Below are 72089 nucleotides of genomic sequence, written 5' to 3'. Positions count from 1 at the left end.
TCCACATCCTCTTCTCCTTCCACATCCTCTTCTCCTTCCACATCCTCTTCTCCTTCCACATCCTCTTCTCCTTCCACATCCTCTTCTCCTTCCACATCCTCTTCTCCTTCCACATCCTCCTCTCTTCCTTCCCCAGCCTCCTCCTGCTCAACATGTGGAGGTGTTTGATTTTCCGGGTGTCTGGCCCTCTCTGCCTCCTCCAATTGCTGGCGTCTTCTTTCCCCTATAAGAAATAATAAAAAACAAAAGGTATACTCATCAGCACACTGATATTGGATATCATAAATCGCACACATTGCATAGACGATACATTTATGATGATTTTTGGTTGTTTATTCTTTCAGCAATCCTCCATTTTTGGCGTAGTTCTAGGCCAAGCTCTGATCCTGCCCCTTTTTTGCAAAGAAGTGACACAAATGGATGTCCCCCCAAAACATTAATTCTCGTCGACCCTCCAAATAAATATACTTTGATTTTTGAGACACAGGTGCTTTGCATTTCAAGATGTTAAAACATCAGCTTTATTTGCATTTTGGAGAATGAATCTTGTTTGCCTGTCACATTCACTCAATTTAATTTCTGTGATTTTGCTATTCAACAATGTTGGAAAACCAAGTTTGGGGCCAGTCAGCCATGTCCAGGTGTGTTGTTCCTGGAGTAACGTCACATTTTTGCTAAACAATGTCATATTACGCGTGTTTACTATTTCACAAAATTTGTTTAAGGTTGTTATTTGACATAAACACAATACAGTATCTACACGTGTTCAAAAGTAAAAGCAGGCCAAGGAGGCAGATGTGAAAAAATACATGTCAACACATTATTGCAGACATTCCCCCCCCCCTTAAATAATATGGACTTACTTTTACGCAGAATTTTGAGGATCTTCTTCATGTGATGTGGCTCCCTCAATTTTAAATCGGACCAACGCTTCCGTAGTTGCTCCTTTGACCTGGTGACACCAAACATTCTCCTCATTCTCCTTGCCACCTTGTCCATTATGTGTGACTTCCTACGGTTCGGTGTTTTGTAGGGCCCACATTCACCATCATAATCCTTCCTCCTCATGATGTAAACCAACTCCACCATTTCTTCGAACGCCATATTAGTGGCTTTATATCTTTTAGGCCTGGATCGGGACGGTCCAGCCTCTGTCCCTTCACTTGCGCCATGAGAGCTCCGTGCCCGCTCGTGTGACATCGCCATCTTTCCTTCCCACAGAGATTAGGGGCGTGGAAACGAGGAAATGTCCCGTCAGGGGCGGAGATGAGGGCGGGGATTATTGCATATGCGGAGTGTCGCGAATGCCAACAACGTATTGACGTAGGTTACGCGGAGAATATTCGCGCGATTCCAGAACCTACACAGTTAACGCCATATTTACTTTTTCAATTGATTAGGGGCATGGCAAAGGTGACGAGGGCGGCGTTTCATACATACGCGGAGTGGATAAAAGGCGCTTGACGTGATTACGTAGGTTACGTGTTAATTCAGCGAGCGGAAGAAACGAGGATTGTGAGAGAGGCAGGTAAGAAATTTAAACATGGGATCAGCAGCGGGCTCTAAAATGTAGAGCAATGGGATGGGGGTTTGGTCTGTTGGTTGCACAGTTTTATTAAGCTATTATGTCTCTTGGATACCAGAATGTGATTTTCATACCCAAATGCTTTTGTAGACATCACAAAATAGAGAGATCAAAAATGCTGTGACTCATTAGTAATTATGTAGGGTGTATTCAGATCAGGCCAAGTATTGTTCTGTGTTGGTTGGACAGAGGTCATTAGGAAGTTTCTTTCATGTAATCAATGCTGAGGGGCAGGATATCTACACATGCAATAGTGCCTTGATGAATGCTGTCATTTGTAAGAATTGTGTATGGTTGTAGATTTATATTATTTCCTGCAATGTAACCAAAGGGGCGGCATGTTAAAAAAAAATGTTAGCTAAAACCAACCAATGGGGCAGAGCTGGCCAGCATTTTCAAAACAAGAGACACTGTGTTTGTATTTCTATATAGGTACTACTTTTTTAACAACATATTCTATCAATGTAAATGCTGAGGCTTTTTTTAATTGTGTTTTTGGTTTCTTTTCATTTTTTCTATCTAGAATAAAAAAAATAAAAAAATAAATTCACAATGGATCTCCTGCAGAGCCAAGACATTATCCAGCATTTGCTGGATAAATTTCGGGAAATGCCCATCCTGTGGGATTCAAAGCAGGACCATTACCACAATAAGGACGTACGAGCGGCAGCACTTGAACAGCTAGCAGCATACATGAGGACATGGGTGCCAGAATGCAGTGCCAACATGGTGAAGGATAAACTTGCCAACCTCAGGGGCACATATAGGAGAGCGTACAAAGCTCACCAAAAGCAGCTAAGATCTGGAGCAGCAGCAAGACCACCAAAGGAACCCAAGCTGTGGTATTACAACCAGATGTCATTTTTGCGGGATCAACTGGAAGGCAGGCCATCAATGTCGAGTCTGAATCCCAACCTTTCCTCCACGCTACCTCCCAGCGGGACTTCCCCAGATCACCACAGCCCTGCAGAGTCGGATGAAGAGGGCCTGGCTGACAGAGAGGCAGATCTGCGCCTCTACGATGATGAGGTATAGTAGTTTCATAACTATTTATGTAATAATATTAATTATTGTTTGATTCTTGACTTGATATTGGTTAATAAAATACAAGCTGGGAAGTAAAAATCTAAAATCGTGGGCAAACAAATAGGTGTCAGGGATGACAACTGCAGGGGTCAGAGGGTGAGTCTGTTTTCAAGTTTAAATTCAAGGCAAAAAATAAGATTCAAGCATGAAAATGTGAGTGAGTATATTCCTAAATATATTACAACATGTCCCTTTTTTTTACACAGGAAGAAGAGACCAGCCAGGAGGTGGCAGATCCTCTCCTCACTGACAGCCAGGCCGAAGGGGTCAGTGGCAGCCAGGAGGAGGCCGGGCCCAGTGGCGTTCAGCAGCTCCCCAGGACAACCACCACCAGCCAGGCTCCTCCACTTTATATTAGGCCACCAGGCCGTAAGAAGAAATTGGGGGCAGTGGAGGAAGCCAGCCTGAAAATGATTCAGGAGGCGAGTGCCATCATGAGGGCCCCCCTCAACCCCACTGAGGCCTACAGTGCCTCCGTGGCACATGACCTGAATCAAGGCACGGAGGAGCAGAGGCAACTGGCAAAGGGCGTGATCAACCAGGCCCTTTGGTGGATGCAGAGGGAGCTGCTGACCCCAGACACTGGGCTATGTGACCCGGCCCGGCTTGCTGAACACCATTCTCCTGCTGCCACATCATCCCCACCTGCAAGGGCCCAGGGAAGACCCGCTGGAAGGCAGCCTGGAAGGAAGGTTGCAAGGAAGAGGAGACGTTGATGCCCTGCCTTCCATTTGATCCCCCACAAATGGCATCTTGTTTGGACTACCACAGCTTGGGTTGCTTTGGTTATGTGCTGCTGCTTCAGATTTTATTTTGTGTGCTTCCTGAGGTTGGCTAGTTTATCCTTCACCATGTTTGAAATGCAAGTTTGCATGTATGTTGCTAGCTGTTCAAGTGCTGCCATTCTGTTTTTGATCCTTTTTATAATTTGCTCAAATAAAAGCCTTTTTGTTGATTTGAAAAACGTGCCTATTGTTTGTAATACTGTGGGTATTATTTTAGGCATCAAACATTACAAATAAATAAAATGATTAATCTAAAATATTCACTAACTCATGTGGGGGGGGGGGGGGGTCATTTGGTGTGCCAACATGGTAGACAATTTAAACAACCTTCAACAAAATCATGTTAAATATACAAACAAAAGCTAAATCAAAACTATTTCCTATTAAAATATTCTAAATGGTGACATAACTATAAACACCTAAAGAAAGTGGGAAAGATAACCATTAAACATTAAAAGCAAAAAAATTGAAATGTGGAGGACCACTAAAAATATGATACGTCGGGCCAATAAAAGTTTGCAAAAATCTTACTACATCACAGCTAACAAATGTCACTTTTGAGTATGGAACAACTCAGTTGAAATAACATGAGCTAAATAACTGATTAGTTATAGCAAGAGAAGAATGAAGAAAACGACGGCATCAAGCATTGGTTATTGTGTGTTTTGCTTCAGTGTTCTATTGCTAGAATTAATCTTTCTATTGACGAATGTGCCATATCCCAAAGAAACGTGAGTTTTACCTGAACGAGCGCTCCCGTGGCCTCATTTAGTCTGAGCATGCGCGGGGTTTTTGTACGTTGGTTTTGTGTACTCACCACCAAACATGTACGTTCGGACAGGATTTGAGCGGACGGTTTTAAAACAAGTTTGGAAATAAATGTCTGCTGAAAAACGGCCCGGCGGGCAAATGTACGGTGAAATTCTGTACGCTCGTAACTACACACGACCAAACATGTATGCTGAAACTGGTCCGCGGGCCAGTTTCAGCAAACATGTTTGGTCGTGAGTATGGGGCCTCAGAAGTGTTTACATTAGGGCCTTACTTGCTTCCATTACCTGTGAGGCTGATACTGTACAGATGAAGATCTCCCTATGGGAAAAGGCTCTTATCACAGAATGCAATACAGAGAGGCACCAGAGGTTAAATCCACCAGCAGCTCTCCCTTCTGAAAATAACAAAGTTATAGAGGAACTTTTATCATAGCTATACACAGGAGCTGGCCACTGCAAGATACCGAATGCTAAAATATTTTTCCATAAACACAATGACCTAGCCTGTCTGTTTTTAAAGCACTAATGGCTGTGATTTCTTGGAGAAACAATAGTACTTACGTGAAAAATCTATTCAAAAGATACAGGTGAAAAAATGTAACCCCTTGAGTTTGGATTGCCAGTGGTCACAGAGTGTCTATAGCTTTTAAACTGATCTCCACAGGCTTTTGTTTGCTTTAACCACTTCAGCCCCAGACCATATTGCTGGTCAATGACCGGGCCACTTTTTGCGATTCGGCACTGCGTCGCTTTAACTGACAATTGCGCAGTCGTGCGACGTGGCTCCCAAACAAAATTGGTGCCTTTTTTTCCCCCACAAATAGAGCTTTCTTTTGGTGGTATGTGATCACCTCTGCGGTTTTTAGTTTTTGCACTATAAACAAAAATAGAGCGACAATTTTGAAAAAAAATAATATTTTTTACTTTTTGCTATAATAAATATCCCCCAAAAATATATAAAAAAAAAAATTTCCTCAGTTTAGGCCGATACGTATTCTTCTACATATTTTTTATTTAAAAAATCGCAATAAGCCTTTATTGATTGGTTTGTGGAAAAGTTACAGCGTTTACAAAATAGGGGATCGTTTTATGGCATTTTTAATAATATTTGTCTTTTTACTAGTAATGGCAGTGATCAGCGATTTTTATCGGTACTGCGACATTATGGCAGACACTTTGGACACTTTTGACACATTTTTGGGACCATTGGCATTTTTATAGCGATCAGTGCTATAAAAATGCATTGATTACTATAAAAATGACACTGGCAATGAAGGGTTTAACACTAGGGGGCTAGGAGGGGGTTAATCATGTTCCCTCGGTGTGTTCTAACTGAAGGGGGGTGGGACTGACATGGGGAAATGACAAATCGCTGTTTATACATTGTATGAACAGACGATAGGTAATTTCCTCCCCTGACAGGACCGGGAGCTGTGTGTTTACACATACAGCTCCCGGTTCTCGCATTGTAATGAGCGATCGCGGGTGCCCGGCGGTGATCGCACCCGCCGGGCACGCGCGTCGGGATAAGGGGCGAGCGCCCCTAGTGCCCGCTTCGCGAAGTGACGTAGATCTACGTGACCTCGTGCAGGGGAGCCGACCTGCGGCGGCTGGTCGGCAAGTAGTTAAGCAGGTTTGACTTGATTTGGACCAGTGTACAAAGCACTGGTCCACAGGCAGGCGTCCCAATAGTTCATGTGATTTTGTAAAAGCCGGTGTCTCAATACTTTTGGTAATATAGTGAAGATTTCTCTCATTAAGCGAAATCACAGAAATTACAGCATTTAGCCTTTAACCAATGCTAATATAGGTAGGACCGTAAAATATAATTTGAGTAACTGACAACACCCTTTACAACAAATGTATGCTATTTAGGCAAAACTTGTGCTACTTAACTCTCAGGCCTTGTACACGCGACTGAGTTTCTCGGCAAAAAACAGAAAGAAACTTGCTGTTTTTTTTGTTTTTTTGCCGAGGAAACCGGTCGTGTGTACACTTTTCGACGAGGAAACTGTCGAGAATCTCGTCGAGCCAAAAAGAGAGCATGTCTTCTTTTTCCTCGACGGGAATGGAGAAATTTGGCTCGCCGAGATCCTCGACAGCCTAACAAGGAACTCGACGAACAAAACGATGTGTTTCGCCCGTCGAGTTTCTCGGTCGTGTGTACGAGGCTTAAGGCCTCGTACACACGACCGAGGAACTCGTCGTAACTGAAACATCGTTTTCCTCGACGAGTTCCTTGTTAGGCTTGTCGAGAAACTTGACAAGCTTTCTTTGCGTACACACTGTCAAGACCAAATCTCCTCGTTCTCAAACACGGTGATGTACAACACATACAATGGCAGGGGAAGTTTGATTCCACTGGCACAACCCTTGGGGCTGCTTTTGCTAATCTCATGTTACTGCGTGTTAAGTAAAAGTTTGGCAAGAGACGATTTGCGCTTTTCAGTCTGTTACAGCGTGACAAATGTGCTATCTCCATTACAAACGTTACTTTTACCGAAGGTGCACTCCCGTCTCATACTTTATTCTGAGCATGCGCGGGTTTCTTAGCATACACACAAACATGTTTCTCGTCGTAAACCAGCCCGACGAGGAACACGACGAGGAAATTGAGACTCCCGTTGAGGAAAAAGAGAACTTGTTCTCTTTTTTTCTCGTCGAGTTCCTCGACAGTTTTCTCTATGAAAAACATACACACGACAGTTTTCTTCGGCAAAAAAGCTCTGCCACCAAGTTTCTTGATGGATTCTGTCGAGGAAAACGGTCGTGTGTACGAGGCCTCAAGTGTATCTAAAGCCAAAAGTTTTTCTTCACTAATGAGATTTCTCTTTCTCTTCCTGTCGGTATAACAGGAAGTAAGCAGAAATCTCCCAAAAAGTGAAAGCAACCCCCTCTTAGACATTTTACACTTCAACAGGTGCCCCCACTGCAAGATATCCCCTCTATGGCTGTTCAGATGACAAGTAAAAGTTTGGATTTTTCTCCACTTTCTGTTGAATGACAATTGTCTATAGAACAAATCCTAGTAGGGACACAGACAGCAATGAAAACCTGACAGGGGTTCCCTACTCTATTCAGCTATAAAATAAAATAAAAGTGTTGGCATTAGGCACACTAAACTTGGGGCACTTACATTTTCTAGTGTCTGACAAGTGTCCATCCAAAAAGGCATAGGTATGTCTAAGTAGTAAGACCGGGCATACAAAACACAGAGCATTCGTAAAATTAGGTATCAGTGACTGGTCCTCTTAAGCCTCTGCCAGCTAAGCTGACTGCTGGCGGTTTAGCTTCTGTTTAATAAGTAATAAAAAAGAAAAGGTCAGAATTTACATAGACCTCTATGGATTAATCCTAACATATTTTTGTAGGCAGCGCTTGCTGACAGCGATGGCGGAACAAGAGTGACTTAAGGGTGTGTCCGTGGGGAAAAACAACAATTCTCCATTGCCGGATTCGCACAGCACATGAAGCCACATGTGTGGAGACTAGGAATGCACAGCTGTGTGCAGAGAGCAGTCAAACACCACGCTCTCCTGTCCTGAAAAATCCACACTCATTCAAAGACACTTTTATTAAATTTAGAAGGTGCAGGTTTTTTCTGAATAGAGTCAGTCCACCAAATATTGGTACTTTGATTATGGGTGGATGCTTATCACTATATAGCTTCCCATTTCTCCCAGAGACTCTAGAGCAGGGGTCTCAAACTGGCGGCTCTCCAGCTGTTGCAAAACTGCAGGTCCCATGAGCCATTGCAAGGCTGACAGTTACAAACAAGCAGGACTCCCACAGACAGAGGCATGATGGGACTTGTAGTTTCAGCTGGAGCTGGAGGGCCACCAGTTCGAAACTCCTGCTTTAGAGGTAGAATCTCCCCACTAGAGTCACCAGACCTGACTAGCCTTGCTCAGGGTCTCCATCCTCCTAATAATTTTTAAGGCCAGTTGCATACGGATGTAAAAATGTACTGATGTTATACCCAGGATCTTGTTAGCAAAAAGATCCTGAATAAAATTATTTGTAATGACCTTGCGCAAAAGCACATAAAAGACCATAAAGACGTGTATACAAGCGAAAAAAAATCTTTCAGGCACTGTTTAGATCGTGCGTAGCAGGAACTAGTGTTACCACTCATGATTTCTTAAGTGTTTCTAGGACAAATTTGTTGCGAATTTTAAAGGTGCATTTTGCTGCAATTTCTGCATAATTCTCTTGCGGGACAATTGTGGTAAAATCGCACTGTGGTTAGGGTGCCATTGAGAACGACTGGCACCCAATAGCACAATTTTACCACGATGTAGAATACATGCATAAACATGTGTGTATAGGTTATGTAAATAACTTTACTCAAATGTAACATTTTCTATTTTTTCTTTACAGCTCTGTACTCATTGCTCATCTTTACTCAGCTGAGTGTATGGTTCCATAGACAACAATGCATCTATATCCAAGGCTGTCTTAAAGGGGAGGTTCACCCTAAAAACCACTTTCTCTAATTACACTGGCCCCCCACATTACAATACGATTATGCCTGTTATGTTTTTTTTGATGCTGTACATACCTTCGTACAGCTAATTCACCCATGGCTTTGGGGTTGCGAGTCCCGCGGGAGTGGGCGTTCCTCACATGCTGGTGATTGACGTTTTGACAAAAAAACACCTCCCCCCGTCGCGTAAGCTGCGTCACGACTGGCGAAAGGAGCCAAACGGCGAGTCGGCGCTATACTGCGCCTGCGCATCGCCGTTCGGCTCCTTTCGCCATTCGTGACGCGGCTTACACGACGGGGGGAGCTGTTTTTTGTCAAAACGTCAATCACCAGCATGTGAGGAACGCCCACTCCCGCGGGACTCGCAACCCCGAAGCCACGGGTGAATTAGCTGTACGAAGGTATGTACAGCATCAAAAAAACATAACAGGCATAATCGTATTGTAATGTGGGGGGCCAGTGTAATTAGAGAAAGTGGTTTTTAGGGTGAACCTCCCCTTTAATGAGAGGGCACACCTGGGCACTGCCCAGGGGCCCCAGCTGCATGGGGGCCCCTGCCCTTTCCCCAAAGCAGCTGGTCTTTGAACCCTGGGCTGCCCCTCTACATCCCAGATATGCCCCCAGCACTCTGACCCCTCTACACTCTAGATATCCCCTACCTCCTACCTACTTGATTTCTGTTTACCTGCACTGTAACCATTGTAGGGGCCCCAGAGCATTACTTTGCCCAGGGGCCCATGATGCTATTAAGATGGCCCTGTCTATATCCAGATCAGTAAAAATGTGCACTGCCAAAAATTCATTTGTTTTAGTTTTGTGGGGGGTTTTTTGTTTCGTTTCTCAGGTCATTCGTTATGATCAAAATTAGTTATTTTGCATAAATTCATAAATTCGAAATCTGAAAATTAAAAAAAATCATAAATTTAGAATCCGAAAATTCGGAAATATGGAGAAAAATAAGTAAGAAAATCCGAATATTAGAAAGAACAAAAATCCAAAAATAAGAATGAAAATCCAAAAATCCGAAAATTCGAAAAGTCCGAAATAATAACTAACTAATAATGACTACCGTATTTTCCGGTGTATAAGATGACTTTTTGGATGCAAAAAAATGCATCCAAAGTCGGGGGTCGTTTTATACGCCGGTGACAGTCTCCGTGCTGCGAGCGTCCATGATTTAAAAGCCGCGCCTTCTTTTCAGACTGTCCTGTGATAGGCGGAACATTTTTCCTGGAAAATTAGGGGGTCATCTTATACGCCGGAAAATACGGTAAGTATTAAATTATAGGTATTGGAATTTCCTTTTAATTTGGCTGTTAGTGAATGTAACAAATACAAATTTATCCAAACGTACAAATTATCCAAAATAACGAATGCTGCATCTAAACGAATGGAATGTAATGAATTAATAATAATAAAACGTTTTTAGTATTATAAATTTGTTACGTTCCATTTTTTTAGATGCGTTATTTCGGATAATTCGTAACTTCTGTAAATTTGTATTCATTACGTTCACTAACAGCCAAATTTGAAAGGAAATTCCAATACCTATAATTTAATAGTTATTAATAGTTATTATTAGTTAGTTAGTTATTTAGTTAGTTATTTCAGATTTTCAAATTTTCGGGTTTTCGAATTTTCAGATTTTCAATCTTATTTTCGGATTTTCTTATTCTCTGATTTTCTTATTATCAAATTTCCAAAAGTTAGAATTTACACATTTCCGAATTTTTATATTTTAATATTATTTAATATTTGAATATTCAAATTTTAGATTTTTCAAATTACTGATTCTTCAAACTTCTGATTTTTTGAATTCTTGGGTTTTTGAATTTTAGAAAAATTCATTAAACGGGTTTTCATTAATTCAAATATTTTCGAATCAATGAATTTTGTTGAAAAGTGAATTCGGAACGAAATGAATTGCACATGTCTAGTAAAAGATGTGTCATTTTTTAACCTTGTGTGCAAAAGGCCTACATGTACAGTAGATTTTCATTAAACTAGCGGGTTGAACGAAGAAAACTAACAGATCCCCACATCAACACAAATTATGTTGATGAAGGGATCACCCCCGCTGCCCTATTGTATTCTGACAGGGGACTCCTAGCTCAGCTATCCTTTATCCTCTTTCTAATTCCTCTATACTGACTTTAAAGTGGTTGTAACTCTAAAAAAAAATTTTTTCCCTTTTTATCATCTAAAATACCTGGCTGATCCTACCTGGTGCTGCCCTCCCCTCTGTAAACTGACCATGTTTATCATGGCTACTGATCCATGATACCGTGGTCAGTTTACGTGCCTCCTTCAACCGCTGTCTCTCCTTGCTCCCTCTCTCCCCCTCCCTCCCTGCCTGGCAGTTAGTGACAGTGCCCCGGTGTATGTGCTTGTAAAAAAATATGCCGCTTTATACCTTATTTCTTAGTGCCGCTCAGCACTCACGTGCCCGCCCACCAGGCCCGGACTGGCCATCGGGCAAACCGGGCATTCACCCGATGGGCCGCGGCAACCGAGAGGCCGCCAGTCATCGCCACTCATCTAGCCTCTCCGCGGCCACCCGGTTGGACGTTAACACAGAGGGGGGAGGAGCTAGATGAGAAGCGTGAGTGCAGCCCCCCCCCTCCTGTAACCTGGATAGGAGGAGTAGTGGGGGCAGCTGCATATAAAAAATATTTTTTTCCATCTCTCTTCTGCAGTATCGGAATGCCTGAGGCTGTGAGAGGTAGAGAAAAAGCAGGCATTCCAATACTGCAGAAGGGAGATGGAGAAAAAGATTTTTTATATGCAGCCGCCCCCACTGCTCCTCTTACACCTCTCATACTCTTTGCCTCCTCGTGATCTCCCCAGTGCTCTCTGCCACTCCCCCAGTGCTCTCTGCCCCCCCCAGGGCTCTTCATCACCCCCCAGTGCTCTCAACCTCCCCCAGAGCTCTCTGCCAACCCCCCAGTGCTCTCCACTTCCCTCCATGCTCTCTGCCACCCCCCAGTGCTCTCTGCCTCCCCCCAGTGCTCTCCGCCTCCCCCAGTGCTCTCCACCTCCCCCCCAGTGCTCTCCGTCAAACTCCCAGTGCTCTCTGCCACCCCCCCAGTGCTCTCTGCCGCCACCCCCCCAGGGCTCTCTGCCACCCCCAGTGCTCTCTGCCACCCTCAGTGCTATCTGCCACCCCCCAGTGCTCTCTGCCACCCCCAGTGTTCTCTGCCACCCCCCAGGGCTCTCTGCAAACCCCAGTGCTCTCTGCCACCCCCCAGTGCTCTCAACCTCCCCCCAGTGCTCTCTGCCACCCCTCCCCAGTGCTCTCCGCCACCCCCCCAGTGCTCTCCGCCACCCCCCCAGGGCTCTCCGCCACCCCCCCAGGGCTCTCTGCCACCCCCAGTGCTTTCAACCTCCCCACCAGTGCTCTCTGCCACCCCCCCAGTGCTCTCAACCTCCCCTCAGTGCCCTCAACCTCCCCCAGTGCTCTCAACCTTCCTCAGGGCTCTCTGCCACCCCTAGTGCTCTCCACCTCCCCCATGCTCTCTGCCACCCCCTGGTGCTCTCTGCCACCCCCCCAGTGCTCTCCAACTTCCTCCATGTTCTCTGCCACCCCCCAGGGCTCTCTGCCACCGTCCAGGGCTCTCTGCCACCCCCTAGTGCTCTCCGCCACCTCCATGCTCTCTGCCACCCCCCTAGTGCTCTTTGCAACCCCCCTCCAGTGTTCTACACCACCCCCATGCTCTCTGTCACCCCCCAGTGCTCCCTGCCACCCTCCAGGGCTCTCCACCTCCCCCCATGCTCTCTGCCACCCCCCAGTGATCTCCACCTCCCCCATGCTTTCTGTCACCCTCCCCCCAGTGCTCTCTGCCACCCCCAGTGCTCTCCACCTCCCCCTATGCTCTCTGCCACCCCCCAGTGCTCTCCACCTCCCCCCATGCTCTCCACCGCCCTCCCTGTGCTCTCCACTTCTTCCCATGCTCTCTTCCGCCCCCCAGTGCTCTCCACCTCCCCGCATGCTCTCCACCGCCCTCCCTGTGCTCTCCACCACCTTCCCTGTGCTCTCCACCTCCCCCCATGCTCTCCAGCTCCCCGCATGCTCTCCACCTCCCCATGTTCTCTGCCGGAGGTGCTGGTTATCATGTCATGGGCTGCTCAATCCAAAATGCCCGGGCCTAATTTTTGTCCCAGTCCGGGCCTGCCGCCCACCCCTCTCCTTCTCTTTTCCAGGGGATTCACAGCCCCTCCCACTGTAGTTATCAGATCGGAAGAGGAGAACGGCGGGCTGTCTCGTGAGCGCCGAGCGGTGCTATGAAATAAGATGTAAAGTGGCATATTTTTTAAAAAGCACATACACTGGGGCACATAATGTAATGTAACCCAGTGGATTGTAGGAATAACACACAGTGGCTTTACGACCACTTTAATTTAGAGATAGATAGTCTGAAAGCAAACAGCTCCTAGCTCAGACTAAAACAAATATGTGAAAAGTGCAGTAAGCCCTACCAGTCTATTAACAATAACTTTTCAAGCTTTAAAGGACAAATTCATATTTATAAAAAAAAAAAAAAAAGTACCCACTCCCTAGCCCCTAGCCCAACCCAAGACCTCTACATAAAGAAAAACATGGCACTGGTAATTTCTACTCTGCAATCAGATAATTCAGTTCTGGTAGCCAGAAATCATTATCCTGTTGATCATTATTCCTGCTGACATGTAAAGTCATTTTAAGCCTATATAAGCTGAGAATTAAAAACTAAAGCTAGCCATACATGGAGCAAATTCACTTAGTGAGTGGGCCTGTTTGCCACCTCCTGCCTGTATCCATCTATTAAAAAATTGACAGAGCCAGACAGAAAATTGTACATTAGCCGCATTGGAAGTTCTGTCAATATGTGCTGTGTAGCGTGATGGAGAAATCTGTTCGATTTTTTTCTGTTCAGCTCACAGGCTAAACAGGAAAAAATCTACATGTGTATGGCCAGCTTTAGGGTGTACGCACGCTCACGCACTCACTCATTGGCTAGAGCCTCGTGCACACGACCATTTTCCTCGACAAAATACATCAAGAAACTTGGTGGAAGAGCTTTTTTGTCGTGTGTATGTTTTTTGTCGAGAAGACTGTTGTGGATCTCGACGAGAAAAAAAGAGAACAAGTTCTCTTTTTTCTCATCGGGAGTCTCAATTTCCTTGTTGGGCTGGTTTACGACAAGAAACGCGTTTGTGTGTATGCTTAGAAACCCGCGCATGCTCAGAATAAAGTATGAGACGGGAGCGCACCTTCGGTAAAAGTAGCGTTCGTAATGGAGATAGCACACTCGTCACACTCTAACAGACTGAAAAGCGCGAATCGTCTCTCACAAAACTTTTACTTAACACGCAGTAACATGAGATTAGTAAAAGCAGTCCCAAGAGTTGTGCCAGTGGAATCGAACTTCCCCTTTATAGTGCCATTGTATGTGTTGTACGTCACCGCGTTTGAGAACGACAAGATTTTGTTTTGACAGTGTGTACGCAAAGGAAGCTTGTCAAGATTCTCGACAAGCCTGACAAGGAACTCGTCGAGGAAAACGATGTTTCTTTTACGACGAGTTTCTCGGTCGTGTGTACGAGGCCTCACAGTAATTGTAGTATACAGTATATGTGTATAGTATATATTACTACAGGGTCCTCTGTGTGTAAACCACAGTTCATTAAAGTGGACCTACCACTTAGCATATATCTATAAGAGCCCTTTCACACTGACAGCGCGGCCGCGTCAGCAGTAAAGCGCTGGTAGTTTTACCGTCGTTATAGAGGCACTTTTTGCTCGCTAGTGGGGCACTTTTAACCCCCGCTAGCAGCCGAATAAAGGGTTAAAAGCGTTTGCAAAGTGCTGCTGCCCATTGATTGCCCATATAGACATCAAGTAAAATATATACACAAAGCCTTATTAAAATATTAACATATGTTAATAAGATAATTTTCTGTAATTTTTTTTATTTCATGTGATTATTTTAAACAATACTTTAAAATGATCCTGTCCATATATTCATTATTTTTAAGAATCAAGCTATGGCTGTAAAAGTAGACTATGAATATGCATGTTTCCTGCTGCCTACCCTGCCAAATGCCGATCCGATCCTGAGAATTTATTGTGTGAATTCCACAGGGAGGACAACACTTTTGGGAATGTCAATCTCTTGGGTCCTCCAGGACTCTCATTGGCCCCTGCTGGTGACCACCAAGTCACTGCTCTCTGCTGCAGAGAAATGGAGGTCCTCAGAAGGAATCAGTGACAACTTTGGAGGACCTAGGACACAGGTTTCAAACACAAGGCCCGCGGGCCGAATACGGCCCTCCAGGCCATTTCATATGGCCCTTGCACCTCTCCTGCAGCTGAAGGAGATCTCCAGCCCTCCTCTGGTCCTCCAGACCCGTACTTTCTGCTTTCAAGCAATGCATCCAGCTTCTTCCCAGCAGCAGCATAAGGAAAGGAGGGTGCACTGTGATGTAAGGGAGAGTAGATGACTCAACTTCTGATGGTGGGGTGGCTCTTGACATCTAATGTAAGGGGAGGGGATGCGCTGGACATCTAATCTTACAGATTCAACCGGCCTTTTTGAGGACAATCATAATTCTGATGCGGCCCATGATGAAATTGAGTTTGACACCCCTGACCTAGGACATTCCTGGATGTGTTGTTTTTCCTGCAGACTTCACATGAAGATTTCTCGGGATCAGAGCAGCATTTTGGCGGTACGGCTGCAGTAAAGTGGGTATTCACAGTCTTTTTTTAAAAGTATACTTTGGTTTGAAAATATTTAGTGACAGTGTAACTTTGAGGCCCAACTGACATTTACAAAGAGTTTAGTAAGTTCTCACTTACCGTACCTTGTTTCCAGCAAAATCCCCCAAAACATTATTCCTGTCAATGGCCACCTGTTCTGATGATCACAGGAAATAAACAAATTAGACAGATTGTGGTAATTTTTCCCATTCTCCCAATCCACGCTGCTGTTATCACTGAATCGCTGGAGGAAGCCAAGGACACAGAGCCACGAGAAAACTGCAGTGAGCCGTCAGCCTGGGATGCTGTGACCAATCAGAGTGTTTCCCGTTGCCTCTCTGTTTCCTCCAGCAATTCAGTGAAACAGCAGCGGGAGAATGGAACAGTGGACTTCACAGACTGACATGCCTACCGCTCTGACATGGAGAGTGAGTGGATTGTTTTTAAACATTTATTTTATTAAAAACGTCCGCACCTGCAGCTGCCTGTCGCCTCTCTCTCTCCCTTATGCTTTGACTCTTCTGTATTTGCCCCCCCTCCTCTGTAATTGCCCCCTCCTCCTCTGTAATTGCCCCCTCCTCCTCTGTAATTGTCCCCCCTCGTTAATTGCCCCCCTCCTCTGTAATTGCCCGCCGCTCCGATCCCCTGCTGTCCGGGCCCCCCTGTGTGATGGGAACCCATGTTACCCCCGGACGAAGAAGATTTGTAATAGGAGGGGATGGGGATAATGGCACCCCAATCAAGAAGCAAAACTTATTTTGCGTAACAGGCATCCCACAATTCTGTCTACGTGATTTTGTCAAGATTTGACAATCGCAGCAAAATCGCGCCACGGTTAGGGTGCTATGCTGTGCGCTGCTAAAGTGTTTAGGTTTGGCTTGAAGAAAGGGTGGCAACGTGTGAGGTGGCTGACATATATACAGGTGTGAGGGGGGCTGGCATATATACAGGTGTGAGGGGGGCTGGCATATATTCATTTTTTTATGTCGGAACTTTCGGATTCTGTGCGTTCGTTTTCGTTTGTTAAAACGATAATGAAAATACCCGAAAATTCGGACGAAAATGTATTCGGACGAAAACAAATGCACATGTCTATTATTTTATATTGCAAGATGTGTAATAAGGATGAAGAACAAAAAGTATATTATTACATTATGCATCTACCAGTAAAGCACTCATTTCATTAAAAACATTATCCTATTAAATGTATATGTTTTCTACATCGTGGGTGGACAGACTGGGGTTGGTTTACTAAAGGCAAATACTCTGAGTGAGTGAGTGAGCGAGAAACTTATATAGCCCAACACATGCAAACTGAATCGCCTCTGGGCGCTTAGTATCCTTTCCCTACTGTCCTTTTGCCCTCAGAAAAAATGGGTTTTGAGTTTTTTTCTGAAGGCCAGGTGATTCACCTCCAACCGAATGCTGGTTGGTCTAGGTCCTTGGATTCCAAATTCTCCTTTGGACTTGTTGGGCTTTGGGTATCTGGAGTAGATTTTGGTTGGTGGATCACAGAACGCGATTGGGGTTGTGACATTTAAATTTTTCGCATAGATATTGGGGGGCATTTCCTTGAACACACTTATGTGTCAGACAGAGTGCCTTAAAAGCGATTCTGTCTTTTACTGGCAACCAATGAAATGAAAATATAGTTGCGTGTCATCCGCGTAGGAGTGGTAGAGTAACTTCTGGTTACTGATGATTTCAAAAAGAGGGCTTAGATAGATATTGAATAGTACGGGCGACAAGGGGGATCCCTGAGGGACTCCGCATGACACCGTGCGTTTCAAATAGTGAAAGGACCTAGTTTCACTATTTGAGATCGGTTTTCCAAGAAGGAGGAGAACCAGGGTAAATCCGAGACAGCGACTCTAGCTACTTCAGTTAGGCGAGTCAGTAATAATTTGTGGTCTACAGTATCAAATGCTGCGCTTAGGTCCAACAGTATCAGAAGACAAGATTCTCCTTCATCTGCTGCTTCGAGAGCGTCATCCCATATTTTGAGAAGTGCTGTTTCAGTTCCGTGACCTGGACGGAAACCCGATTGGAATGGATCGAGTATTTTGTGGGTGTCTAAATGCTGTTGTAGACTGTGCACCTTGTAAAGGGTAGTTGCTCCAGAGCTGAGTAAATGAGGTAAAGCTTCACTTAGCAAAGACTACCCAATCACACGCAAGGGAAATAAAAAATAAAAAAGGCATTTTTTTCTTGCCCATGATTGGATGATGGAAGTCAGCAGAGCTCATTTACCAAGCTGTGGAGCATCTGCTCTTTGCAATGTGCACAATGTATTTGCCTTTAGTAAATCAACCTCGCTGCCTACTGCAAGCTCACAAGAGACCCAGAGCCTAAATTGGCTCACTGAAGCTACTATCAGAGAAAACACCCACTTGGAAACCAGGCAGTGACTGAATGATCGCCATGTTGATATTGGTGACGCAACCAATTGACGTGGATAAAGATGTTGGGGAGAGATGTGAGCATACAGTAATATGACAAATAGCGTCCAGAGAAGATATTCCTAAAAGCCTGCAAGTAATAATTAGACAGGTATGTGACAGGACCTATTATGGGTTATAGAGTTAAGTGTAATGATGACAGATTGAAAGATACAACTGACACAACATCTCTGCAATATATACATATATATATAACTTCTCTTAAGGAACGTGCAAACATCTTTAGTCCTGACTAGTCCACTCCACTGTGTCCCTTTATCGCTTTCTGTCATGATAATTGTCACACAACTGATACAATCTAAAGCAGATAATTGGATAGAGATTAGCACACACCTCTCTCTCCTTTTCACATTAAACCCAGTTTATCTGATACGTAAAGTAAGGATTGCCTATGTGTCTCAATTGGATAGAGTAAAAATGGACCCTATAGATCTTCTATGATTTTCTAGGAGGCATCCAATGAGTATGATATTAGTGCCATTGGTGTATATCCACTAGACATGTGCACACTAAAATATTGTGTTTCAGAATTTAGTTTATTTATAAAAAATGTATTTAGTTACTCCCGAAATTCATTTTTATTTATTTTGTTTTTCGTTGGAAATTGCATTTGTCTGAAAATCCGAACGAATTAAAGTGGAGTTCCACCCTGAAAAAAAATGTTCCTCCAAAAAAAATAAAAAAAAATAAAATGAAAAAAATAAATAAAATGTTTTACTTACCCTAAATAGCTGTTGCTATGCGGAAGTCCCGAATCTGCCTCTTCATCCTCTACAGTGGATTCTCTTCCTCCTCCTACACTCGGTTTCTTCTTGTGAATGGGGCGCGCTGCATTCTGGGAACTGTGTGTATCCCAGAAAGCAGCCGGCCCATTCACAAAGCGCCACGCTGCTCACACATGCGCAGTAGATGGCAGCGCCTGGAGCTGCCAGGATCGAGGATCGGCCTCGACGGGGGCCGACATCGCTAGCGACTGGGACAGGTAAGTGTCCTTATTAAAAGTCAGCAGCTACAGTGTTAGCAGCTGCTGACTTTTAATTTTTTTTTTTTTACCGGACCTCCGCTTTAAGGTTGAATCTGCCATTGAAGGCTTATGTTGTCTGACTGTCGAATTTGTCGAATGTTCAAAAAAGATTTGACGGAGCAGCGAAACTGTACAACGCTGCAATCATACTTTTCCGGTTGAATGTTCCGCCTACAAGCTATAGTAGAATTCTAATGTTGTATGACACTAGTAATAATTATATTTATTAATTATTATTACTAGTCAACCAACATTAGAATTTTTCTATAGCCTATGGGCCGAGCATTTGACCAGAAATGTACGATTGCAGCGTCGTGCAGTTTAGCTGCTCCGTCAAATCTTCTTAGAACTATTAACAGACACCATAAGCCTTCAATGACAGATTCGATGTTTGTATGTTTTTCGATGCTTTGTCAAATCTTCATCGTTCATGTTGAATTGTCAAGTTAGTTCTAGCTATTTTACTGCTCTTCCTCTTTGGTTACAATCAGCCAATAACATTCATCATCATCATTATTTTTATTTTTATTCCCCCCACCCAATTCCAGCAGCGATCCTTTCTCTCTAGGCCAAATCTTTTCTCTCTATAATGTCGAATATTTTCTCTCTATAATGTCGAATATTTTCTCTCTATGTAGAATAATCTTGGACTAATAGAGTTAAGGTTAGGCACATTCGACCAACGAAAACGAAAATAAAGCATTTGTTTATGTCGGATCTTTCGGTTTTCGTATTCTGTGCGTTCGTTTTCGTTTGTTAAAACCATAACAAAAATAACTGAAATTCGGACGAAAATGCATTCGGACGAAAACAAATGCACATGTCTAATATCTACTACTGAGGCTAACGTCTTTCCCAACCAGCAACAAAAGATGCCATAGTTTACCTGTGTCCACAGCAAACTAACTAAAATAACCTAAGGGATTGTAGGATAAGATTATTTTACATGTAGTGTCATAATCATAGCTTCATGGCAGCTATTTGACGACAAGTAATTGAGAAATTAAGTTGATTGAAATAATATAATATAATTACGTCATCTATGAAGAGGGGCTTGTAGTTCTCAATGAACTACAAGGGTGCTGGTGAGCGCTCTCATAGTTCATTGATCTTCCAGCTCTCAAGTAATTGCCTGTCCATATTGGAGGTACAGGCAGTGTCTGAGTGTCTTCAGGAGCCTGGCATTGCAATGCTAAGCAATGCAATGCTAAGCAGGCTTCTTAGAAAAAAAAATGCACATGCAAAAAAATGTGCATTTATATATTTTTTTCAAAAGGTGAACTTAGCCTTTAAAACACTCTTATTGAAGTTGGGCCTTCCCTGTACTGCTAGTGTTAACTGCTCATTTAAAGTGGAACTATAGCTTTAAAACAAATGGACAAACAGGCAGGATTTTTACTGCAGAAGAGACATGCTTAGTGTGTTTTGTCTGTCCTTTCCTGTAACGTGTGCAGCCTAATTTAGGGATTCAGCAATAACGAAGCTGACTGCACTCCTGCGCATGCGTAAGAGTGACATCACCCCTGCTCAGCCAATGACAGTGGTTAGCGACCAGAAACCCTAAAGCCAGCTTCCCGAAGATGTCAGTGGCTGGCAGGGAGCTTTGGGATTCTGCATCGCTGAATCTAAGGTGAGCATAGTTCCACTTAAAGTCTAGGGGACAAAAACACAGCATTACTCACTCAATCCTTTCCTCCTCTGGCAGGCTCTACCATACTCTGACAATGGACTGTCCCTTTGCATCCTTATGTCCAATGCGGCGTCATGGTCCCTGCTTCAGTCTTGATGATGTCAGAGAACCTTATTCTGACAAAACATAGGAGAGAAAAGGCTGCAGGGACCAGTGCAGCAGTGCAAAGGAGCCTGTAGGAGTGAAGGATCAGATAAGTAAAACTGCCAAGTCATCTTGGACAAGCAGTTAAACCTTGCAGCAAGGGCCCAATGAAACAATGGCAAAACAAGGGTTTTAACTATTCCCTGATCTGTTCTAGATGAGGATTTTTTGTTTTGACATTACACATTAGATATATTTTATGCTTTTATAAAACTGTATACGGGTAGACTAGGACTCATCAACTTGTCAAAGTTTTCAACACTACACAACTAAAGTCTTCATCCAGCAACACTTATTTGTGATACAAATTAACACAAATGAATAGTAATTTGCATAGTAAGTTTAACCTAATCATTCAAATATAATCAGACATGGAGAAGGAGAAGGACATGGGATGGAGAACATGGGACTGGAGGAGGAGGACATGCAATGGGGGAGATGGGACCGGAGGAGGAGGCGGTAATGGGATGAAGGATATGGGCCTGGTGTAGGCGGAGGAGATGTGACTAGATGAAGAAGCAAACATGAAATGAAGGAGGAGGGGAACATGGGATGGAGGAGGTTGGACTGGAGGAGGAGGAGGAGGAGGACGTGGAATAGAAGAGATGGGACTGGAGGAGGAGGAGATGAGACTAGAAGAGGAGGAGGGCGTGGGATGGAGGATATATTAAGTTGTAAGAATGTTAAACAATAAAAGTGGGATGGCCAGCAGGTGGATTCGGTGGGATGGCCAGTAGGAAGGCCCTGGGGAATGTTGGTGGTCAGGTCTTAAGCTGTGTAAGGGGCCCCAACATTTCTGATGGCTGCCCAGCCTACGTCCATGCGCCTCTGTGTACTGCGGTCTTAACTGTAGAATTTTCAGATTCTCCAGTTGGAGCACATATAGCAGTGAATAGATTAAGGACAGGTTTGCTTGGAGGCAAGAGCACAATTGCAGTTGAAGGCATACAGTGTGTCCCTGCATCTAAATTAACCAACTGCACAAAAAATTGGCAACCACCCCAATCTATAATTAACCTTTGCAGTAAGGTGCACATGGAAGGGCAATGTGCACCACAAAAAAAAAAAAAGCGGTGGACTCCCTCCAGGCCCGTAATCTATCCATTGCTATATTATTATTATTATTATTATACAGGTTTTATATAGCGCCAACAACTTGCGCAGCGCTTAACAAAATAAAGGCAGACATTACAGTTACATTACAATTTGGTACAAGAGGAATCAGAGGGCCCTGCTCATTAGAGCTTACAATCTAAAAAGGGAGGGTCAATTGATACAAAAGATAATAGCTGTGGGGGATGAGCTTATAGAGGAAGTAAAACAGTGTTACTTAGAAGCAAGATAGGCTTCTTTAAAGAGAAGAGTTTTCAGGGATCGTCTAAAGATGGATAGATAAGGGGACAGTTGGACAGATTGGGGTAGGGAGTTCCAAATAATGGGAGAAGCTCTGGAAAAATCCTGGAGGCGAGCATGGGAGGAGGTGACAAGGGAGCTAGAGAGCAGGAGGTCTTGGGAAGACCAAAGAGAGCGGCTTGGTTGGTATTTTGGGACTAGGTTAGTGATGTAGCTGGGGGCCGAGTTGTGGATGGCTTTGTAAATTATTGTTAGTACTTTGAATTTTATTCGTTGGGTGAGTGGGAGCCAGTGGAGGGATTTGCAGAGAGGGGCGGAGGACATTGAATGGTTGGTAAGGTGGATGAGTCTTGCAGCGGCATTCATGATGGACTGAAGGGAGGATAGTCTATGTAAAGGTAATCCAATGAGGAGGGAGTTGCAGTAGTTGAGACGAGAGATGACCAGGGAGTAAATTAGAAGCTTGGTGGTGTCATTAGTTAAAAAGGGGCGTATTCTGGAAATCTTGCGGAGGCTAAAGCGCCATGATTTGGACAGGGATTGGATGTGGATCTGAAAGGACAGTTCAGAGTCTAAGGTTACTCCTAGCACCCTGGCATGTGGGAACGGACTGATAGATGTGCCATTGATCTTGATAGAGAAGTCAGGGGAAGGGCCACGTGGGAGAGGAAATATTAAGAGCTCAGCTATATGTGCTCCAGTTTGGAGACTCTGATAATTATAGAGTTAGAACTGCAGTACACACAGGAGCCTTGACGTAGGCACTGTGACTTCCACATATATTTGCAAATGTGTTCAAACAAACCCTCTGTTTTTAAAGGGGTTGTAAAGGTAAAAAAAATGTCACCTTAATGCATGAAGGTGAAAAAACTTCCGACTATACCGGCCTCCCCAGCCCCCCCGTTTACTTACCTTACCCCTCAAAAGACCCGCGCCGTGAACGCGCTGGCATCTTGGCTGGCTTCCCGGCTTATTCATTGGTCGATTGAAGCAGTGCAGCTATTGGCTCGCGCTACTGTCAATCACAACCAATGACGCGGTGCGCCGGGGGTCGGGCTGAGTGATACAGGCGGCGGCTATGGCCTTTGGCTGTATCACCGGAGTGCGCCCGCAAGGACTTCACACCATGCAAGCTCACTCGCATGAATGTGTGGAGTTCTTGCGGGAAGGACCAGAGACAGCTGCCGAGGGACCCTAGAAGACATGGATCGGGGCCACTTTAAAAAAACGAGCTGCACAGTGGAGGTAAGTATAACATGTTTGCTATTTTTTTTAAATAAAATTTTTTCCTTTACAACCCCTTTAACGTGAATTGTTAGACAGGGACAATTTTTTATTGCAAGCTAGCTGGAAAGTGTGCTGGGAAATTTGTGTTTATGATGTGTTTGAGTACTCAGCCTGGTGTGTCAGAGGGGCTGAGGTATTTGGGAAAGTCGTGGGCCAGGAACAGAGGACCCATCTTGACCAGTGGCCCTCTTGGGGGTCGCGCTACATGAGAATGATGACCAATGATACAGAGATGAAATTATTGTATTACCCAGTCCCCAGGATGCTGACATTAGTTATATACAATGTTTAACACAATCATACAAATATAATCAAACAAAGGATCCCATTTGATTTCTACATTTGTGTGCTCAGTAAAAAAAAAAAAAAAAAAAAACATCCGAGATGCAAATAATCGCACAGAAACTAATAACAGGAACATTATATACTCAGTAATTGGTCAAGCAAGGAGGGATAACCAGCAATTGTTTAAACAAAAGTCACTTAGTATGATGAGGAATGATGACCAATGGTATACAGCTGAAATAATTGTGCTAAGCAGTCCCTCAAGGTATTGACATTAGGTAAGTAGACGTTAGCCATGTCTCTCTAGTAAGGGTGGAGGATGTGCACTTTTACCAAGGATGCATCATAAACGAATATTTAACTGATATCCCTCTTATGCCCTGTACACACGATCGGTCAATCCGATGAAAACGGTCTGATGGATTTTTCCATCAGTTATCCGATGAAGCTGACTGATGATCAGTCGTGCCTACACACCATCGGTTAAAAAGACGATCGTGTCAGAACGCGGTCACGTAAACCACGTACGACGGCACTATAAAGGGGAAGTTTAAATGAAATTGCGCCACCCTTGGGGCTGCTTTTGCTGATTCCGTGTTACCGCGTGTTAGAGGCGATTCGCACTTTTCTGTCTGTTACAGCGTGATGAATGTGCTAGCTCCATAACCAACGCTAGTTTTACCAGAACGCTCCCATCCCCTAATTTAGTCTGAGCATGCGTGGATTTTTAACCGATGGACGTGCCTACAGACGGTCGTTTTTTTTCTATCGGTTAGGTATCCATCAGATAATTTTAAAGCAAGTTCCATTTTTTTTAACCGATGGATAAATAACCGATGGGGCCCACACATGATCGGTTTGGTCTGATGAAAACAGTCCATCAGACCGTTTTCATCAGACAAACCGATCGTGTGTACGCGGCATAAGGGTTTGGTCAAATAAATAATTCTAAAAGATCCTGTTCAGTCTAAGACCTTAATCTGTATATTACAATTTTCTATTTGGAAAAAAAATTCTATCTCAAGACACTTGAATGCATGCAAGAGTAACCAATACTTTATATAATACCAAATGGTTTGTTTATGCAGCAGAGTGCATGTTATGGTCATAAAAAATACTATAAGAACAAAAAAGACAGTTCTCACATTCTATATGCTTTCCATCATTAGGATCTTTTATTTAGAACCACGTTGTTATTTATCATTTTTGAGCAGGGCTTGGTTTCTTTAGATATTGATACGTGGGGTTAAAATGTGTAATCTTAGTACAAATCCAAGCTTTACCAGTCCAGAAGTGAGGAACTGACCCCCAAATGAATTATACCATTCTCATTATACTATGGGATAAAGGGCCAGATTCACAGCAGAAATACGCCGGCGTATCTACTGATACGCCGGCGTATTTTCAAATTTGCCGCGTCGTATCTTGATTTGGAATCCTCAAACCAAGATACGACGGCTTTTGGCATAGATCCGACAGGCGTACGGCTTCGTACGCCTTCGGATCGTAGGTGTAATTCTCCGGCGGCCACTGGTTGGAGTTTGCGTCGTTTTCCTGCGTCGGGTATGCAAATTAGCTGTTTACGGCGATTCACAAAGGTACGCGCGTTCGTCGCATTCTCTTATGTCGTCTCTAGTCGGTTTTTCCCGTCGCAATCTTAAGCCTGCTATTTCATGGCTTAGATTTAGACCAGCCATGTTAAAGTATGGCCGTCGTTCCCACGTCGAATTTCAATTTTTTTTTTTTTTCGTAAGACGTCCGGGAATACGAAAGTACGTTACGCACGTCACCGTTCAAAAAACATGTCGGGGCGCCGTAATTTCACGCAAAACACGGTGGGAAATTTCCTAAAGGAGCATGCGCAGAACGTTCGGCGCCGGAACGTGCCTAATTTAAATGGTACACGCCCCATTTGAATTAGGCGGGCTTGTGCCGGACGGCTTTACGCTACGCCGCCGCAAGTTTACAGGCAAGTGCTTTGTGAATCAAGCACTTACGCCGAAAACTTGCAGCGGCATAACGTAAAGGGGATACGTTACGCCGTCGTAAATATTTGTGAATCTGGCCCAAAGTTTGTGGAGTTTTAGTCATTGAGCTATTACGATTAGGTTACACTTTTCTGGTTCACTTAGTAAAGAAGATGGCCATCCAAATTGCGCCGGACGGCTTTACGCTACGCCGCCGCAAGTTTACAGGCAAGTGCTTTGTGAATCAAGCACTTACGCCGAAAACTTGCAGCGGCGTAACGTAAAGGGGATACGTTACGCCGCCGTAAATATTCGTGAATCTGGCCCAAAGTTTGTGGAGTTTTAGTCATTGAGCTATTACGATTAGGTTACACTTTTCTGGTTCACTTAGTAAAGAAGATGGCCATCCAAATCCCACAAATACCAGCATTAACAGTCCAAAATAGACTCACCCACAAATAAATAATAGCATTTTTCATTTAGTGCCATGGGATATACAGTAAAACCTTGGTTTGCAAGCATAATTTGTTCCAGAAACACACTTGTAATCCAAAGCACTTGTATATCAAAGCATTTTTACAGGGTATAAAAAAGAAGAGAGGCACCTCCAAGTGTTGCAATAAGTTGTACCTTCATTAAATATAACCATATTGCTACACTAAGGCCCCGTACTCACGACCAAACATGTCTGCTGAAACTGGTCCGCAGACCAGTTTCAGCAGACATGTTTGGCCGTGTGTTGGCCCGAGCGGACCATTTTGGGACGGATCGGACAGGTTTCCAGCGGACAACTGTTTCCCGGACTTGTTTTAAAACAGTCCGCTGGAAACCTGTCCGCCCGGACATGTACGGTCGTCTGTACAGACCTACCGTACATGTCCTGCCGCCCGCATCCCTCGCATGCGTCGAATGACTTCGACGCATGCGTGGAAGCATTTTTAAGGCGGCCCGCCCACGTCGCCGCGTCATTGTCGCGGCGACACCGCGTCATCGACGCGGCGACACCGCGGACACGCCCCGCGTAATGTTTACGCGCGGGCTTCTGTTCGATGGTGTGTACAGCCATCGAACAGAAGTCCCCGGGCAGTCCCCGGCCAGACATGTCCGATGGAAACGGTCTGCAGACCGTTTTCATCGGACATGTCCTGCCGTGAGTACTCGGCCTTAGAGGCTCTTCTCTTATTTTTTATACTCAGTTGTGACATGACGCTACTCTTATATCAAGACATCGCTTGTATATCAAGGCAAAATGTATTAAAACATTTTGCTTATCTTGCAAAACGCTCTCTAACCAAGTTACTCTCAAACCAAGGTTTTACTGTAGTTTTTTTATTTTTTTCGCAGTCAATTATTGAGATTACAAATGAGTCAGACCCCTCACTATGGGCCAGATTCACAGACATTTGCGGTGGCGTAACGTATCACATTTAAGTTACACCGCCACAAGTTTTACGGGCAAGTGCTTGATTCACAAAGCACTTGCCTGTAAAGTTGCGGCGCCGTAGCGTAAATCCCTCCGGCCCAAGCCCGCCTAATTCAAATGGGGCGTGGATCATTTAAATTAGGCGCGTTCCTGCGCCCGAACGTACTGCGCATGCTCCGTTATGAAATTTCCCGCCGTGCTTTGCGCGAAATGACGTCGCACCGACGTGATTTTTTGAACGTCGACGTGAGTTACGCGTGAACGACGGCCATACTTTAACAGCCGTACGCCTGTCGGATCGAAGCCAAAAGCCGTCGTATCTTGGTTTGAGGATTCAAACTAAAGATACGACGCTGCAAATTTGAAAATACGCTGGAGTATCAGTAGATACTCCGGCGTATTTCTTCTGTGAATCTGGCCCAATGTACTTTATAATGCATTTTTAGCCACACGCTCAGGGCCCACTGGTTTCTCTGCTCCTCCAGTGAGCCAGTTTTCCTGTGTTGTCAAACCTCTGAGCAGTTTTTTTTTTTTATTTTTTTTATTTCCTTGCTAAAGAAAAGTGTAAAAAAACAATGTGTGATGTGTCAAACAGCAATTATTTAAAGTAGAATTCCATGCTAAACCTAACTAGTCTTATAAATGCTCCCTCCCCCCTCCCAACACCTATGCTGACTAATCTGTGTAAGAAAGATGTATATACTTACCTATTCTCAGGTTACTCTGGTCCAGTCATGTGATCCAGCTTCCTGTGCCAGTCAGTGGCAGCTGCAGGGGAGAGGAGGGAGCACTGACAATAGATGGGCCACAGGAGACTATGAGTGACGCCACCACTCCAGGCTTTACTAGACATTTTTGAGTGCTCTCTCCTCTCCCCTGCAGCTACCATTGGCTGACACAGGGTAGTACATGACCGGAGCAGACTGAAAATAGGCAAGTACTGTAGGCTGTATAGGTGAACAACAGACTCCTGCACTAGAGTAATCAAACGGTGGATAATCTCATAGGAACCTTGCTGCCCTCAAGGACCGAGGTCGTCCTGACAGTACTGTGAGAATAGAAAAAGAAAAGAGAGTGCACTGGCCTAGTGCATTATCCAACACATTTATTAAAATATATGAAAAAAATCATAAAGATGTCTATTCACAAACATAAGTTAAAAATGCGCTCATCAGGTCACATGCGTGGCTATCTCTCATCAGTTGCTCGAATCACTGAACCTGGGAATAGGGGGGTCCTGAATGAGACCCCTCAGGCTGACGTGTTTCGAAGGACTGGCCTTCTTCAGTCTCTAAAAAAAAAGAAGGTCAGTCCTTCGAAACGCATTAGCCTGAGGGGTCTCATCCAGGACCCCCCCATTCCCAGGTTTTTAGAGTCAAGCAACTGATGAGAGATAGCCACACATTTTGCCTGATGAGCGTTTTTTTAACTTATGTTTGTAAGCAGACATCTTTATGATTGTATTCATATCTTTTAATAAATCTGTTAGATAATGCACTAGGCCAGTGCACCCTCTTTTCTTTTTCTAGTCAGCAGAAGTGTCAGGAGTGCGGAGGGAGCATTTTCAAGAGTAGTTAGGTGTAGTATTAAATTCTACTTTTTACATGTGTAGCACCCTCTAGTTAGTGTGCTAGAGAGAGAACATTTTTTGTCAGAGTAGGTAAATTGTCAGGCATGGCTGGCAGCCAAGCCTGTGTGTTTTTCTTCTGGGTCAGGGTTGAGTGACTCAGGAAGAGCTGGTGACTCACAGGCAGCATCACCAAGACCTCCCACCTCTTTCCCGAATATTCTGGTATACTCTGGAAAGGAAGAAGGAGAGGAAAGGTGGCGCTGCCTGGGGTATTCTGAGGAGCCCTGACCAATCCCCAACTTGGATTGGCAGGGGGCACACCTGCTTAAATACCCAGGGTCAGCCCAGTTAGGGAGGAGTGGTTTGGGTTGGAAGCTGGAGATGGAGTGCTAGGCTGTTGTGGCCTTGAAGGGAGCTCCCCAGTCTGAGGGGGGGGGGGCCTTGGGCCTGGGCCAAGTGCAGACAGAACCCTCTGAAAACACATGGAGGTGTCCTGGACAGGAGGCACGGGAGCAAGGACCAAGGGCTTTCACACTGGAACGGTGGGCTGGCAGGACGCTCAAAAATGTCTATTGAGATCAGTGGGCAGCACCGCCGAACTGCCAGCAAAGCACCGCTTTGCAGGCAGTTTTAACCCTTTTTTGGCCACTAGCGGGGGTTAAAAGTGCCCCGCTAGTGGCCAAATAGCGCCGCAAAAATGACGGTGCAATGCGTGAAAGTAGCCTTAGGGTAACCGCTATTCATTTATTTTTTTTATAATAGTCAACCATTTACCGGAATGAATGACACTGCAATAACAAACATCAATAGTAATAATATGCGCTGAGTATGCGCAATCACAAACATGCCTTCCCATCAAACACATTGAAGATATGTGAATCCAACATAAAGGGAAAAGAATGGCTGCAGGGTTCTTTGACATGAGTGGCTGCGAGTTCCTCTTCTATTCCTCAAATATTGACACATCCGTCATTTATTCTGAATAAAGACTGCTGAGTGTGAAACACATACAATGTTACTAATTCAGTTTAGTTTTAATCTTGGATATTCCAGTCCAGGAGTGCTGAGCATTTTACAAATCTACAGTATTGAGAACAGAAAAATGATCTAGTTATGCAAAGCTGTAATGCCGCGTACACGCGACCATGTTTAATGGTCTAGAAAAAACTACTTTTTTTCAACCCGATTCTTGTTAAGCCGGCCTTGCCTACACACGATCGTGAAAAAAAAATGCTCTAGCAAAGCGTGGTGACGTACAACACGTACAACGCCACTATAAAGGGGAAGTTCCATTCGGATGGCACCACCCTTGGGGCTGCTTTTGCTGATTTAGTGTTAGTAAAACTTTGGTGAGAGACGATTCGCGCTTTTCAGTCTGTTACAGCGTGATGAATGTGCTATCTCCATTACGAACGCTAGTTTTACCAGAACGAGCGCTTTCGTCTCATAACTTGCTTCTGAGCACGTGCGTTATTTTCACATCGTTAAAGCCCACACACGACCATTTTTTACGACTTTAAAAACGACAACGTTAAAAACTACGCGAAAATTTAGAGCATGTTCTAAATTTTTAATTGCCATTTTTAACGTCGCAAAAAATGCTCTGGAGCCCACACACTATCGTTTTTAATGACATACATTTTTCTTTTTTTTCACATCGCGAAAAACGGTCGTGTGTACGCGGCATTAGTGTTATTTAAAGCATTTTTCACAAAATATACCTTTGTTGTGGGCAATTAAACTGTTTTATACAATGACAGGACTGATTAAGATTGGAAAATGATAAATAGGAACTTGAGAAGAATGTGTATTGCACAGATCATATAACTCTTACACATAATTACTTCTCTTATACAGCCATGTATAATACATACATAATTTTTTTTACAAAACATACTGTTATCATTTCCATTGTCTTTGTAGAGATTAGGGCCCAGATTCACGTAGAATCGCGGCGGAGTAACGTATCGTAGATACATTACACCGCCGCAAGTTTTCATCGCAAGTGCTTGATTCACAAAGCACTTGCGAGAAAACTTCCCCCGGCGGCCTCCGGCGTAAGCCCGCGTAATTCAAAGGGGCGTGTGCCATTTAAATTAGGCGCGCTCCCGCGCTGGACCTACTGCGCATGCTCCCTTTTGAATTTCCCACCGTGCTTTGCGCGAAGTGAAGTCATTTTTTCGAACGGCGACGTGCGTAGCATACTTCTCTATTCCCGGACGTCTTACGCAAGAAGGAAACATTTTTTAAATTTCAACGCGGGAACGACGGCCATACTTTATACAGCACATACGTGTGCTGTGTAAAGTTAGGGCACCTAAAACGACGACTAACTTTGCGACGGGAAACTAGACTAGCAGCGACGTAGCGAACGCGAAAAACCGGCGTGGATCGCCGTAACTACTAATTTGCATACCCGACGCTGGTTTACGACGCAAACTCCCCCCAGCGGCGGCCGCGGTATTGCATCTTAAGATCCGACAGTGTAAAACAATTACACCTGTCGGATCTAAGGGCTATCTATGCGTAACTGATTCTATGAATCAGTCGCATAGATACTCTGAGAGATACGACGGCGTATCTCGGCTGTGAATCTGGGCCTCTCTTCTTACCATTTCCTTCAGATGAATTTCACCCCACATTTGTTGATTGGCTTGGATGTGGGTTGGTATGCATGATACCATATAGCACATTATCTTTGCTTTTTCTCCTGCGCACTGCCTTATTAAAGGATAATGTAAACCCTGTTACTAAAATCTCATATAAGCTCTGAAGTAACCCTGTCAGTTTAAAAAAAATCCTGTTGACAACTCCCTGCTAAGGAAGAAGTAAGAGTATTATACTCACCTCTATGGTGGCCTGTGTCTCCTGTTCCTGCACTCTTCATTAACACCTCCAGGAGTGTAATGCCGCGTACACACAAGACGTGAAAACTTTTTTTTTTAATGTCATTAAAAACGAATAGGCTCCAGAGCATTTTTCATGACGTGAAAAATAGCCATTAAAAATTTAGAACATGCTCTATTTTTTTGTGTCGTTTTTCACGTCGTAAAAAATGGTCGTGTGTAGGCTTTAACGACGTAAAAACCACGCATGCTCAGAAGCAAGTTATGAGATGGGAGCAATGGTTCTGGTAAAACTAGCGTTCGTAATGGAGATAGCACATTCGTCACAATGTAACAGACTGAAAAGCATGAAGACTGAAAAGCGCGAATCGTCTCTTACCAAACTTTTACTAACACGAAATCAGCAAAAGTAGCCCCAAGGGTGGCGCCATCCGAATGGAACTTCCCCTTTATAGTGCCGTCGTATGTGTTGTACGTCACCACGCTTTGCTCAAGCATTTTTTGTTCACGATCGTGTGTAGGCAATGCAAACTAGACCATTAAAAATGGTCGTGTGTACGCGGCATTAGTTGTCTGTGTTCCCCATTGCACATTGTGGTTCCATCCTCCAACCCCAACTTCACTGTAGGACACAACCATCTGACACTTCAGGATGTTCTGAATGTTGAAAAGTCTGACAGAGGCTGCAGGGAACTTCCAATAACATTTTTGTAATGACCAACAGTGTCATTTTAACATGTTAACGTGATTTCTTAATCTGCTGCTTTACCGGAGGTCCACCCGAATGTATTTATTTTTTTTAAAAGCCAGCAGCTACTGTACAAATTCTGCAGCTGTTGACTTTCAATAAATGGACACTTACCTGTCCTGTGCGCCCGCGATGTCGGCAGCCGAAGCCGAGCAATTCCTTATCTTTCGACTGCCCCCGCCGCTATCCTCGGTGAGGTAATCGGGAAGTGAAGTTTTGCGGCTTCACTGCCCGGGCACAAGCGGCGCGGCGCGCCCTCACTGGTCCCCACTCTTCTGGGAAGGCTGTCCGCAAGGTTTAGGAGTGTGTCTATGGGAATGTTTCCCAGAAGACAGCGGGGGGGGGGGGGGGGTGCGGGAGTCTATTCCCAGAACTGGGTGCAAATACCTGCACCCCTATCCCCCCTGAAAGGTGCCAAATGTGACACCGGAGGGGGGTAGTGTTCCGAAAAGCGGAGGTTCACTTTTTGTGTGGACCTCCGCTTTAAAATAATACCTTGTGATCCTGCCATGAAGGACCTTCAGGCACTTCCTTATATGGTGACAACTCTGTCCCTGTCTCCTGGCTGTGCTCCTGCATTGTCCAATGAAGACAACAAGTGGCCATTTTAACACACATTACCCAGCTTTGGTCTTCCGTTGTCACCATCAGGAAACCCATGCTGATAAATGCCATGCCGATATCACTGAAGTGTACAGTATATTGTTAAAAGTATTGGGACACCTTCCTTTACACTCACATGAAATTTACTGCCATCCCAGTCTTAGTCCGTAGGGTTCAATATTGAGTTGCCCACCCTTTGCTATAACAGCTTCAACTCTTCTGGGAAGACTGTCCACAAGGTTTACGAGTGTGTCTATGGGAATGTTTGACCATTCTTCCAGAAGCACCTTTGTGAGGTCAGGCACTGATGTTGGACGAGAAGGCCTGGTTCGCAGACTCCCAAAGGTGTTCTATTGGGTTGAGGTTAGGACTCTGTGCAGGCCAGTCAAGTTCCTCCACCCCCAAACTCGTTCATCCATGTCTTTATGGACCTTGCCTTGTGCACTGGTCCAAATTATTTGGCGGAGGGGGGATTATGGCGTGGGGGTGTTTTTTAGGGGTTGGACTTGGCCCCTTAGTTCCATCCCAGACTGGGATGCCATTAAAGTTCATGTGTGTGTAAAGGCAGCTGTTCCAATACTTTTGACAATATTGGCCTGGATTCACAGACACTGGCGCATATTTATGCCGCCGTAGCGTATCTCCTTTACGCTACGCCGACGCAGCGCAGAGAGGCAAGCACTGAATTCACAAAGCCAGTGCTTCCAAATCTGCGCTGGGTTTCCAAGGTGTAAGTCGGCGTAAGTGGAAGTGGGCGTGAGCCATGCTAATGAGGCGTGACCCCATGCAAATGATGGGCCGAGCGCCAGACAGATGCGTTCGCCAACTGCGCATGCACCGTCCCATGGGCGCATCTCAGTGCGCATGCTCACAATCACGTCGGAACAACTGCCTAAGATACGTCGGATCACTGCCTACGGCGTGAACGTAACCTACGCCATATTCACGTCCTAGGTAGGCTTGAGTTCCCTGGTGCAGCCCTTTGCATGGATGCTGCTGAGTTACACCTCCTTTATGGGGCATAACTTTACGCCGGACGTATGACTTTACGCGCACTGCGTCGGACAGACGTACATTTGTGAATCGGCGTATCTTCCTCATTTGCATATGTGAATAGAAAATCAATAGGAGCGCCAAATACGTCCAGCGTAAATATGCGCCCACTCTACGCCGGCGTAGGCAAGTTATGTCGGTCGGATGAAGCCTATTTTCTGGCGTATCTTAGTTTTGTGGGCACGGCGCACAGATACGACGGCGCATATTTGCACTTACGCGGCTTATATCGAGATACGTTGGCGCAAGTGCTTTGTGAATCCGGCCCATAGTGTATATAGTTACTTTAAAATTAAATGATACCTTTAGTTGTAGGGTGGGTAATTTAGGGTTTTACTACTATAGTAACAGTTGGCTACTACAATAAAGATGAGTTCCAGGTTCAAGCTAGACCAATTTAACTATTTAACATTTTACCATACCTGGAATTCAGCTGTAAAGCCCATGACACGCTGGAATGAATTTTGGGCAATTCAGTAGAAATAAGATGAAATTGTATCTGTGTATGAGCAGCTTTACAATAATAGAACTTAAAGGGGTTGTGAACCTCTGTGTTTTTTCACCTTAATGCATCCTATGCATTAAGGTGAAAAAACACCTTGCACTGTCCGGCCCCCCCCCCCCCCCGTTTTACTTACCTGAGCCCCTGAATTTCTGTGGGCGCGATCCCACATCGCTCTCTCCACTGCTTCACTGCAGCTATTGGCTCCGAATGATGTCAATCAAATCCAATGACGCAGGCGCCGGGGGAGGCGGGCCGAATCATACACTTGGTGGCTATGGCTGCCGAGTGTATGACACAGGAGCACGCACGCAAGGTAACCCCCTCGGGAGAGAGCTTCCCAGAGGGGGTTATCTATTGCAGGGAGGAGCCACGAGAGCCACTGAGGGACCCCAGAACAGGAGGATCGGGGCCACTGAATGAACTGCACAGTGGAGGTAAGTATGACATGTTTGTTATTTTTAAAAAAAGTGAACCTTTAGTGTCACTTTAATAGGCATGCACAATGAGCTCCCTTGCTATATTAAAAGCACATACATTTTACTTGTGGTCCATGGCTTGGCCACGGGTGTAAGCTAAGGAAAAGTGGAGCAAGCAAAATTAGCCACAGGTAGAAAATGGGGTAGTAAGTAAGGTAATAGGGTAAGAATTTAATCGTGCCCATAAAAGTTAATTAACAAGTGAGAGGTTAAAGGGTCACTAAAGGAAAAAAATGTTTTACTAAAATGACTGTTTACAGGGTATAGAGACATAATAGTTAACTGATTCCCTTTAAAAATGATTAAAAATAGATAAAAAACAATCATATAATGTACCTGTAGTTTAGTTTCGTTTTTGCTGTTGTTTCCTGGTTCTCTGATGTACAGAGACAAAGAGCCAATAGAGGGCAGTGATGCTTTGTAAAACGAAACTGGATTGGTGCTGACACACAGTAATCACACCTCCTTGATTAGTCACCACAGTGAGAAATCTCCCAGTACTGTGGTGATCAGGAAACAGACAACCAGGAAGTGTCCAGAACAGAGAGGAATTACAGCAACATCAAAGCAAAAACCAACAATGAGGACATGAAACCAGGAATGCAGTAAGGTAAAGGAAGCTATTTAGCTAAAAAAAAAAAAATTCCTTTAGTGACCCTTTAATACAACCCAGTATTGTTTTTAAATTACCAAGGATGCACTCTGCATTGATTTGGTGTTTAACCACTACCCGATGGCCGTACGACTTTATACGGCCGCAGGGTGGTTCTACTCCTCTGACTGGCCGTGTTTTTACGGCCTGCGCGCGCAGTCGGCTGAGATGCCGATGCGCGTGCCTGGCGGCCGCGATGTCCGCCATGCACTCGGGATCGGCGGCTACAGGGACAAGACGTGGAGCTCTGTGTGTAAACACAGAGATCCATGTCCTGTCAGGGAGAGAGGAGACCGATCTGTGTCCCTTGTACATAGGGACACAGCATCGGTCACCTCCCCCAGTCACCCCCCTCCACACACAGTTAGAACACAATTCAGGGTACACATTTAACCCCCTCCCTCACCCCCTAGTGTTAACTCCTTCAATGCCAGTCACATTTATACAGTAATTAGTGCAAATTTATAGCACTGATCGCTGTATAAATGTGAATGGCGCCAAAAATGTGTCAAAAGTGTCCGATGTCTCCGCCATAATGTCGCAGTCACGAAAAAAATGCTGATCGGCGCCATTAGTAGTAAAAAAAATTAATAAAAAATAATAATAATTCTGTCCCCTATTTTGTAAGCGCAATAACTTTTGCGCAAACCAGGCGCTTCTTGCGATTTTTTTGTTTTTTACCAAAAATATGTAGAAGAATACGTATCACCTAGACTAAGAAAAAAATGTTTTTTAAAAAAAAATGGGCTATTTATTACAGCAACAAGTAAAAAATATTGTTTTTTTTTTACAAATTGTCACTCTATTTTTGTTTATAGCGCAAAAAAATAAAAACCGCAGAGGTGATCAAATAGCACCAAAAGAAAGCTCTATTTGTGGGGAAAAAAGGACATCAATTTTGTTTGGGAGCCACGTCGCATGACTGCACAATTGTCAGTTAAAGTGACGCAGTGCCACAAGCTGAAATTTCACCTGGTCAGGAAGGGGTATATGTGCCCAGTAAGGAAGTGGTTAAAAATTTAAAATAATATAAAAATTAAAATTTATAATTAGTTACAGAAAATAATTTAATATTTTTGAATTAATATATAAATGACTACCGGTAAATTCTAATTTACTTTTGACAAGCCAGTCGATCTCATGAACAATAGATGACTATTCTCTGTCCTCTTGTCATTAAAGGAAACCAATACTGGGGAAAAAAATATGTAAGTTGCAATTGCTGGCCCTTCCATCTGAAAAAGCTAGTTGCCTGGCTGTGGCTGCTTTTAGTACATTCAGTCATTGGCCCAGCACAAGAATGCAGATTGGCATTTCTGACTTGCTGCATTCTTGTTCTGGATGAAGCCAGAGACAGCCAGGTAACTAGCATCTTCAGTAAGAATTCAGCAGCCCCCGTATGTTCCCAGTACAGTTTCCTTACCAATTATATGTGTGCTGCCATCCCACTGATGTCTCTGGGGTGCCAGTTTGAGGTTGATAAGATTAACCCATCCTATGTGTGAATTGTCCAAAGGAAATATTATGCTAACTGGAATTTCCCTCTTGGAGTGAAGCGAGCCAATATTTGCCTTCAGGTTAATATTCAAATCCTATTTAATGTACAGTTGTGCTTGGCAGCATCTGCCGACTGAGTAATTCAACCCAAGAAAGTATGAATGTGCAATTAGCAGCCACATTTACCAGAGAATGACTTACTAATCCTCGAGACAGGGGGGTCAATATTTATTCCCTGCAGGAGATGTGATGATATTTACACAGGATATGTACTTATACCCTCTAATTAGGCCCTTGTAAGGCTATTACTACAATAGGATGCCATTAAGTTAACGCGGCTGTACTATGGGTAGGTTACCCATGACATATCCTGGACTTCAGGTACAGAACATTGCATAGTGACTGGGAACCAAAAATGATGTTGGCTTGTATTGCTGTGATAAGAAGAACATCCCTGAACATGGGAACAGTGATATGCATAGCTCCCAACTGTCCCTCATTTCCAGGGACTGTCAAATAGAATCCCTCTGTCCCTCTTTCCTCCTCGATTGTCCCTCTTTTGGTATAGGTATAGACCTTGGTAAGCAACGGATTATTTAACAACCAATCCTACTATCATAAGCTTTTCATCTATCCTTTGAATTCTTTCATTGCGTTGAACGGCTAGTAAGAAGGAGAATTAGTGGAAAAGGGATTTGTGGGTTTACTCAATCATTTCCTGCTTATATATTTATAACAATCTGCAAAGCTGAGGGCATGGCAAGAGTGTGTCCTTTACTTGCATACTAAGGTGTCCCTCTTTTCCATCTCAGAAAGTTGGGAGGTATGGAGGCAGTAGCCTGCGGACTGCACCCAGATACAAGGCTCCCTCCCCATTCCCTATGGGGGCATTGCATTCTGTTCTTGTACACTCTGGGCCAGATTCAGAAAGAAGATACGACGGCGTATCTCCGGATACGCCGTCGTATGAGTCCGTCGGTCGTATCTATGCGCCTGATTCATAGAATCAGGTTACGCATAGATATGCCTAAGATCCGACAGGTGTAAGTGACTTACACCGTCGGATCTTAGGCTGCAATTCCAGGCCGGCCGCTAGGTGGCGCTTCCATATCTTTTACGAATGACCGTCCAGCGCTTTTTTTTACGTCGTTTGCGTTCGGCTTTTTCCGGCGGAAAGTCACCCCTGCTATAGGAGGGGTAAGTGCGGCGTATCCTATGTTAAGTATGGCCATCGTTCCCGCGCCGAGTTTTGAATTTTTTTACGTTGTTTGCGTAAGTCGTTCGCGAATACGGGCGGACGTAATTTACGTTAACGTCGAAACCAATGACGTCCTTGCGACGTTATTGGAGCAATGCACGCTGGGAAAATTTGCGCACGGCGCATGCGCTGTTCGATCGGCGCGGGGACGCGCTTGATTTAAATTGTACACGCCCCCTAGCCGCGGAATTTGAATTCCGCCGGGGGATTCAAGATACGCCGCCGCAACTTTAGAGGCAAGTGCTTTCTGAATAAAGCACTTGCCTCTAAAAATTGCGGCGGCATAACGTAAATCAGATAGGTTACGCAGATCTAAAGATCCGCTAACCTATCTGAATCTAGCCCACAGACTTCAGGATGTATAGGAGCAGTGTTTACAGCAAGTTATTAGAAAGCTTTTCCAAAGCTTTCAGCAAGCTCAGAGCAGCATTCTTAAATTGGAACTAAGAAAAATACTAACCTTAGTTCCAAAAGTCTGATACCTGCTAGCAGGGTTGGCTTTAGAAATCATATGGCATTGTACTGCCTAACTTACTAACCCCCGCCCCCACCCCTGACTGTAAAGTCAGTGTAGAGCAATACATATAAATGTGCAATGGGAAGTATGCAGTGCAGGGCAGCAAGAAATTAACTAAATGGTAAAAAAAAAAACTGCACTTGGTGCTCAGAATAAAACTAAAACAAAATGAGTAAGTAAGCAGTATGTAGTGGTATGATAGGGCAGTATGTAGTATGTAGTTGCAGGGCAGTCAGTAAACAGTGTGTCGTGGCAGTGCGGTCAGTGAGTGATATGTAGGGGCAGGGCATTCAGTGAGCAGTGTGTAGCGGCAGGATACAGCAGTATGTAGCAGATGAGCAGTCAGTGAGCAGTATGTAGCAGATGGGCAGTTAGTGAGCAGTATGTAGCGGATGGGCAGTTAGTGAGCAGTATGTAGTGGATGATCAGTCAGTGAGCAGTATATAGTGGATGGGCAGTTAGTGAGCAGTATGTAGTGGATGATCAGTCAGTGAGCAGTATATAGTGGATGGGCAGTTAGTGAGCAGTATGTAGTGAATGATCAGTCAGTGAGCAGTATATAGTGGATGGGCAGTTAGTGAGCAGTATGTAGTGGATGGGCAGTTAGTGAGCAGTATATAGTGGATGGGCAGTTAGTGAGCAGTATATAGCAGATGAGCAGTCAGTGAGCAGTATGTAGCGGATGGGCAGTCAGTGAGCAGTATGTAGTGGATGGGCAGTTAGTGAGCAGTATGTAGCAGATGGGCAGATAGTGAGCAGTATGTAGCGGATGGGCAGTCAGTGAGCAGTATGTAGCGGATGGGCAGTTAGTGAGCAGTATGTAGCAGATGGGCAGATAGTGAGCAGTATGTAGCGGATGGGCAGTCAGTGAGCAGTATGTAGCGGATGGGCAGTTAGTGAGCAGTATGTAGTGGATGGGATGTCCAATCTTAGGCTGCTGGATTAACAGGTATAAAGTGGAAGCTGTGAGAGTCAGCCCCCCTGCTGTCCCACTGAGGCTCAAGACTGGTACAGATAGCCTTCCCTGTAAAGTCCCTCACTGGTACGAACATCTTCTCCCCTGCTTCTTCAGTGTGCGGGGTGACGTCACTCCTGCGCACAAGTGCAAGTGCAATCATCCCGGCACATGTATAGTGCTGTTACTTAGGGTTCTGTTCACGCTCCCCTGCTACTATTCTCTACTAACATGCAGGTAGCTGGTGAGAGGGCGGTACGATGCGTGTTTTAGTGCATCACATTGTTTACTCTTCTAAAAGCTTTATTTGAAGCACGCTAAGTGACCTTTTATTGATATCTTCACATAGCAGCACAGTGACATGTGGTGCCATCCAGTGCACTGCACCTGCATCATTCCACACATCACATCATATTGTGGTGTGGACAGGGAACATAGAAATCAATTGTATTCCATGTTACCTTTTTTTAATTTTATTTTTTAGCTTTTATATTTTTGCTTGGATTAGCCACAATAAAGCCCAGCTACATGTTGGGTCCTGAAACCGCCATTTTTTCTGCTGTCATGCCGAGCCAGCTGCTGCGGCCCCCCCTATGACATACCACTCTCTTCCAGTTGATACTTTGCCCACTTCCTCTAGCCACTTTATGGAAGCTGATGCTCCCCGTAGTAGGATACATGTCCTTCTTGCCTAGGCGAGAATGGGAGGTAAAGGTGGGCTGGAGTGTTAAAAAAAAAAAAAGGTACCGTATTTATCGGCGTATACCGCGCACTTTTTTGCCCTGAAAATCAGGGAAAAATCGTGGGTGCGCGATATACGCCGATACCCGCTTTCCCTCGCCGAGTTTGAATACTGCGCCGACATATACCGAGCGCAGTACACTCGTGTATAGTCGGGCAGTCTCGGCTCCTCTCGCGCTGACGTCCTGGACGTACAGGACGTCAGCGCGAGAGTAGCCGAGCCTGCCCGACAATACACGAGTGTACTGCGCTCGGTATATGTCGGTGCAGTATTCAAACTCGGAGCGGGAAACGAGCGGGGAGGACGCGAGGACGCCGCAGAAGGACGCCGGACCAGACGAAGAGGACACCCGAAGCCGCAGATGGACGCCGGACCCGACGAGGCCGCCGATGGACGCCGCGCAAGACACCAAAACTGTAAGTTCAAAAAAAAAAAATCCACAGGAATTCGGGGCAACTTTAGGGGTGCGCGCTATACTCGGGAGCGCGCTATACCCCAATAAATAGGGTAATTGAAAAACAAACAAAAGAATATACAGTTGCCTTTTTAGATAGCAGAGGGGAGCAGAATTGCAATGATGTAATATGCTTTGAGTAAAGGTCTACATGTAACCACCTAGCACTTTGTTTTAAGTGACAGTCCACACTCCTATTGTGACCTGCTTTGACGTCACCAAATGTTGAAGGTTGTTTTAAAAGCTTCAGGAAATCTGCGCAAAGCTTGCTGAAAGCTTTACAAATTCTTTACATTTATTTAATAAAAAAAGAAAATACTAATGAATGTATGGAATACTTACTGACACCAGACCAGCCAATTCTGACATAGAGACACTGGGGTTGATTTACTAAAGACAAATACCGTATATACTCGAGTATAAGCCGACCCGAATAAAAGCTGAAGCATCTAATTTTACCACAATAAACTGGGAAAACGTAATGACTCGAGTATAAGCCTAGGGTGTCCATCTGCATGCCTCACTGTGCCTCACTTTGCCTCACTGTGTCCATGCCTCACTGTGCCTCACTTTGCCTCACTGTGTCCATGCCTCACTGTGTCCATGCCTCACTGTGCCCATGCCTCACTGTGTTCATGACTAGACTGACGTTTAACATGGGAGTCTATAGAAGGGGTGTCTGACTTTGAAAAATCAGTGCTCCCCAGCCATAGGTCTCCCAGACAACAAACTTTGCACACTTGTAGAGGGGAAATGGGGCTACATGTGTGCCAAGTTCCAGGTCCAGGGGACCTACGACCGTCTGGTAACGTGTCCCCAAACTCACCGGAGAAATGACCAGACCAGCCAATTCTGACATAGAGACACTGGGGTTGATTTACTAAAGACAAATACCGTATATACTTGAATATAAGCCGACCCGAATATAAGCAGAGGCACCTAACTTTACCACAATAAACTGGGAAAAACATATTGACTTGAGTATAAGCCTAGGTGCTCCCCGGCCGTAGGTCCTCCGGACAACAATCTTTGCACACTTGTAGAGGAAGAGTGGGGCTACATGTGTGCCAGGTTTTGGGTCCAGGGGACTTGCGGCCAGCCAGCCGGCAAGTATCGGGTCCCCAAAGTCTGGGAGATCAGGCGCAAAAAGGTGACTCAAGTATAAGCCGATGGGGGCATTTTCAGCAGAAAAAAATGTGATGAAAAACTCTGCTTATACTCGAGTATATATGGTAGGCTGTTCAATTTCAAAGGGAAGTTGCACTTTGCAATGGAATTTTTCCCTGATTTTAGTGATTGTTGTGAAATTTTACTTTGCAAAGAATATCCAATCATATACATGAAAAATAAAAAGACAGCATTGTTCCTTGCCTGTGATTGGATGATAGAAGTCAGTAGAGCTTCACCTCATTCACCAAGTTCTATGGAAAATTCCCTTGCAAAGTGGACAGTCTATTTGCCTTTGGTAAATCAAACCTGTTGAGTGGCTGTTCAGTCAACAGCAACCTGTGCCAAAGAAGTAGAGGAAAAAGGTATAATGAAGTTGTATACAGTAGTCATAGTGCCAACCCTCAGATAAATATATGAAAGGAGGATATATGGAAAGGTAGGTCGTTGAACGGTCTCCTCCAGACAAGCAATAATACGTGTATATATGTTTAAATATTTATTAGAAAGATCGAAAAATCACATATATAGACAAAAGACAGTAGGGAAAAGACATACCTGTCCCTACATGTAAAATCACATTCTACATACAGCATAGCATAATACGCATAATGTATTGGAATAGCTAAAAGCCAACATGTTTCGCAGTCTGTGTATCTGCTTCATCAGGGCTTGCTTGTTCTGTGGCTAGCTCAAACTCTTAAAAGCATATCTCGGGCCAGCCAGATTAGGGGGCGACCAAAAGACTGATCCACACCCCAGACAGAAAGTCACATGAAATGTGCCAGCAGTATCAGATCCCATGGACGCCTTATATTTAACGGTAGGGAAAATACCTCAAAAGGGACTGATTCATCCCCACCATGTATAAAAGAGATCTATCCTCATCGGGTAGCCACTCCTTATTTAGATGGACATTATGGGCCAGATTCACAAAGAGTTACGCCGGCGTATCAGTAGATACACCGACGTAACTTGCAATCTAAGCCCGTCGCATGTTTAAGTGTATGCTCAAACTGAGATACACTTAAACCTACCTAAGATACGACGGCCTGCGCCGTCGTATCTTAGGGTGCAATATTTCCGCTGGCCGCTAGGTGGCGCTTCCATTGAGTTTGGCGTAGAATATGCAAATTAGTAGATAAGCCGATTCACAAACGTACGCTTGCCCGTCGCAGTAAAGATACGCCGTTTCCGTAAGAGGTATGCCGGCGTAAAGATAAAGCTGCCCCCTAGGTGGCGGATCCTATGTTAAGTATGGCCGTCGTTCCCGCTTCTAAATTTTGAAATTTTACGTTGTTTGCGTAAGTCGTCCGTGAATGGGGCTGGACGTAATTTACGTTCACGTCGAAAGCAATGACGTCCTTGCTACGTCATTTGGAGCAATGCACACTGGGATATTTTACGGAGTTCGTTCGGCGCGGGGACGCGCTTCATTTAAATGATACACGCCCCCTACCCGCCGAATTTGAATTCCGCCGCGTGATTTACACTACGCCGCCGCAACTTTACAGGCAAGTGCTTTGTGAATAAAGCACTTGCCTGAAAAACCTGCGGCGGCGTAACGTAAATGACATACGTTACGCCAGCAGAAAGATCCGCTGATCTTTCTGAATCTGGCCCTATGACTGTGAATCTCACACAAAGACCCACGTGTACAAAGATGGACCAATAATGGTGGTCATCTAGCAAACTAAAGTTCAGCATGTGGCACAGTCTGGGTCTCTATGCGGATGATGAGCTGTTAGAGCTTACATGGCTGGTGTAGCAGTCTGGGTATTTGAAATCCCAGCTTTCCTCCATATTGTCTCTGACTGGCAGGTTAAAAGGGATAAAAAATGCAAAAAATATTGGCACAGAGTTTTTGCTCTGACGTCACACCGCTACTTTGGATGCCAAGCAGCAGCTTTTTATGTGAGTTTTCATTTGGATTTGTTCTCATTTTGGATGTTTTATATGTGTGCCTACACAATTGTATATAAAACTACTACACTAGGGCTTCATGTTGCTTGCTGTTGTGGTGAGCTTCATTTGACAGTGCTGTCGGGCTTGTAAGTTTCCCCACTGTCACTTGGAGGCAAAGAGAAATGGTTCCCTTGGGCTGAGTGAGTGATGACAGAGAAGGAGCGAGCTCTGTTTAATGATTCAGTCTGGCTGTGCTGCACGGTTTGTAGCAAATACCTTTGGTGAGTTTGCAATTCATGAGGTGGTGTGGTGTGGAAACATATTTGAAGATTTCTCCTTTATTGGACACAGTGATGGATTTCTTCATTACAATTAACTTTTCTGCACAAAATCATTGTGTTAATAAACAGACATTTGGTTACCTTCAATCAATGTTGTTTTTTTATTTTTGTTATTGTTGATGACAATTTCTCACATATTGATCACATTTCTGTGGCACTGCAAAATTCTCTGTCTTGTTCACTATGAAGGTCTGCGTACCAACCTGTATGATCGCTAGCTGCCTTCCCCACAAGCACTGACTAGGGATGACCCGAAGCAGAACATGCGAACAGGCAAAAAGTTTGTTTGAGCATGCGAACACCGTTAAAGTCTATGGGACACGAACGTGAAAAATCTAAAGTGCTAATTTTAAAGGCTAATATGCAAGTTATTGCCATAAAAAGTGTTTGGGGACCCGGGTCCTGCCCCAGGGGACTTGTATCAATGCAAATAAAAGTTTTAAAAACTGACATTTTCTGGGAGCAGTGATTTTAATAATGCAAAAAAACAGTAAAAATTAAATATTCCTTTAAATTTCGTGCCTGAGGTGTCTATAGTATGCCTGTAAATTGGCGCATTTTTCCCGTGTTTAGAACAGTCCTGCAGCAAAATGACATTTCTAAAGGAAAAAAGTCATTCAAAACTGCTAGCGGCTGTAATGTATTGTCGGGGTCCCAGCAATATATAGATGGAAATCATTAAGAAAAATGGCATGGGTCCCCCCCCCCAGTCCGTTACCAGGCACCCAAATAAAAAAGGTGCGGGGGTCCCCCAGGCCCTATATACTCTGAACAGTAGTATATATACTATACGGCCTTCCCTATATACTCTGCAGAAAAATTGGGTCTTAGTTGTTGGTGGTACCAGAACACTGTAACCCCTCACAGATACTCTTGTTGAGCGCAGGAACAGGCCCTGCTGTGAAATATTGGATCAAAAATTTTAATTACATGCCCCTGTTAAACAGGGGCAGAAAAATTGGGCCTTTGGTGGTGGTGGTGGTCCCACAACACTGTAAACCCTCACAGTTACTCTTGGTGAGCGCAGGAATGGGCCAGGCTGTGAAATACTATATCAAGAATTGTAATTACATGCCCCTGTTAAACAGGGGCTGAAAAATTGGGCCTTTGGTGGTGGTGGTGCCACAACACTGTAAGCCCTCAGATTTACTCTTGGTGTGCGCAGAAACGGGCCCTGCTGTGAAATATTATACCAATAATTATTATTACATGCCCCTGTCAAACAGGGGCAGAAATATTGTGCCTTTGGTGGTGGTGCCACAACACTGTAAACCCTCACAGATACTCTTGTTGAGCGCAGGAACAGGCCCTGTTGTGAAATATTAGATCAAACATTTTAATTACATGGCCCTGTTAAACATAAAAATTGGGCCTTAGGCAGTGGTGGTAGTGCTCTAAACCAAAAATATTCTTAGAAGCTAGCATCATCAAGATTCAGGAGGAATAGAATAGTCACTCAGCATAATAGGATAGTCACTCAGCATAGGTAGTCTTCAAGGGATCCCACATCCATATTCAATCAGTTACATCAGCATCATTTGCTTGCTAGCTGCTGATCCAAGACTGATTAATTTTTATGAATGTGAGCCTATCAACGAAGTCTGTGGACAAGCGCACTTTATGATTCTTTTTTTTACATATCTTTTATTTTGTTTTTCTCCAATAAACAACACAAAATGTTACAACTGCAATTACATATTCCACACATTTTCATTTATCAGTACCTACTTCCTAGACCATCTTCATTTATATCCCCTCTTAACCTCCCTCCCTTCCCAAAAAAAAAAAAAAACCCCTATCCTCCCTCCCTTCCCTTCCCTTCCCTCTCTCCTCTCTCGAGACATAGGACTTGAACCTCTCAGAACTTTCCCATCCGCCTCTACCCTACTTCCTTCTCTCTAAGATTCTAGTTTTCCTCCAACAACCTCCTTCCTTCTTCTGATCTAATAAATACCTTCCACCCCGACCATGTTTCTTCATACTGTGTTTTCTTATTCTGTGCTGCATACACCAAATCTTCCATTGCTCCTACCTCGTCAATCCTTTTCAGCCACCCTGCAATAGATGGCGGGCGCACATCCCTCCACCTCAGGCCCCATACACACGAGAGGATTTATCCGCAGATACGGTCCAGCGGACCGTATCCGCGGATAAATCCTCTCGAGGATTTCAGAGGATTTCTATGCGATGGCGTGTACACACCATCGCATTGAAATCCGCGCTGAAATCCTCTGCCGATGACGTGTCGCGCCGTCGCCGCTATTATGACGCGGCGACGGGCGCGACGCTGTCATATAAGGAATTCCACGCATGCGTCAAATCATTACGACGCGTGCGGGGAATCCCTTTAGACGGATGGATCCGGTAAGTCTGTACAGACGAGCGGATCCATCCGTTGGAATGGATTCCAGCAGATGGATTTGTTGAGCATGTCAGCAAATATCCATCTGCTGGAAATCCATCCCAGGGGAGATTTATCCGCGGATAAATATCCGTTGGCGTGTACACACCATAGGATCTATCCGCAGAAACCCATTTGATGGGATTTATCTGCGGATAGATTCTATGGTGTGTATGGGGCCTCAGCGTAATTCCTACTCTTGCCGCGTTTATCATATGGCACACTACCGACCTCTTATATTTCTGCACTGGTATCTGTGAGCTATGTAGCAGGAAGAGAGCAGGATCGTCCAAAATCGATTCTTCCGAAAATTTTTGAGAAATTCTTCTTACTTCCTCCCAATAATGTCGCATTTTTTGGCATGACCAAAAAATATGAAACAGAGTTCCTTGTTCTCTACCACATCTCCAGCACATTTTATCTACCTCTTTGTCAAATTGATATAATCTTTCTGGAGTGTAGTACCATTGTATAAGGAGCTTGTAATTAGCTTCTTGCATTTTTGAACATACTGATGAGTTGAATGCCAGGTATATTATTTGTTTATGTTGACTTGGGGTGAATATTCTCCCCAAATCTTCTTCCCATTTCTGAATACCTGGCATCACAAAATCCTCAGCTGGCATGTTCAAAAACCCATACATTTTAGATAATGTCCTTGAGACTGGTTCCACCCCGCTACATCCTTTTTCCAATACTGTCAATTTCCTATTAAATTCTGTTACCGGGCCCAAAGATCTTAAAAAATGACTTACCTGCAATGCCTGCCATATTGCAAGTTCAAATGTACCTCCCACTTCTGTCAAGTCCTTAATTGATGGCCACGCATTTGGCCTCAGAAAGTCTGAGACCTGACAGAGGTCCTTTTCTTTAAATTTTTCTTTTATGTTTTTTTCCATCCCTGGGGTAAAATTAGGGTTACCTATTATAGGTATCAATGGCGATTTACTTGGTGTGTATTTCTTATCTTGACAAATTCTCGCTGAGATTTGCAGTGTAGGGCCTATTATAGGGTGTCTCTTGAGGTATCTAGGAAGAACCGCATAGCACCAAGGTGCTCTAGCCAGGGGTATCTGACTCACATACTGCTCTATATTTACCCAACGTTTAGACTCCCCGTGTCTACACCAGTCTACCAACCTAGTTAAATGCGATGCTCTGTAATATTTTATTATATCCGGGACTGCCATCCCTCCTAAATTTTTCGACATTCTCAACAATTCTTTTTTAATTCTGGCTTTTTTCCCTGCCCATATAAATTTCATAAACAGGGTGTTCACCTGTCGAAGGAAGGTCATTGGTATACGGATTGGCAGTGCCTGAAACAAATATAATACCTTTGGCAAAATACACATTTTAACTATACTTCCTCTCCCGAACCAGGAGTGCATTCCATGTCTCCACTTTTCCAACAGTCTTCGTATTTCGTTATATAATGGGGGAAAGTTCAACGCATAAATATTTTTAATATCTGATGGTATATATGTGCCTAGATACTTTAATACCCTTCCCCATTTAAACCTAAAATTCTGTTTAATTATATCCCCCATAGGTTCTGGTATCGCCACCTTCATAGCTTCAGATTTTATGTTATTTATTTTCAGATTAGATAGTCTACCATATACCTCTATTTCTCTTACGAGATTAGGGAGTGATACATGAGGGTTGGTCACTGTAAAAAGCAGGTCGTCCGCATATGCTGCTACTTTATGTGTCTGATCTCCCATCTGAATTCCCTGAATGTCTACATTTTGTCGGATCCTATTTAATAGGGGCTCTAGTGTAAGGGCGAATAACAAGGGTGATAGGGGGCATCCTTGTCTTGTTCCATTTGTAATTTTAAAAGGAGGTGATATTACTCCATTGACCCTTACTGAGGCACGTGGGTCTGTATATATACTCATAATCCATCTGACCATCTGTTCACCTATTCCCACTTGTCTCAGTACTTCCTCCAAAAAATGCCAGCTCACCCTGTCAAACGCTTTTTCTGCGTCTGTGTTCAAAAACACACAAGGTATTTTTTTTTCTCCTACATAGTGTACCAAATTAAGTATTTTAGTCGTATTGTCTTTAGCTTCCCTTCCTGGGATAAATCCCACTTGATCCATATCTACTAATTCAGCTATCCATGGTTGAAGCCGAGACGCTATTATCTTGGAGAAAAGTTTAAGGTCTGCGTTTAGTAATGAAATCGGCCTATAACTGCCACATTCGGCCGGGTCCTTCCCCTCTTTAGGAATGACAGTAATATGAGCCAGAAGTGCCTCGGGGGGGAATACCGCCGTACTTCCAACTGCGTTAAAGAACTTTGCCATCTGTCCGTTTAATATCGTGGAAAATTCCCTATAGTAACTTACCGAGAATCCGTCTGGGCCGGGAGATTTCCCTAACTTCATTTTTTTTAAAGTTTCCCCTACTTCTTCCACAGAAATAGGACTCTCCAGCTTCTTTCGGACTAAAGATGGTAGTCTAGGTATGCCTACCCCAGATAAATATTCCTCTATCTCCAGCTGTTTGTCCCCTACTGTTGGTAAATTGTATAGCGCCGAGTAATATTCCCCGAATGTCTGAGCTATCTCTCTGGGTTTTTTTTTAAGCTGTCCTTCCTTCCCTTTGATCTGTGGGACATAAACCGACCTATTCTTTTCCTTAAGTTTCCCTGCAAGTAGTTTACTGCATTTGTCTCCCAGCTCATAATTGGCCTTCCTGCCTCTCTGTATAATCGCCTTAGCTTTATACCGCATAATCTCTGAGATTTGCCTCCTTAGTTGCCCCAACTTTCTCCCAGTCTCTAGTAGTTTTTTTTTTTTATGTTGAAGTTCTAGTTTCTGAATTTCCACTAATATCTCCCTGATCTGTTTATCCCGTTTTTTTTTCAAATAAGATCCATGTTTTATCAGGATCCCCCGAATGACTGTCTTATGAGCCTCCCAAACCATTCCTGGATTGCTTCCTGGTATATCATTGACCTGAAAGTATGCTGCAATCTCCTTAGCCACATCATTCCTGACTTCTGAATTTTGCAGCAGCCCCTCATTCAAGCGCCAATTTCTATCTTGGGCGAATACCTCGTTAGAAAGGGAGAGACATAGACTAATTGGAGCATGATCCGACCACGTTATGTTACCAATTGTTGTCTCTGTTACAGAAGTAATCAAATAGTGGGGTACAAAAAACATGTCTACCCGGGTGTATACCTGATGCGGATTAGAGAAAAAGGTGTAGTCCTTTTCCTCTCCATGTAGAATCCTCCACACATCCACTAGTTGTGTCTCATGCAATTTCTTTATTATCCCCCTTCTGACACTCCTTGGTGACGAAGAAGTCCCAGACGATGTATCTATCTTGGGATCCAACGTAATGTTGAAATCCCCTCCCAGAATTAATTTTCCCTCTGAGAATTCGACCAATTCTGTAATAACTTCTTTAATGAATCTATCTTGTTTAATATTTGGTACATACAGCGAGGCCAAGGTAACTCCAACCCCTCCCAAACTGCCCTTCAGGAGGAGGAACCTGCCATTCGGATCCAGGCGTTTATCTTGTAGAGTCCAATTCACACGGTTTGAGATCAGAATTGACACTCCCTTAGATTTCGCCTCTTGATTCATTGAGTGGTATACCTGAGGAAAAAATCTATTCTGGAGGTATGGCAAGCTCCCCCCCCTAAAGTGGGTCTCCTGAACAAAAGCTACATCCGTATCCCAGTTCTTTAAATCCTTCAAAATCATTTTCCTTTTTTCAGGAGTATTCAGTCCTCTCGCATTCAGAGAGGTTATTTTTATTGTCCCCATTTCGAGAGAAGGAGCGAGGGAGAGGAAAAAAAAAAAAAACCCCTGTCAACCCCCCTCCCTTCTTTACTTCCTCCCCCTCCCCCTATGTCCCTAAGGAAAAAGAAATACCCAAGACTGGATCCTTCTCCAGTAATCACCGTGGGTATATGCCTACTCTGGGGGTAGTAACGGAGCGATCAAGTAGCTCCACCCCGCCTCCCTTTACCCCCCCCCCGACCATCATTGACCATTTTAGACCTTCCCTTTCCCCTCTTCCACCTTCCCTTTCCCCCTCCCTCCCCCCACTTCCAGCTCCTTTATTATAACTGCTTCCCTTTTTTTTTTTTTTTTCCCTTTCTTTAACCTTTTTCTATCAATCCCTTCCCCCCCCCTCCTCCCTCCCTCACCCCCTCCAACATCCTGCCCCTCCCCCCATCTCCCCATTTCCCCAGCCTTCTAGCTCCCTTTTAAATTCATTTCTGTATATTTGGTTTCCCCGGGATATTTGGTATTCATATTTCTTCATATCCAATACCCATCCCTTAAATTAAAGTAATGTTTACTCATTTTTTGGGGGGGAGCTAGGACGAAAGACCTTGACCTTGACGGAGACTCCGTCTTTATAACAATAACTCTAGTCTCGTTTGGAGAGGGCGAGAAGGAGAGAAAAAAAAAAAAAAAAAAAAAAAAAAAAAAAAATAAAAAAAAAAAAGGGGGGGGGGGGAAGGGAAAAAAGAACTGTAACATTTATTTTGATCTCTCCCTTTCTTCACTTTATGTAACGCCAGAGACTTGATAAAAATAAAATAAAATCCCACACTCTCCCCTGGCTACCTCCCTCCTTCCCCCTCTTCCCCACCATCTACCTCGATCCCCCCACATTCCCCTTATTGTGTCTAAATAAAAAAAAAATAAAAAAAAGGAGTGTATCCATATCTGCATACTTCTGCCTACCTCTGTACCTCTACACATTCCTATATATCTTACTTCTTAAATCTCACTTAGGCACATTATTTCTCACTACTAGCAGGTACTACCTCCTTAATTCCTGTGAGTCCTATGAGACTGTGATTTCTTGTGACCAAAACAAAAAATATATAAAAAAAAAAAAAAAAAACTATGGGCCATATTCTGAGTAAAGTTACGATGGAGTAACTCAGGATACTCCATCGTAACTCCCTTTTTTGACCCGTGTATCTATGCTCCTGATTCTCAGAATCAGTTTTGCATAGATACACTTAAGATCCGCCATCTGTAAGTCACTTACACTGGCGGATCTTAAATGCAATGACGCCGGCCGCCGCTAGATGGCATTTAAGTGAAGGAGTCATTTGCGTATGCAAATGATCCTTCTACGCCGATTCACGAACGAGTTCGCGTCGCGTAACCGTCGCTAACGTCGTTTGCGTAAGCGGAAACTTACCCCTGCTATATGAGGGGTAAGTTTCCGCAAGTCTCGCGTAGGCCATGTTACGGATGGCGTCGGGTCCCCGTCGTGTTTTTTCGTCGGATACGTCGTTTACGTAAGTCGTTCTTGAATACGACTTTACGTCAATGACGCACACGTCGGCGTCATTGACGTTTTCCGCCGAGAACTGGAGCATGCGCACTGGGCTTTTTGCAGCCCGGCGCATGCCCAGTTCTTTTGTATCGGGGGCGCGCTTCATTTGAATAGAAGCCGCCCCCTTGGAGATCCGCCAGGCTACGCCGGGACACTTACACTCCGCTGTCCCAACTTATGGAGCAAGTGGTTGGGGAATACAACACCTGCTCCAGTAAGTTGGGACAGCGGAGTGTAAGTGCCCTAAGCGAAGCTAGCGGAGATTTACTCAGAATATGGCCCTCTATATCTATATCTATATATACATTCATATATTTACTCCTTAATACTTTAAATCCCCCCCACACTCCAAAAAGAAACACACCCCCTCCCCCCCCCTCCCTCCCCCCCCCCGCTACTCCCCCTCCCCCCCCACAAAAAAAAGAAAAATAGTCATTTAAAAAAACATAAAAATGTAACCCCCCCTTCCTTCCTCCTTTAATCCTGTGATTCGTGTCCCGTATCGCAATTTTCAAAAATGTGTTTCTTCTTTTCTTTTATCTCTTCTGTGTCTAATTGTGAGTTAGTGCAATTAGTTAGTGCAGTTTGTGTAATTTACAATTCAGGTGGGGGAACCTGGCGGTAGTAGGGAAAAAAAATAAAAATAGGAGACAAAGTCCATCCATATTTCCAGAAGGGAGGAAAAAAATCTTTTATAGGGGGGAGGGGCCGGACCTGAAGCGAGGAACCCCCTAATCACCCCCTAATCACCCTCCAGGGTCTTCCCACCGTTCTTCAATCTCTTCTCTGTTTTCTCCTGGCCTTATTTTCTAATATTTGATAGCTGCTGTAGCCAATCTGGGATTTCTATTGGCTCTACTTCTATAAATTTAAACAAGCCGGGTAGATCCTCATGTTGCTGTATAAAATATGATTCAGCCCCTCGTTTGACTGTAACAGATATTGGGTACCCCCATCTATAGCTTCCTCCAGCCCCCTTTATTCTGTCCAGTAGCGGACGCAACATGGCCCTTCGTTGTAAAGTAGCTCTCGATAAGTCCGGGAGGATTTTTATTTGTGCCCCCTCAAATCCAACCCCCCCCGCTTCCCATGCTGCTCTACTGACCAGCTCAGGCATATCTATGGAAGCACCCGATTATATCTCTCGGTCTATCCAAATTCGTTGGGCGGGGACCCAAGGCTCTATGCAACCTTTCAAACTCAAACCCTTGAGGGAGCGGTGAACCCACCAGCTGAGTGCATATCCCATTTATCGTTAGTTGTAAGTTCTCTTTTTCCACCGCTTCTGGGACCCCCCTAAACCTTAGATTCTTGCGTCTGCTACGGTCCTCCATTTCTTCCAACCTAAGCTGCATACGGTCCACCTGAGATATTTTTGCCTTATATGTCTGCTCTATTATCGTAACTCGTGTATCCAAATTAGACAACAACAGTTCATCTCTTTCCAACTTATCTGTTATCTGCTGGACTTCGTCCCGTACGGCCTCCAAATCTTTACGGTGGGATTCCTCCATGCGTTTGACCAGTGCCTCCATGTCAGCCTTTGTGGGGAGAGCTTGCAGCATGGCTTTTAACACACTTAACTCAGTCTCATGGTCTCCCTGTGTAATCTGCAAAGGCTGTATCTGAGACTGCTCCTTTTCCCTCTGTTTGTCCTTCTTATCCATCTGCAGTTTCAAACCTCCTTTCCCTCTGCTCTCCTCTCCTCCTATAGACAGCGTATGCTTCCCTGCAGACACACTTGTGGAGACTGAGAGGGCCACAGCTGACTTCTCACCACACGTCACACTATCATGTGACCTGGTCTCGCGGTGCTTACTCGTAGCCGACCGCGTCAGGGGGAAATACCTCTGGATCTCCGGCTGGGATGAATGACTGTGTCTGCCCGGAGCTAGCGGTCCCGACGATCCAGGCAACCGTTCACCCCGCGACTGCGCCCTGCGCGGCTCTTCTCCAGGTGGGTTATTCAACGTTTTTTCCCTCCTCATACCCTGGGTCTTTTCTGCTGCAATCCGGGTGATCTATCGTCCGGGCATCCGCTGTACTCCTCCTTGCCACTATATCCCCTTCTGCCAAGATGTGAGCAGGTTGAGAGCAGGTTGGGTCGGAATGGTAAGTGGCGGGTTCAAGCGGGTTCAAGCAGGGGATCTCAGGCGGGGAAGATACGAGAGAATCTTTTTACACATAGTAATGGTCGGGTGGAGGAGCGTGGTGCAGCGTGTGGAGAGTGTCTGTCTCTACTCCATCTCCTTCCGGTCACTGCACTTTATGATTCATTACAAACCCTCCAGCAGCACTGAATGTGCGTTCAGAAAGAATGCTGGATGCAGGACAGGCCAGTAGCTGAATTGCATATTGAGCAAGCTCTGGCCAGTGGTCCATCCTCAAGACCCAGTAACCCAGTGGATGCTCTGTTGGAAAGGTCTCCAGGTCTGCTCTTGCCCCTAGATATTCCTGCACCATGTAATGCAGACGCTGGCAATGGTTGCTTGAACCAATTAGACCTTGGTGGGGAGGACTGAAAAATTGTCTGAAGGCATCAGTCAGCCGACCACCTTCTCAACCGCTCTTTCTTTGACTGAACAAATGAAGATGTTTCATCCTCTGCTCCCTCTGCGAAGGCAGGATGAGTTCTGCAACCTTACCCATGTAATAGAAAAAATGTATAGAGCATGCACTAATAAGGGGTAATGGCCAACTGCATTTCCATCCCTAAAAAAGGAAAGTATACAAGTCCCCGTGACAGGGTATGGCATGAGATTATATGGATGCATGTTGGAGTTTTAAAGATATTTAAATATTGGATTTTGTGTTCAAATCATAAACCACAGAAATCATTGAGAAATCGCTGTATTATATAAAAAAATATAAATGTTTATTAATAAATACAATCTATTGATACAAAAGCATATAAGCTAAAAAGCACAAGAAAGGAGAATTACAACACCGTGCACCGACTTTCATGTGTGTCCCATGCTAGTTGTCCTACATGTTTCGCCCTACAGGGGGCTTCTTCAAGGACGCACGGGTATAGAAAGTAATCTCCAATGTGATCATGAATCCTCCTATTGAGTGAAGTTAATACACGTCCCATATAATGAGATTAACTGTTGTGTCAAAAAAAGACCAGCAGTGCATCACATATGACTCATATAAGGCCGCGTCCAATCAGTAAACATAAAATTATATAGATTGCTGAGGATCACTGGTACCAGGGAGATCAGCAGGTGCAAACCATGTACCTGTAGATGGATGCTGCGAACGCCCAGCAATTGTATAGCTGGACATCTACCTCCAAAGGGGTTAAAATCCCAGGTGAGGATATTTTGCTCCACTGACTCCTTGTGAGGATGTGGGTCTTTGCCAAGAATGTAAGGAGCGTGATCCCCCTTGGCACGAGCCCGACTGAGGGGGATCACGCTCCTTACATTCTTGGCAAAGACCCACATCCTCACAAGGAGTCAGTGGAGCAAAATATCCTCACCTGGGATTTTAACCCCTTTGGAGGTAGATGTCCAGCTATACCTTTGAACACAAAATCCAATATTTAAATATCTTTAAAACTCCAACATGCATCCATAAAATCCCATGCCATACCCCGTCACGGGGACTTGTATACTTACCCATGTAATGTGGACCAAGAAGGGTTGCCAGCCAGTAATGATCCCTCTCTTTGATACCACGAATCCTAGGGTCATTTCACAGGCTTTGCAGAATCAGGGAGGCCATGCAGCGTAAGTTTGCAGAGGCATTTAATTCTGAGTCCTCTGGGTCACTGTGGATCACATGATCCACAACTACCTCCTCCCAGGTAACATACAACTCCTTGGTTTCTTAATACTTGCTATTAATAACAAGTAAGAAAATGTACTGTTAACTTCAATAGAGCATCTGACAACCTCAAATAAATTGGGCTATATGAGTCCAGGCAGAAGAAGGGTAAAGGAATGACCTTGTCTTTGTCTGTCAGTCCTCTCCCTTCTCCACCCTAGCACCACTGTCCCAGCAGGCATGGTTAACCTCAATATCAACCCCCAGTGTGGATCCACTTGTAAGTGACTAGTGTTCTGAACACAGATAGGGCCTTTAAGATCTGGTGTTACTTTATGGTGGTGCACTTGCTAATCTCCTGTAATGAGGTGAAGACGGTACATCCAAAGGGCTTGACAAGCAACCAGTATTGTAATCTTATGAGGTAGTGGACAAGTGCTTTCACTGCCAGGCAGAGTGTAACAGCATCACAGTTCCATGTAACTAAGGAAGGCAGGTCAACAAGGGTAAATCAGAGTTTAGGCTTATGGAGGATTGAGCAAAAGTCTGCTAACCAACTTCTCTGTCCAAAGGTCGCAGGGGAAGATACTGTGGTACCGGTCCTGGTAAATGCCCAATTGACACCTCTTCATGGGGACATCACACGCTGATCGGGATGCCTGGGGATGCACTTGGAGTCCTCTTTTAGCCCCAGATGTCCACGGCAGACTTCCTGGTTGTGGCAGGCGTGATCCCCCAGGTCTAAACCTGCAGCTATCTGTCCCCACGTCTATCTGCCTCATGATAGCTCTCCTCCTTCTCTGAGAAAGTCTTTGGGGTAAAAACTTCCCCCATGCAGCAGTGCTTTTTGGGATATGTAGATTTGATTTGATATGTTGATTTCAATCAAGCAGTCTTTGGGAACTCCATCTCCCAAAGTTCTTTTTGTCTCCTCCAGTCCTCCCTTGATTGGCCAACTCGACTCTGCCTATAAAGAATTAGGTGAAAGGGCAGAGTGGGCTGTCTTGTCTGTGAACAAGTCTGTGAGAAGAAAAAAGAGAGGGGGGAAGTTTCTTGTGCAAAGCTGATAATAGAGCTGCACGATTAATCGTCAAGAATTGTTATCGCAATCTTTTTCCCGTTGCGATCTTTGACATGAAAAGAATTTTCTCTCTGCACTTTGGTATGCAAAGAATTTCCTCTCTGCTCTCAGCCAAAAGTCAAAGTCTGGGCAATCTGCCAAGTCTGGGCAGCCTGCCAAGGTCAAAATTACTTAGAACCCCCAAACACACATATATATATATATATATATATATATATATATATATATATATATATATATATATATATATATATATATTTATTTATTTTAGTAGAGACCCTAGAGAATAAAATGGCGGTTGTTGCAATATTGTATGTTGCACTGTATTTGCGCAGCAGTCTTTTTAAATTACTTTAATGAATTTAAAAACTAGCCAGTAAAGTTAGCCCATTTTTTTTTTTTTTTTCGTATAAATGTTAAAGATTTTAAGCCGTGAGAGAATCGTGATCTTCATTCTAAGCAAAAAAATCGTGATTCTCATTTTGGCCAGAATCGTGCAGCTCTAGCTGATAAGCTGTGTCTCGGTTTATTAATACATTTTAAAATGTTTGTTATATATTTAATGGATCTACTGGCAGCATCAACAGGTTATAAAACTACGTTACTGGGGTAATCAGAAAATCTGTGTTAAGGCTAGAGACAGATTGCATCATATATGTCATTTTTTTTTTTTTTTTAAGTTCAACTTTAACATGACCCATCAATATTCTAAAAATGACAGCTGCCTGAGTCACCCAGGTCTAGTAATTGTTCTAATTATTTTGACCTCCTGGAGTAACATTGCTACTTTGTACAAAATGTATTATTTGTAATCCAGTGATGAGCCCTCTGTATTCCAATCCACTATGCTCACGTCATTCCTTCTTTCCCATGTCAGGTTGGGATCACTTGCCATCTTTATCATTCTCTATGTGTGATTAAATAGTCCTTAGGCTCCCAGAACAGAGGATACCACTTTTTTTTATTAAGTATTCAAACCATCAATCATTGCTCTGGTAAGTACTCTACTATTTTCAGTAAAAAATACCTTTATTTCATCGTAAAATACACATACTGGCAAGACACAGGCCGTATCGTTCTGCTGTGAAAAAGCATAATTCCGGCTAAGCTTTTGAAAGGTCTCTGAGTTTCTCCTCTGGGCAGCAAATCAGAGGGATCAAATGTTGTTACACAACTGCTTTCTCTAATTGTCAGGCATCTGAACCATTTTAAGGACAAGCACCTCTGTGACCTATACTTGGCTTTGCCCACACCCTAAAACTCAAGAAGATTATTGCCGAAACTTGTCACAAGGAGGATCAGTGTCCCAGAGCCCCAGGACAGAACACTGTACATCTGGAACTGTATGGACGGCATAAGGCTTTGTTTGACATAAGGATGTGCCTACAGTACACTTACAGATCCCACCATCCAACCCAACAACCTGCTACCAGACGGCAGTTTCAGGGCGGGAGAATGAAGTGCATGTTAATCAATACTACTGAATCTGAGTTTCTCATAATAATGTTTCTCTAATAGGCATTAAAACATTATTGTCTGCTTCTTTTTGAATCCAGTGGCCTCGATTTGCTCACTAAGGCCAGTCTGATGGGAACTTTCCCCATGTACACGTATAACTCACCTAAATAACACATCCTAAAGTAGAACTATAGACAAAGTAGAAAATTACATTGATGAAGCAGTCATCAAAAAAGTGCAGTGCATAGAATCAAATCTACATATAATTGAAAGTGACACTCAAATAATATCAATATGAAATAATATACATCCATGTAAAGTGATACACTTATATGTAATGTCCATAAAAAATCAAAAAGGTACACAGTGAAATGTACTAGTTGTAAATAAAAAAGTGAACAGAAAAAAGTCCAATTTAAACTCTGTGCTAGGTTGGAAAGGAATCCAGGGATAGTTGATGTGACAACCAAAAGAATATCCACACTAGAGGCTTACTAGAATGCCTGTGCCTTATTCTGTGTGGGCAGAAAACTCTCAGCTACACAGCAAAGATGATTCCCGTGACAGAAGCAAGGACGTCAACTTTGGCAAATAATCAAAGGGGATCCTGGCTTCCTCTCAGTGGATCATAGGATATGTAAAATAAGGACTCAACATAGTGTAATATTGTAAAATCACAAGGGTTTATTCAAAAGTATTGCATTTACATCCATGTAGATTGCAAAACAGCATACAGAAAATGCCAAGAATCCAAAATAGGTCTTCCTCCAATAATCAAAATGGCCGACACTCGGCCACACATGGGTTTTTGTTTTCTCCCCTGTACCATAGTGTTATTACCTGTTGATCCTGTCAGTAGATCTGTGGTTTTCCCACTTCCTGTAATAGGGTGACAATAATGTTTGCTCCGCAGTGAAATTAGCACCAATCAGTGTGGTTCTTGATTTTGTAATCACCATAACAGTATATTTATATGACCACATAGTTTGTGTTATAATTGTATTGATTACTTATATTAATTATAGATATTTGTAAATTAGCCTCTAGGGGGAGCTTTCATTGCTTCAGGGTGTGCATTGTTATCAATTAGTTAGCCAATTAAGGGACCTTTTACACTGATCAGTTTTGTATGTGTTTTGAGGTAAATAAAAAAAATAGCAGGAGAAAAATGCATGAAAAATGTATCCCTTTAAATTGGGGTTCTACCAATATCGATACTAATATCAGTATCAGGGCCGATACCAAGCATTTGCATGACTACTTGACCCAATACTTAGGCAGCCTCAGGGGTGAATCTCCCTGTATAGCTTTTCTGACAGCCACTTCTCCTCCTCTCCCTCACGTGGCTGTCAGGGAGATAGGTGCTTGTAACTCCCCCCCACCGCCATACAGATCACCCCTGGCTGTCCCCATCTGTGCTCCCTGTGTTCTCCGGGTCCCCCTTAGACCTCCCTGGCTCTTCGTGTCCCAATCTGTTTTATCCTCCAGGTCCCCCTGCATCCTTCCCGGCTCCTTTTCCGGTCCCCCCCCCATGTCCTCCTTTCGGTCCCTCCTGTCCTCCCCCGGGTCCCCCTGTGTCCTCCCCGGCTCCTTTACCGGTCTCCCCCTGCCCCGGGGATCTGTCAGGATGGAGGTAAATGCAATACTGCGGTGGAAGGAGCCAGTAAATCTGTCATATACTGGATCCTTCTTTTTCCGAATGGACAGAGTCAGTGATCACTGACTCTGTCCATTCATCATAACTAAAACATCGTAACCTGTGTTTACGATGCTTCAGTTTATGAATGGAGAGGAGCCTCTGTCTCCTGTCAATTCATCTTCAGTGCAGCTGAGGCTGCATAGAAAGGGACTGGGAAATCTGTGTCCTCAGTCCCTTTCCCTGTCTCAAAGGGGAGATGTCAGGGGACCCCTGTTTTCTCACCAAAGCCCCGCCGAACAGGGCTGAAACAAATAATAAAAATAAAAAAAACACTGACACCATCCAAGCCTACCCCAAAAAATAAATAAAAGAACTGTATAATAAATAACAGAAAACGATAAAATTGGAAAAAAATTATAAAAAAAAATAAAATTGAAAAAAATAAAATTGGAAAATAAACTAAAAATAAAAAAATAATGACACATGTGCCACTGACGTTAAAAAAAAAGTATCAATAATCGGTATTGGCGAGGACTTGAAAAAAAGTATCGGTACTTGTTCTCGGTCTTAAAAAAGTGGTATCCTTGCAAACCTACTTTAAATCCAATGGAACTTTTCACACCAGTGCGCTGTGAGTGTGGTGCATTTTTTAAACGTCCTGCCTCCTTTCAAAGGTGCACCAAAAATGTATTTCTCATTGATTTGTATAGAAAACACACCAAAAAGGCATAAGAAACACAGCCATGTGTGCTTTTGGTGCGTTTTTTTAGTCACATACCCCAAGTTTCACAAGATGCATAACTGGAGTCAGGAGTTGCATATTGTATGTCTTTTTACCACATTTTTTTGGCACCCCTCACCATCGGATGCTAGGCCCAGGCCACACAACATCATTGGTTGCTGGGATGCTGGTAGTCTGGACTGCATGACATTATTGGATGCTAAGACATTGGGGGCCAGGGCCACATAGCTTTATTGGATACTAGGACACAGAAGACTGAGCCGCACAGTATCATTGGTTGTTATGATGCAGACGGCTGCTATATGGACCAGGGGCTGAATATACGGTACATCGTGCTGAACCACCTGTGTACACAGGGCCTCCTACCATGCCTCCACAAGTGCATTCTTATTTGGCCTCATGGGTGGCACAGCCCTGGATGTCCACATATTTTTTTGCTCATACACTGTACCTGGTGGAACTTCTTTGATGGATATCCAGCAGTTGCATTGATAACATAAACAGAAATCAATGCTCATAAAACAAAAGGGAATGGCTGTGAACTGCTTATGTCATGGCCATACAAGGTGGGACAAAAAAGAAACAATGCAAAAGTTTTGGACTTTGCTGAAATCATGACTTAAGTTTTTTGGGGTTAACTAAAGGGAGATATTTTGTATAATATCTTTTTATTGAGTTTTATTAGGATCAAAGCATAGAGAGATACCTTTGCGTAGAATTTAGATCAGAACATACAGTATATTTGTGTATACAAAAAATGAATGAACTGCTAATGATCGTCAGGATAACTGTGCATTCCTATGCTTGCCGACTACATATACGGCAGCTCTCCTGTGTTAGATCATGTACCTAGTACGTGATCCAGCACTTCCAGGCTGGGGGCACATAGGCACACTGCTGGCGGGCCGCTCCCACTGTGATTATTCACAGTGGGAGCCGATCGGTGGGTAAAGCGAAGTTGAATTTCCGCTGGCACCTGCTGATTGTTCGTTACACAGACAGAATTGTAGCAGAATGTAAACAAGGCAGATTGCCGTTCTGTCAGCAGGGAAGGCATTGATCCTGTGTTCCTGAAAAAACAGGTACCCATTCCCCTCTGAAAGGTGCCAAATGTGGCATCGGAGGGGGGGAGGAGACGGATAAGCGGAAGTTCCACTTTTGAGTGGAACTCCGCTTTAAGCACTTACACATTTTGGAACTGTTTGGCATAATAAGCAGAACATAGTGATATTGCCATGTGTTGGTAAACGTTTTCAAAACTAATCTTTGATGGCAGAGATGTGTCTATCTATCTATCTATCTATCTATCTATCTATCTATCTATCTATCTATCTATCTATCTATCTATCTATCTTTCTTTCTCCCTCCCTCTATCTATCTATTATTGTCTTTTGTTCTTAGTGAACAATCTCACCTATAACAACCTTTAGGAGCTTATAAGTACACACCTTAATAGAGAGTGAAGGAAATGTCAGTGCTCTGAAGTAGAAAGCTGAGATTACACACCACAGACTCAATGGTCCGGATTCACAGAGATTTACACCGACGTATCTACTGATACGCCGTCGTAAGTCCAAATGTGCGCCGTCGTATATCTATGCGCTGATTCTTTAAATGAGATACGCCTGAATTTTGCCAAGATACGACCGACGTAAGTCTCCTACGCCGTTGTATCTTGGGTGCATATTTACGCTGGCCGCAAGGGACGCTTCCGTTGATTTATGCGTTGAATATGTAAATGAGCTAGATACGCCGATTCACGAACGTACTTGCGCCCGTTGCTGTAATCTACGTAGTTTACATAAGGCGTTTTTCTGGAGTAAAGTTAAGCCACCAAAAAGCTGGTCTAAGTCGTTGGGCTGGGCGTAAGTTACGTTCACGTCGTACGCATTGAGCCGTCGTATCTTAGGAAGTATTTGCGACGTGATTCTGAGCATGTGCGTGCATGCGCCGTTCGTACGGCCATGCATTTACATGGGGTCACAATCCATTTGAATACAACACGCCCACTGCCTTGCTACTTTGAATTAGGCGGGCCCATTTACGTTACGCCGGCGTACATATGGGAGCAAGTGCTTTGTGAATACTGTACTTGCCTCTCAATGTTACGACGGCGTAGCGCATATGAGATGCGATACGCCTATCTAAAGATGCGCCGATCTCTCTGAATCTGGCCCATAGCGTAAATAGCCCATACAGTCAGTCTAGGACGTGGGTAGATGCTAGATGCAATTAAAAAACATTTTTTTTGGGTGAACCCCCGCTTTAAGTATGGCCGTTGTTCCCGCGTAGAATTTTGAAATTTTTACGTTGTTTGCGTAAGTCGTTTGCGAATAGGGATTTGCGTAGAATGACGTCACCGTCGGAAGCATTGACTTGTTCCGGGTTAATTTCGAGCATGCGCACTGGAATACCCCCACGGACGGTGAATGCGCAGTTAAAAAAAAACGTTGTTTACGTCGGGTCACAACGTATTTACGACGTATGACGTATTTACATAAAACATGCCCCCATTACATCCATTTGAATTAGGCGCCATTACGCCGGCAAAGATACACTACGCCGCCGTAACTTACGGCGCAGATTCTTTCAGGATTTGAAAAAAAAAAAGTAAGTTACGGCGGCGTAGTGTATCTTAGATACGCTATGCCCGGCGCATAAATGCGCCGCTGTACGAGGATCTGCCCCACTTTATATAAGTACAGATACATCCTGTTTTCTGAGATACAAACTTTTTGAGGCCTAGTGCTTTCCCACTTGTTTTTTTCCACTGTCTCCTCGTCTCCCTTTTTTTTGGGGAACCCAAACAACTTTTTTGGAGTTTACAACATAGACCCCTTTCACACTGGGCGGTTTGCAGGCGCTATTGCACTAAAAATAGCGCCTACAAACCGACCTGAAACCTGGTGCAGAGTAAAACCGCACCACTAGCGGCCAAATACCGCCGCAGTTCCGACGGTATAGCGCCGCTAAAAATAGCGGCGCTTTACTGCCACCGCACCTCCCGCCCCAGTGTGAAAGGGGCCTTCGAAATGTTTCTCCTGTGCTTCTTTTTTCTTTTTCCCAGAAACAGCTAACCCAACATTTTCCAGACTCTCCCTGTTGTTACAGCTTGGTTGTTTTGCCCTTGAGGACATCACTTTTGTTTTTTGTTAAGTTTTCACCAAGACAATTATATTGTTCGTTGTAGACACTCGTGTCAGCTATGTTGTGTCCCCTGAGCCATGTATCTGTGACACTAGAGCGCTGTCAGGAGAGTGACCTCATGCCAATGACATGCTAAATGCTGTGCTTTGCAGCCAAAAGGACTTGCTTCAAATGCCTTTGCTTTAAATGTGAGATTTGCACATTGTTTGTCTATTTCTTATGCTAAGCTGATTAATACTCCATAAACTGCTGTCATTTCCATTCCTCCATGACCTGTCTTGAGAGAAGCTTCATTCCACAAGTCATTAGGTGACCCGTGAAAAGGTTAAAAGAGATTTAAACTGCAAGAAGTCATATTGGTTTCTCAAAGCAAATTAGGAGATTAGTAAAAAATGATGACAACCTGTGCTTGGCCTGGAATGATACTTTAGAGGTTTCAAGATATCTGTTTACGAAAGTCAAGCATATACTTATAAACTGAGCATCTATTGCAACTACAGAGTCTTGCAAAAAAGAGAGCCCAACACACCCTAAAAGGCAATATATAACATTTCAGCTAAATAGAAAATAGAAAATAAATGTAAAAAATGTATTATTATAATTTTTTTTATTTTTATTAGTGTATGTCAGGACAAAACAAAACATATGCAGTACATCTCTACAATACATGCTATTTTCCATTGTTTTATTCCTTTACAAATTCAGCAAGTACAGAAAAATACTTGTTGATCTACCAGAAATCCAATGTGCTCTTAACTTCCTGTTTGCTGACAACACAGTACCTTCTGCTTCACTGAAATCCCATCTAGTGTTGTCAGCTCTGTTTACTGTACTACAGTACTTAAAGTGGTTGTAAACCCTCAGGGAGAACTTACACCTACAGGTAAGCCTAGATTAAAGCGGAGGTTCACCCCCAAAATGAAGTTTTCAGCATTGCTAGCTTTAACCCTATTTACGGATGATAGCGTTGAAATTTTTTAAAATGCTCCCTTACCTCTTATCTCCTCTACTTCCTGGTTTTCAGCCCAGCGGGGAGTGGGCGTGTCGCTATATTCCCCGACGGCTCTTTGCATTCTGGGAGCTGACTGTGTGTTCTCCTGTGAGTGACATGCAGGCCATCTCAAATAGCTAGGCGCCGTAGTCTCGCGCTAGCTAGGCTGTCATGTGACGCGGGAAGCGGGTCACATGACTCGCAAAACGCGTCATATGATGAGGGAGGGCGGATACATCTTCACCTATTATAATTATCACAGCGGGGCGTGTCCTTTTCAGGACGCCGCCGGCCGTTGTGATAGCAACTCTGCAGTGTTGAGGGCGCGGCTCGCCGTCGACACTGTGCATGCGCGGGATTATGCAGTGAATGCTGGGAGATCAGCATTCGCCGCATCCCGGAAGAAAGAACAGGAGGGCTTCAGAGTGCCCACAATTAAGATGGCAATGTCCATAACTATATTTTATAAAATATTCTTTTATGGGAAAAGAGGATCCTGGCGGCTGCTAAAACGGGACATGTGAGTAAAAGAAATACTATGGTAAAAGCAGCAGATTAGTGTTTAAAAAAAAAAAACGTTTTCCCACAGAACCTCCGCTTTAAGGCTTACCTGTAGATGCTTGTAATATCTTCGAGACCTACACGGTCTCGGAGATATTTGCAATTTCCCCGAGCGACGCCTTCAACAACGCATGCGCCGTTTTGAAAGGGCACGCTGTGACGTTTAAAGCCGGGGTCATGCCGTTAAAGGTGGCTCCCGCTCGTGACTCCAGCCAGTCGCAGAGCCGGAGTTCGTGGCCCCCGGAGGAAGAGGGGTGAAGAATGGATGCTCGCTGCCATGGAGGAAGACAGGGACATCGCGGGCTTCTCCTGCAGGTAAGTGTCACATAATGGGCTACTATGCGATGTATAGTAGCCCATCATGCTTTACCTTTGCAGGGAGACATAGAGGAAGTAAACCCCATCAACCTGTCTCAGCTCCTCTGTATCTCTCTCCACATGAATACATTGATTTCTTTCCCAGCTAAGCAGTGATGTTATTATTAACTTATGAGACTGCTCCCAAGCTCCCTGTCAACTCCACATCTCCAGCAGTGGGTGAGCTAGAGCAATCACCAGTCTCTGTCTATGCTGGCGAACACTGGTATAAGCAAAAGAAAGGTCACACTTCGCTATTTCCACACTTCCTCCAAACTTTGGAGTATGGGGTACGTAGTACCCTTACCCATTCACCAAAATATGTAAAAAGTGAATAAAGACAGTACACAAGTTTTTGACAATTCCTTTATTTAAAAAAACAAAAAAAACAATGTCCGTCAATGTAGATCCACAGTCAATCACGCCGCCCACCGCCACCACCGGTCCCAAAAACAAAGAAAAACCTTTGTACCACCCGAATGCTTGGTTCTCCCCCTGATATCTCTTAAATAGCTAAGGGGTTGAGTCACCTGATGATGTTAGCAGGTGACATCACCGGCCAAGGCATGCTCGGTGGCATCACAAGTGGGCAGGGCCACCCGCCCCGCCCCTTACCTATTTAAGATCTGTCACCCAGCGGAGTACGTATTAGGGCGATCAGAATTTGTCACGGGCGGGGCTTCTTCTTTTTTTTTGGGTGCTGTGGGCGTCATGATTGACAGTGGATCTACATCAGGGGACTTTTTTTACATTTTGTTTTATAAAGGACTTGTCAAAAGCCATCTAATGCTTTTCTTTATTTTTTACACTTTTTTGGGTGAATGAGTAGGGGTGCAATTTACCCCCTACTCATTCACAGAGGGGGAGGAACTAAGGGTCCCTTGTAAAAGGGGGCTTCCAGATTCTAACAAGAACCCTGCCTTCAGACCACCACATCCCAGGGTTGTGAGGAAGAGTCCCCCTGCTACAAAGCTCCCACCCCCCCCCCACGTTGAGGGCATGTGGCCTGTTTCAGAAGAGGGGGGCACTCACTCATCCCCCCTTCCCTGGCCTGTTAGGCTGTGTGCTCGGATAAGGGTCTGGTATGGATTTTGGAGGACCCCACAACGTTTTTTTTTTGTCAATTTAAATGTGATTTTATTCGGGTTTTTTTTTAATTATTATTTAGAAATTTCATTTATACTGCAGCATGTTCTATATATGCTACAGATGCACTTTACATACAGGCTAAGGGGACCCCCAGGCACTATATATGGGAACCCCACTTAAAGTGAAACACTAAAAATGAAAAATTATGTTTGCAGCAGCAGGCATCATCCTGGTACCGTTTTTTAGAGCTGGCAGTTGGCTCTCTTGTGAAAACAATCCTAGGATCCTGGATTGCTTTTATAAGCAGTGGGAAGGGACCCACATGGAAGGGGCCCCCTGTCTTCCATGTGTAGCACTCTCTAGGTTGTGTGTTTTTCTTCTGGGTAAGGGTTGAGTGACTCACAGGCAGCATCACAAAGACCTCCCACTTCTTTACAGAATATGGTGGAATCTTTTGGAAAGGAAGAATGAAAGAAGAGGAGAGGTGGAGCTGCCTGGAGTATTCTAAGGAGCCCTGACCAATCCCCAACCTGGATTGGCAGGGGGCAGGCCTCCTTAAATACTCATGGCTAGTCCACCTGGAGTGGAGTTGTTCGGGAGGAAGCTGGAGATGGAGTGCTAGGCTGTTGTGGCCTTGAGGGAGCTCCCCAGTCTGGGGGGTTACCTTGGGTCTGTGCTCGGGTGTGGATAGGACCTTCTAAGAACACATGGACAGGAGGCATGGGAGCAAGGAGAGGACACCAGGAGAACACTGGCAGGTAAAGTCTCCAGGGAGGAACAACAGGTTGCAGCCAGGAGGGCTGGTAAGTGACACACAGTCAGGAGAGGACTGGGGAAGCACACCTGAAAGGACTGGGAGATTGCAGTCTGGGATGGGTGCAGAGCCAGTGAAGTGGGCTGCGATGGTACAGGCAGTGGAGAGAGGTAGCTGCAGCCAGAAGGGCTGGCAGGGCCTGAAAAGGTGGTACTGGGATCAGTAGCCATGAGGACAGCTAGCACCAGGACTACCTACAAATTTTTGCTTTGCCAGAGGGGCCCGCAGTCCTTGCCTGCAAAAAAAAGGTCTGGCTGAGCCAGTGTCAGGTATAAATTACAGTGCTAGCTAGTTCTGGAAGAACAAGCAATTGATGTGCTGGAGGTGTTAAGGAGGGATAGTCTGCAAGCAAGTGCTGTGCTGGAGCTGAAGTGTAGAGGAGTATATACAGTAAAACCTTGGATTGCGAGCATAATTCGTTCGGGAAGCATGCTTGTAATCCAAAGCACATGTATATCAAAGCGAATTTTCCCATAAGAAATAATGGAAACTCAAATGATTCGTTCCACAACCATTTATTTATAAGTCCTTCAGTTTATAGTGCATATAAAAAGATTATAGCAATGTGATAAGTTGTGTAACCATAAAGTGTCCATCCACAAATGGAAGCCTTCCCAAGGGGATTAGAAGAAAAATCTAGCAGGAGCTACAGAGTGTAAAAGAGAAGAGAGGCGCTTCCAAGTGTAGCAATATGGTTATATTTAATGAAGGTACAACATTTAGCAACTTGCATGGTTGATGATTAAAAGAAGAACATCTAAGTATGCAGGCATTTGGGTACTCGCGCAAATGCTCCCGATGCTTCACCGATACTTTTTTTTTTCAGAGAGCGGGTGGAGAGGGGGCGGAGAGCGCTGCTGCCGCTGTCTAGTCCCCAAAGAGAAAGCCAAGCCCTCCCCCTCCGCCGTCTAGTTGATCAGCGTGGGGAACAATACAGCTTTCATTTGAATAGCTGTGTGTTCCCCGCCGCACCTCGTCATATATAGCCCCTCCCCCTTGTCCGGGCACTTCGATAGACAGATCACCCATCCCAGGATTGGATGGGTGATCTGTCTAAAAAAAAATTGGTTATGTATTGCGTTTTCTTGCCTTTTTTCTCCAAAAATGGCGTTTGAAAAACCACTGCACAAATACCGTGTGACATAAAAAAATGGAACACCCACCATTTTATTCTCTAGGGCCTCTGCTTTAAAAATATATAATGTTTGGGGGTTCTAAGAAATTTTCTAGCAAAAAATAATGATTGTTACAAAAAGTGGCAGAAAAGGCCTGGAGCTAAAGTGAATCATTCCCTATTCTATCCAAATATATTTTTTAAAGTTTTGAATTTAGATGTACTTTAAATATGAAGCTAATAACTTGTCATCTGTGTATTACATACAGCATGTGTGTTTTGTTCCAGTTGTTTGGTGAACATTGATTCAGTTTTGCTTTCCGTTAATTAGAAGCAGAGACGTGTGTGTCCTAATAATATTGGTTACCATCATTTTCTCTTTTATTTAAGTGTGCGCCACACAAAAACCTTCTGATTGGGAGGAAGAGGGCAATTCACCCCAAGGGGGATGTTTATATTCCGAGAAGTGTTACTGCGAAACACCATCAATTAAATGTCTCAATCATAAACAAGTACTGTTTATTTACTTTTTCGCTTACCTGATGCCTAATTCCCGGCAATACTAAAAAAGAAAAAAAATCCCGTTATTTCTGTTAGCTGACATGGCATGTGCCAAGTTGTACGTGGAGAAACTAATGGAAGACAAGAATTTCCGGAAGACAAATTCAATGGTTCCAGCAATAAGCGTTGCAGCAGAAGGAGGTTTTAGATTTCAGCACAAAGCACCTGTAAAATTGCACGTCCCCTGCCATATGATCTCCATACGAGAGATGATATTAAAGTCATTTTATAGAACAGATCATATCTGCTGTAATTGGTTTGTTGTGATTAGGCTCTTCTTTTGTGTGTAAAATAGTTGATCAAAATAAATGATGACATTCTCTGCTGGTGGATCAAAGTTCGCACTAGCTGAGGCTCTTCTACAGTGAAGGTCATATGACCTAAGGCCTAGACCTTCATATATGATGATAGCGCTAAAAGGAGCAACTTTTGAGCACTTTTGTTTTCAGCACTTTTGTTATTCTTTATTCATCCATGCAAGCAAATCTCTTAGGCCCTGTACACACGAGGAGACATGTCCGATGAAATTGGTCCGCGGACATGTCTCCTGGGATATTTTGGTCTGATGTGTGTACACACCATCAGACCAAAATCCCCGCGGACAGAGAACGCGGTGACGTGGCGGTGACGGTGACATGGCGACGTGCGCAAACCAGGAAGTTCAATGCTTCCACGCATGCGTCTAATCAATTCGACGCATGCGCAGGATTTCGGTCCGCTGGTTAGACGTACTAACCAGCGGACATGTCCGACGGACAGGTTTCCAGCGGACTAGTTTCTAAGCATGCTAAGAAACTTTTGTCCGCTGGAAACCTGTACACTAGGCCAGGAAACCTGTCCGCTAGGCCGTACACACGGTCGAACATGTCCACGGAAACTGGCCCGCGGACCAGTTCCAGCGGACAAAAGCTAAGTTCAACTGTATCTGAACACCACAACCCAAAAATGAAATCAATTCTTTTTTAATATTCAGAGCAAACCCACCCATGCATTCAAGTCTCCATGCTTTATTATATTGAGAAATCACTTTGAAAAGCAAGCTGTATTGGATTTCCACCAGACATATCATTTTGTGTTGAAGCCCAATAATTAAATTTTAGTTTCATGTGACCACCTTAAACACACCGTGAAGATTCTGAGACCACATGGAAAAAGGTGTTATAGTCATATGAGACTAATGCCGCGTACACACGATAATTTTTCGGGTTGTAAAAAATGACATATTTTTTTTATGTCATTAAAAACGATTGTGTGTGGGCTTCGGAGCATTTTTCGGGTTCTGAAAAACGGCCAATTTTTTTTTCGAACATGCTCTATTTTTTCACTACGTTTTTTAACATTGTCGTTTTTCGGGTTGTAAAAAATGGTTGTGCGTGGGTTTTAACGACATGAAAAATCCACACATGCTCAGAAGCAAGTTATGAGATGGGAGCGCTCGTTCTGGTAAAACTACCATTCGTAATGGAGTAAGCACATTCATCACGCTGTAACAGACAGAAAAGCGTGAATTGTAGCAACAATTCAGCATCTGTACCAATGTACATAATAATGACCCTCAGCACTGGTGTCAGTTTCCGCACTAAAAACTCCCAGCATTTGGTGTCATTTTCTGCAATAATTGCCACCAGCATAGATGGGAGGATATCAGGTTAGACACTTCCTAATGGCTCAGTCCCTAGGATCAGTAATAGGGAGAAAGAAGGTTTGCTTTTCAGGGTCCTAGACTATGGAACGCTTTACCAACCAGCATTCGGTTGGAGGAAAACCACCTGACTTTCAGAAGACGGATCAAAACTCTGCTCTTTTGATGTCATGTGACACGAACAACTAGCGCCCAGAAGCGATTCAGTTTGCATGCGCCGCGCTTTATAAGTTTTTCATTCATTCATTCATTCATTCATTCAGTAATGGATAGTGGCCAACAGGCCCTCTTACAAGACCTGGTGAAACCGCAACAGTGATCCCTCTGGCTGGACGTTCGCTCACTCTGGGTTGCCTGGGGTGACTCTAATCAGTAGTGTAGCATGCCTGTACCCTGGTTGTGGCTCGGTCTTTCTCCCTCTCTGGTCGTGCGGGTACAGCGGGGCTCCCTCTCTGGTAGTGTGGGTACAGCTGAGCTCTCTCTCTGGTGGTGCGGGTACAGTGTGACTCCCTCTCTGGTTGGTGCAGGTACAGCGTTTCTCTCTGGTTGGTGCGGGTACAGCGTGGCTCTCTGGTTGGTGCGGGTACAGCGTGGCTCTCTGGTTGGTGCGTGTACAGCTGGGCTCTCTGGTTGGTGCGGGTACAGCTGGGCTCTCTGGTTGGTTCGGGTACAGCATGGCTCTCTGGTTGGTGCGGGTACAGCTTGGCTCTATGGTTGGTGCGGGTACAGCGTGGCTCTCTGGTTGGTGCGGGTACAGCGTGGCTCTCTGGTTGTGCCCGTGGCTCTCTCTCTGGCTTCCCCCAGCATGAGCACAGTATTCTTTTTTTTTCTTCTTGTAACCCCCCCAGCAGAGTGCTTGCATGATGGGGGCTTTAGCATGGTGTCTGTGGACACGCTGGGGCCGCCACTCTCAAGGGACTACATTTCCCATGATGCCCCCAGTCCCCAGAATCTTCTGATTGGCCCTCTGCTGTGGCCAATCATTGCGAGGAAAGCAAGAAGCAACGCC

The sequence above is a fragment of the Rana temporaria genome, chromosome 3 (genome assembly GCF_905171775.1).
Source record: "Rana temporaria chromosome 3, aRanTem1.1, whole genome shotgun sequence".
Lineage (NCBI taxonomy): Eukaryota > Metazoa > Chordata > Amphibia > Anura > Ranidae > Rana > Rana temporaria.
Note: the sequence above shows the minus strand (reverse complement) of the source record.